Source organism: Lygodium microphyllum, chromosome 3 (assembly GCF_053477565.2).
Source record: "Lygodium microphyllum isolate KBCC chromosome 3, Lygodium_microphyllum_v1.1.10, whole genome shotgun sequence".
Taxonomy (NCBI): Eukaryota; Viridiplantae; Streptophyta; class Polypodiopsida; order Schizaeales; family Lygodiaceae; genus Lygodium; species Lygodium microphyllum.
This window is the reverse complement of record NC_141137.1, coordinates 37,956,940-38,029,028: the sequence shown is the minus strand read 5'-3', so window position 1 is coordinate 38,029,028 and position 72,089 is coordinate 37,956,940.

The window sequence follows — 72,089 nt, the reverse complement described above, 5'->3', positions numbered from 1 at the left end:
CATTTATTATAGTTTGCATATAACAATACACCACACACATCTACAAAGAAAGCACCGTTTGAAGTGATTTATGGTTATATATTATCTACACCTGTTGCATCTTTGTCAAATAGATTTTAGAGTGCTGATGATATTGCTAGTATGCACAACACTATTTTTGATGAGGTTAAAGACATGATTGCCAAAGCCCAGCAATCATATACCAAGCAAGCCAATAAGAAAAGACAAGCAATGAATTTCAAAGTTGATGACTATGTTTGGTTGAGAATAGAAAAACGTAGACTACAAAGTGTAGATAGACACCCAGTTGTCAAATTAGCCCCTAGATTTTATGGATCATTTAGGATCATTCATAAAATTAATGACAATGCATTCAAATTAGAATTACCACCTCATTGGAAAATTCACAACACATTTCACATTAGTTTATTAAGACTCTTTAGAGGCCAATGACCTGTACACCCTGTTTATGAAAACCCACCTCTATTAGAGGAAGCGACTGAAATACTTGAACCTGAAGCTATCATAGACACTGATTTTATGACCACTAGAACTGGCCGAAGATATTCTAGATATCTAGTTAAATTTAAGGACCATCCTGTAGAAGAAGCACAATTGATGCACGCTAGAGAGTTAAATGCTTTCCCCACTCTGTTAGCTCCACATTGAGTTAATAGTAATTGAGGTCAATTGCTATCCCACCCTGGGGGTATGATGCCAGGAGGCATATTTCACGGTGGATTCCGTGAGGTTTTACGGTGGATTCCGTAAACTTTGATGACCGGGGCTCATACACAAAGTGGATTCTTTGTGCGAGAAGTTGATGGGGACGCCTATCCTTTTCGGGCGTCTCATTAATTTAGTGTTGGGTGATTCCATAGCGGGTGATTCCGCAAAATGCATATTAAATTAATAAATGTTTATGAGTTTAGAGTGCGCACTCGTAATAAATTAAGGTTAGGATTGATTTCTAACCAGTTGATTTATTTATGTAGATGAAAACTGCTAGGTATTCACTTTTGTCGGTTTAATTGTATTATTTTACTAACTATTGTGAATGCTTTAGTTGATGTGTAGAGATAGCAGCAGTGGCGGAGGAAAGCATTGGAGGATAGCAAGTATTCCATTTATCATTTATATTTTGATGGGTGCATACCGTAGGCATGGCGCCTATATTTTGTCGCGCCTATTTATTGAGGCGTTGGATATTTATTTATTATTTTGTATGCGCATGGGCACACGATTATGTTATTTGTATTTGGACATTGTATTGGGCATGCCAGACTCTTTGGGCACCGCCCATTAGCTTTATTCTTATTTTGTGCTAAAGCAAACTCAAAAGCTAAAAGCTTGCTATTTTGTAATTTGGGCTATTATTTGAGCTTGAAGATGATTAATACATAAAATACATGCTTTGTGGAGCGCTCACACAAGGCATGGGGGGAGGTTGCACCCAATTGGTCTCTTGTTCATGTCGTTCATGCTTTTTACCTTGAATTTTGTGCAAAAAGTAGAGTTCTATTGTTCTTGAGGACCTTCCGGCATTCAGTACGCGAGCATACAGCATCCGATCTGCGCACCAAGGCGTCCTAGTGTAGAGGGCATGCTTGGCATCTGCCTTTGGAGAATGATACTTTAGAACCTTGTCATGTAGAGATTGTCTTTCATAAATCTAATATCCAGGCATTGCAAACTCAATTGTTAAGCTATACTACTGATCATCCATTGTTTACTCATTCATTTTTCCAGGCCCTTAATTTTTGTTGTTCTATTTACATGTTGGATCCGATTGATCTTCTTTCCTATTCTCTCATATCCTATAATTGCTTTTGGTTATATGTTTTGCTTCTTTCTTCTATCTCTAATACTATTCCTCTTTTATCCTTTACTCCTTCTGGATTCCCTCATATTCATGTTTTTATTACTGATCCTACAACATCTCCTACCCCTTCTCAGCCTTCTCCTATAGTTCCTCCTATTTCTTCTATTTTCTCAACGGAATCCCTTCAAACATTTTTTTATGAATTCTCTGTCTTTTCCATCTTTCTTATCCCTTCACTTACCTTCATTTTATGATTTGTCTTATCCACCTTTACCATGTTTCCCTCCTATTCCATTACCATTTCCATCTGATTATATTAACCTTCCTCCCCAATCAGTGCTGGATACACCTTGATATGATAGTGACATTCCATGTTGAAGGGTATGGACATTGCATGATTCATTGACAAGATTAGTAATTTACAAGGCCTTTTATTCCAAAGTCCTAGGAGATGTCTACTACATGTTTGACTTCTTATCTTCATTTTGCTTGGGTGCATGTTCATTTTGAGGATACTTCTATATGCCTTACTGCTCACTTTTGTTGCTATCTTGGTTTTATGCATTAGCAGTCTCATCTGAATACTGGGAAGAGTATCCCACAGTTTATCATAAATCGGAATGTGGATGTGACTGTTGCTCAAATGGATATTCGATATTACTTTACACAAGCTTTCCCTACCAGGTATCTTACTGGAAAGGATGTGTTGTCTACAGTTCCTATATAATGTACCTTAGTATTTTGCAGATGAGAGTAAAGCTCTGGCGCGTCTCAAGCTTAGCATGAAGTTTAAAAAGAAATATATTTGTCCTGCTTCAAAGTGAAGTCTTTTCTTGGATGTATCATCTTTTCTTAATGGAAAAACTTTTTCTTTGCTCTTCATTTTTTGGGGGCATGTGCCATTAGACTACCTCATATTGTTTCTATATGAGTTTTGTGTATGTTAAGTGATGTATATGTGGCGTATTCTCCTTCTTACGTGGAGTTGAAGATGAAGATGGATCTGATTGAGAAGTTGATGGGGATAGTGGTTCATGATTCTATCCAATAGATGGACGGAAGTAACCTCTTATATCCTTTACGAATTTGTCATGATTTTTTGTTGTTTATAAGATGTGTTAAATGGATAAAGGGTTTTCCTTTCGTTGTATTCTTTACCAGGTGTAGGTTATTAGATGAGGTTGTAGTTGGATGCTTTATTGAAGATATTAAAGAAGATCAAGTTGACCTATTTGATGAACTTGTATTCTCTTTTTCCTAGGTCGTGAGGATGCTCCCTGACAACACCTAGAAACAGTGCCTACTATTGCAAAATTTTTAGCAAAATTGTACACAATTGGTACACTATTATCAATTTTTTACATTAATTTAATGCAGATGCGGTGCTTGTTGTTGCTGTTTTTGGAGGCCATGTCTTTGGAATTTGGCCAGGAGATGTCGGTACAAGGAAGTTCTTGTATGAGAGGAAGGTGGTGCTATAGATAAAATCTGATAGACTTCCTTAGTGAATCCCAACCATGACCATCTAACATTTTCCCATAGGGAATTATTATCATCTAGAGAAGATAAGAAATTGTCTTCTCTCCCATGACGTCCCTCTTTCCAATAACAAACTTGATTTTGTTTTAGTGAAAAGTGGCAAGTCTAGGATCTTTATGGTGGTTTCGGCACATCACTTAACAATTGCATGCCCTTCATAACTGGCAATGCAAAGCACAGTTCATTTGGGGGCAGTTTCAATGTCATTAGATTGGTTGCTTGACATAGAGTAGATTGCAATGTGCTAGGAATCCTTCAAGCTTTCCAGAGAAGAATGGAGCCACTTGAAGATGTGATGTTACTTGCACTTGTTATGCTATTTCTCTATTCACTAATTGGACTTCACTTCTTTGAGTCAGATCATGAATACAGGTGTATAAGGAAGATAGATGGTCAAATTGTCCTACCAAGTAATATACTGTTTACATTTCTCGGATAGAGGACTTAAGTACCCAAGCAATTTAGTATGCAAGGTTGTGTCATCAGAAGGGTGGAGCCTTGTCATGTATGTTATAGAGACTGTTGAGTTTAAATGTGTAGTGGCTTATTTTATCACTCTTGTTGTCATTGTTGGATATTTCTTGGTAAATATTGTGGTTACTACAATTAGCGAAGTTTTCCTTTGAGTTTGTCACGAGTATTAGGCTTTTTTAAAGAAGAATAGAAACATAAAGAAGTTTAGTTTCTATAATGGAACTATCCTAGAGAGAAGTTGATTTGGAACTGTTCACAAATGGTATGGGGGCAAAGGAAGAGTGGAATTTTTTGCAAAGCAGGACATTAAAGCAGAGACGAAGTTGGCATACAAATTGCCTTGTCAATTCGGGGGTTACTACTATGTCCTATGCAGAAAATGCCTATGAGCAAAGCTGAGTTAATTGACATAAGAACCATAATAATGGTTTTATTAAGGTTTAGAAGGGCGGGTCGAAGGAATAGTTTGGTCTATATTGCATCAAGAAGATTAATTCACATTTGTGGACATTTTGTACAGTTTCTAGACCTTGACACCATGTGTCAAACTAGTCTCTTGAGCATGGGTGGTGAAGGCATTGGGTGTCGAATAGTGCATCCATCCAAAGATTATTTTGTAGTGTGTAAAAAGGGATTCCACCCAAATATATATATCTATAAATATCCTTCATTGAAACTACACAAGGGAAGGGAAGGAAATCAATTAAAAGAAAATTTGGAAATTATCAAGAGGAGAGGCTGTTAGAGAAAGGAGGGGTCGTGAAGAGGAGGGAAGCTCCATGAATGAGAAGGAGAGCAGATGAGAGAAAATGCCATGACCCGCACTCTTCATCTTCTGAATCATAATTAGGAGAAAATCTTGCAGCTATCCTTGTTATTTGCCAAAGGGGATTGAAAGAGGGGGAGAGAACTTATTATCGAGGAGAAGACATACGTAGGAACCCTCACAAATTAGTGTTTCAAAGTTGGCCCAATTAGACACTGGTAGTAGGGTGGCTTTATCACTAGTATCCTAGACATGTAGCTCATCTTCGGTGCTGCAGGAGAAAAGAAGAGAGACATCATCCTCATGTCAAAGGGAAAGAAGGAATTGGAAGAGGAGGGAGATTGGGAGATGGTACCATCATCTTCTTCAATGCCATCTTCTTGGGCATCATTATTGGAGAGAAGGAGAGAGGAGGAGGTTTCTTGAGCCAATCACAACTAGAAGATGGACCAAAATTTGTAGTTGGAGAAGACAAAGAGGGGAGAATTGAAGCCAATGCCTCCTACATGATCATCGCCATGCCTTTCCATTGAACATGGAAATGGGAGCTTCAATATACCAACCCAAACTGAGATTATAGACTCGGAAAAGAATTTTCCCTCTTCAATTTGCTCTACTTCATACAAGACTCTGTGGCCAGGGTGTCAAGATATGCAAATAGTTGTCTCTCGCTTCATAAGTCATCTCCCTATGAAGAAGCCATAGCTATAGTTAATAAACTCTCAATTAAAGCTTAATAGCTTTATCTTGTAAACACCATTCCCATTGCTAATGAGAAATTACCATGTAAGAAGCTGCAAGGAAGTAAAAATGATTATCTCCTTTTTGAGACGGTTGGGTGGAAGGTTGGGTGGAAGGTTAATCTTAGCCAGACTACAAAGGACACGATTTTCAAAAGCGTAATTATGAGTCTCGTACTTTATGTAAGTGCCTTAACTCGTTTAACATAAATAAGTGATTCAACATAAAAATTTATTTGGTTTTAATTTTTATAAAATATCTTTGAATCTCATTTTCAACTTTGAATAGTTGTTACAATTTATGTAGGTCTGATTTTATATTTTAAAAATAAAAAATAGTTAAAAATGCTTTAAATTGATTTTAAAATGACAGATAAACTTTTATAAAACATTTGGTTGAACAAATATGAGATGTCATATTTTTTTAATGAATTATACGCTACTGAGAGTATTTTGAAAATTTTTGGAAGATATTTAATATGACTTAAAAATCAAGAACAATTATTTTGGATGAAAATTATAATATTTATTGATAAAAATCATATTTTTAACTCAACAAAAATTAAGATCTTTTATAGAAAAAGTGAGAATATAGTTTCCGGATGTTTTATGGAATTTTCTTGGTGTTAGAGAAAAAAACCCAGTTTGATGTTATTATTTGAAACATTATTAATATAAAATATGATTTTCTAACTTTATGCAAATTAAAATTGTCGACAAGGTATTAAGTTATATCAATATGGGATAAGGGGAATGTTTTTAAAGGGAAATTAGAGTTTATGCGTTTGTGGAATGTTAGTTGATTTTTTTTGAATGTTTACTAACCAATACATAATAAAAGAAATTTATTATAAAAAGGTAGAGAATAGATAATTTAAAGGGAATTTAAAGGATGATGTGCAAATAGATCTATTGGGTCTATGCTAAAAAATCAATTCCTTTAGAGATAGAAATCCTAAGTTTTGTATTTTAGTGTCCAATATAGAGATAGAGACGAAGTGCAAGATTAAGCAAGGTTACTAAGTTTTCGATATTAGATTAGTTGAACTACTACAAACAAGTGTCGTAAATATTGAGGAAGGCTAGAATAAATCATTGAAATTAGTTACCAATATCACATGTTTAGTGCAAAAACTCTTAGGAGTTGGCTTGATAACCTAGTTAAAAGTGGCTTGGCCTTTGGCCAATCATTTTTTGGTGCGTTTGTCGGGAACCAAGTGCACTCCAACACGTGATCAATCTCCCGAGAATATTGAAATCCTAGGTATTTATGATTGAATACGAGGTCTCTTTTTTAAGGGACTATTTTCCTAATTTGCCCCAAATTTGCTAAAGGAGAATATTGGATTGGGCAAGAGACACAGAATTAGTAGAGGGGGGGTAAACATTTTGGCCCACAATTAACTATAAATATAGAATAATTATCTTCTTGGAGTTGGGGTTATAACAATTGTGCGCAAACCATAGTTTTATTAGCAGAGCACTTTGGGCTAATAGATGTAATGGAAATAAATACAATCAATGTATCATATTGCCTTATGGGAAAATAGATCCAAAGTTACCAACCATTCTAAACCTTCTAAGCGCGCATGCAATTAAAAAAATTAACTTTATAACTTCAAACCAAACGTGAGAAATTCGGGAGTATGATAGTAATAGTTATTTCAATAGTGGATGAATTCGAAGGAGAGACGGAGACATCAAAATGAAGCTCGAGATCAATGAGCTAGAGAACGTGCGGCACGACATGAGGCTTGGCTATTAGAAAGGCTCGAGAGGGTGAATGCATTATTGAATCTAGGGATAGATGTTGTGTCTACCTCAAACGTAGAACCTTTTAGGCCTAGTATATCATTTGATAGAATCCCCTCAAAGGGAAGTGAAGTAAACTCATATCAATGGGATCAAGTCGCCTCAACAACTAGTAGTACCACTAGGGAAATGAGCTATAGACAAAATAGTGGAAGTAGGGGAAGTGAAGCTAATGCTACAGTAGGGAGTCTTGCACCACCCTTTGATTGGGATTTAGAGTCGAATTTTGGATTGCGCCACTATTTAAGGAGCCTAAGGAACCTATGTGGTTGGATATTACCCAAGATTTAGGGTTAGAGATATTATTTGGATAAACAATGGCTTGCGACCTAGTCAAATTAGCTGACTTCACAAAATTTGGGGGACTATGGGACAAGGATCCCAATGCTCATTTGCAAAGATTTGAGGTGACTTGTGTCGCCAATGAGATAGTAGACGATGACCAAAAGCTTCATATTTTCTCTACAACATTAAAAGATGAGGCAACAAAGTGGTACGGGAACCTAGATGCCCATCATAAAGTGACTTATGCGGCCTTATCAAGAGCGTTTCTGGAAAAATTTCGACGCCAAGGTTTCCAAGATAGACTAGCCCTTCAATTGGATTATTTGTCCCAAGGAACAACCGAAAGTGTTGAACATTACATTGAGCGTATGGATACAATTATTTGAAAGATGAATCTAGTTCTTGATGAACCCACACAAAAGCGTAAATTTATTGATGGGCTTAGTCCTAAAGTTCATCAACATGTTAGGCTACAATGGCAAGCTACATTGGCTGATGCTACAACACATGCTAGATCGTGGGAAGAAGTGCAACTCAGCCAACAATGATGGAGGGACTTATTTAAAGAACCTAGGACGGAATATCCGAGCACTTCAAGCAGGATATCTAAGAATGTGTCTTATATGACCATTCCTTTAAATACCTTGGTAACTCCAAGTTCAAATGTATCAAGTATACCTTTAAATCTGTACACTTCTATGCCTTCTATGCCCCAATCTCAATCCCCTCTTGATGATTGATAACAATGCAGTCTTCTAGTGCACAACAATCCTTAAGTAGCTCAACTTCAAACCCACCTGGATCCAATATCTGGTGTGGTAAATTTCATGGGTATGGCCATGTGGCTAAGAGTGTTCGATTCCTTCAACACTAATGCCTGCCCATCCACCGTTTTGCACCTTTTCCTTAAGATAGGACATCTAGACACAAATTGTCGGCATAAGATAGATCAAGGGAAACAATAAGCTTGTTCAATGCAAAAAATTTACAATTACATGGATCATAATAATACGACTTATGTGATTGGACCACCTAATCAAACTTTTAGGCCAAGAGGATCGCCAACCCAAGGTAGACCCCCAATACCCCGAAATAATTTCAGTAGTGATGGAATCAGGGGATGAAATTCTCCTTTTAGAAATAATTATACTTTCCGTAATCCAATAGGGAAAGGGGGACAACAAAGGCCTAGGGAACCAGTAATTTGTTATCGATGCCAATAGGAAGGTCATATAGCTACATATTATCCAAATGTGTGTAAAAATCAGGACTATACTCCTCTATGCAGGAGGTGTAGTGGCAAAGGGCATCACACAAAGGATTGCCCTAAGCGAGAAGATAATCAACCTCTAATGACAGGGGTAAGAAAGTTTAGAATGAACCCTCAACCTCATCCAAAAATTTACTTGAAGTAGAAACAACAAGGCAAGTGAATGGAGTTAGGTCTAAATTCATACCCCATAGGGTGACCTTTAATGCTAACGCTCATGATTGGTGCAGTTACTAGAGCGCAAAAGCAATAAGGAGAGGAGCAAGGTCTAGAGGAAGAAAGTCTACAATCAAAAGAAGCAGTAAATGATAAATCTAAGGATATAGATTCTAATGTAGAGCTACGTGAGTCAAATTCTCCACAACATTCCTTTGACCATCCATTATTACCTATGCCTTTAATAACAAATCCTAAGATTCAAGTAGGGGTAGCTCCTTTTTCTGAAAGGCTGATACCTCCTAAGAAAGGCATTAAAGAGCAGAAAGAAGTAGTGAATAAGACCTATGATCTTTATGTTGCATTAGAAGAAATATCATTGACTATTAACCTTCGACAATTGCTAGAAATAGTGTCTACATGTCGAATGCAACTTTATCATAAATTAGTTTTGCATCAAAGGAAGAGGATCAAGAATAATGCTTCTAAAGTAAGCGCAAATTCTTCCAAAAGAAAAGCAACTAAGGATGTAAAAATACTAGTTTTGTTTGTGGATCCAAGAGCTCCATTTATAGATACTACTATTAATGGCCACTTTGCTGAATGAAGTGCAGTTAGATGGTGGCTCCGTAGTCAATTTGATGATAGAACAAATGATGCACGAATTAGGGTTGAAGAATTTAGAACCTATCCATATAGTTTTACGTGTGGTTGATCAAAGAAAAGTGATTCCTTTGGGGTTACTTTGAAATGTGAAATTTGTAATTTTTGGCCTAGAATTTCATGTGAATTAGTAAGTAGTTTGCTCATTATCAAATATCTTTTCATATTCTGTGTTGCTGGGTCAACCTTAGTTATACCAAGTAAAGTGCACTCAGTATTGGTATAAAGGTTCAATTGTGATTGGTCCTCGAAATGATTGGATTAAAATACAAGTTATTTCAAAAGGATTTTTGAAAGAGTCAAGAGATGAGATGGTTAATGAAATGGATGAGAAATCCAATAGTGAGCTTTATGATTTGGAAATGGAGAGGACCAATAATGAAGAGCCTTATGCCTAGTTATTTAGAACACAACACCCAGCAAGAGTGAAAAAAGTGGAGGTAAATATAGTACATCAGCCTCCTAAGGTAGAACAGATGGGTATTGGTGAATATGATGTAACATTTTCATCAGACAATGATTCAGATAGTGCTATTACTCACTGGTTGTCTAGTTTGAAGATACAACCCTAGTGTTCTTAATGCTCTCTATAGAGGAAGCGAAATACTTTGATGATTCACTTGAAATGTATTCCCAATTATCCATCAGGAAGGAAAAAATCTAGAAGATGCATTTTTTATATATAGCAAGGCAGAAGTGATTTCTATGGATGAATTAGAAGAGGAAAAGATGCTGAGCTAGTGCTTTTTAATGTAGATGACATCTCTACAACCTCTTTGTTTCTTGAAGAGCCCAAAGTGAAAGTAGTTAAAATAGAAATGGAAGAAGGGAAATATTTGAATCTAGGGCTCCATTGGAATGCCAAGATTGAGAAAGGTTTGAGGAAATATTATGAGCACATGTTGAGGAATTTGTTTGGTCTTATACTGACCTTAAAGGTATTAAAGTTGAATTGCACGTGTATATGCGCAAATAATGCCCATTACACGCGTTTACAGATGCAGAGGAACAATTTAGGGAATTGATGCATGCATTTAGGGAATCAATTGACCTATTTGGTGACATATATAACAAAGCTTGAGAATAAGAGATAACACATTGGCAAGTCAATTGGCACATATGTAGTGACTTACTAGACCATCCCACTTACAATTGCATGCAAGTATCAATAGGTGGATAAAGCACGAATGGTTTTTAGCTAGAGAGAGATAATGCAATGAAGGTGTATACGAAAGAGATAGAGAAAGGCATATTATCCATCAATGAATCAAAGATATGTACATGAAGTGACTTGATATAGTAATTAAAGTATCGTCATTTTTAGGATGCTCCATTGACTTTTGTAAGTTCCTATAACCTTGAAGTACAATATAGCCAACCACACTGTCCATGGAAGGAAAACTTGGCCTCATCAAATTAACCAAGTTAATTTACTTACACATTTCATAGATAAGAGATTTGTAGTTGGCTTGTTGGTATTAGTCACCAACAAGTGGACACACTAGATAAAGATGATGAAAAGAGGACATGTGCACATTGGCTACATGTGGTCCACCTTATCTAAAATTATATGTGAGCTATAAGTGCACCTTGACATGATTGGAATAGCTTGCACATGCACAAGCCAACTGATTTAGATCAATCTACTCATGCTATGAATTGGCATGCATGGCTAGGTTAAGTGCACAACAAATGAGACATGTGAGTGTATTGATTAGTTCTCTCTCTCTCTCTCTCTCTCTCTCTATATATATATATATATATATATATATTGCAAATGCAGAAGTCAACCTTTGATCTATATATGCATCCAATCATCATGCCCTATCCAATCACATTTGTATAGGGCATGATTGGATGTATATGGGGCATGAAATCAAATATATATAATTAGCTTTGAATGATTGGATGTATATTTGTAATACTCAGAAAGAAGTAAAGTTGGTAATGTATATCATGTCCTATGCATGTATATGCCCTATACATGTATATCATGTCTGTATGATCCTATACATGTATATCATGTCCTAGCGTATGATCCAGGTATAATTATGTCGTATATGCATCCAATCATGCCCTATTCAAACAAATACTAGCTGTCAAGAGGTTTGGTCATATTCAGGGACTTTATGAGAAATGAAGAATATGTGGATTTATTTTGGCATCTATAAGCGTGTTTACCAGTGCGGATATATAGACGTGTTTTTTATACTAGCGTGAATAGACGCGCTAATACACGCACTTATAAACGCACTCGGTGTCGTAGAGTTCATGCAAGGGCTGCAGAACACAGGGTTCAAGGTACAGCAATGGAAGAGACTAACAAGAAGAAAATTGAATTGTTGATACCAAAGTACACTATATTACTTGTCAAGTGAGTTACATGAAGTTCATGTTCAGAATAATCTGAAGTTTCTCATAAACTGTTTACATTCAGGTTTTTGAAGATAGTTATATCTTTGGTACATAGGCTTGAGGAGACTTGAAGAGTTCTGGTCGGCAGTAATTCTGAGCTTTTTCTCGATTTAAACATTGAGCAATCAACCCATAAATCAGCCCAACATTCAGCGCCAGTTCAAAGCTGCTCTCAGCATTCAAATTTCAGCAAAGTTTATAATTCCAACTAGATCGTCTAATGGAAGAATCAGCCAACTCTGATATCTTTTACGTGACCTTGAAATGCTGAAAGTGATACCTATAATCCTTAACAACAATTCTGTTATTACCACATGCTCATGAAATGACACATGCTTTATGAACTGTAAATGCAAAGTCACTGCCGTGTTTGAGAGCTCCTCAAAACCAATCAAAGTAAGCAAACGTCTGACGCTCTTCCAAGATAGAGCATTCACTGCAATTTGTAAAGCTTTTACAGCTAGATCAACAGAAATTCAGTGAGGATGATGACGACAACGTGAGCACCCCGCAGTAAGGTGCTGATCATATCTGGAATATGCTGAAATTCATGACAGTGCATCACAGTTCAGAAGTCGATCGAAAACACTGTGTAAATCTTCCAAGCTCCCACACTTAGCATACCTATCAATAAGAACATTACCAACAAGAAGGACCGATTCAAAGCCACTTTTGATAGCATTCCAATGTACTAAGCAACCCTATCACAATGTTCTAGAATTTGTACAGTTCTTCAAGGTTCCAATAATATCTTCTTTTCTCAGTTCCATACTTGACGGTGTGTTAGGACACATGTGATCGAATTTGGAGCCCAGGGCCCAAGGAAGCACTGTTCTGATTCAATAGAGGCTTTTCATCACCGAGGGTTCAACAGGTTTCAGTAAGAAGTCTATTCGGGCCTCAGATTTGACATCCTCAGGGCAGGAACAATGCAGTACAGGTGGCAGACTGTTCTGCGAAGCTACTGTGGAGCTTAAAGCACCGCCAATTGCATCAAACTGCACTACAATGCAGATGCTTCAAGCATATCTAAGAGAGGGATCAAACTCCACCACAGAGTGATGGCAGCCACATTGTCTTTTTCATCACAATTTGGAAGACTACTATGATTGTTTTGAACATATTCCCCTAGTAAAACACAACAATATTTCCCCAGTAAAGAGGTAGCAAACTCTTGCAGATGTTTCACTAATTCTGGAGATAATTGAAAGCATTCACAGCCTCAGTATACAATATACTGCTGAGATTCTAAAGGGCCAGGGCTATCAACAATCATCATAGGGCATCCACATCATGCTACACTGCGTTTCACTGCAGGTTGTGCATCAAAGCTTGAAGCCCCTTCCTCAGCCTTACCCTTCGTACACTAAACTAGCCCTCTGAATCAGGTCCCAAAGCATCATCCACCTGATCTATGAAATTTATCTTGAGCTCAGACACGGTGACCCAACAGTGTGCTGTGGTCTACATGACAGCCACTATCTTTCTGCTTCTGTTTACAGACCACGGCATCCAAAGCTGAAAACGCAAGGACTGGGAGCAGTAGGGCCAGTCGTCAGGTTGTCTCCAACCCTGCAGGAGGTTGAAAACTGAAAATCGAGTCTTTTGGCAAATAAATGCAGAGTAACCAGGTCTGAAATTAAGTTGTGCAGCTCCCAATCTTCTCTTCTCCTTTCTCTCTCTCTCTCTCAATCGTCACAACCCAAGCAGCTAGCAAATGGCACAAAGGATCATTGGTTTAAGTCACAGGAAGGGCTTCTTGTTTGACAGCAAGGGGCGTACTGTGCCGACAATCACACCGTCCGGGCGCTGTCTGCAGTTGTAGTAGCACAGGGAATATCGACGCTCGAAGGAGAGGAGAACGTACAAGTTGATCTGGCGCAGAAGGTGGCCTTCAAAGGAGAAGCTGGAACTTCTCTTCTCCTCTCTCTCTCTCTCTCTCTGCGCCAACCCATAGATCTACAGTCAAATCAGGTTGCTAATGCAGGGATTGCTAGAATCCAACCACCCTCAGTTTCAGCCAGGTGAAGGCAAACTCCGCGAAACATGCTCAGATTTGGAGGAACACAAGCTGGGTGCAGGGTAGGACAGCAAATGGTCACTTTGCTCTTGATTTTGGTCGCTGCTCTGACTAGTAAACTGCAGCCAGCAGACAGTTCCTGTGTTGAACAGAAAACAAAGCTTGATGGAAGCTTCACAAATAATGTGAACGTCAAGCTTATTTTGTCATCAACCAGTTCACAAGGAGGTAGACCAATAAGCTCCAAGCACATAGCAAAAGCTTTGAACTTTTCCTGCTGTTCAAGTCCAAGAACAGGCAGAAGGTCATATGTCTTTATTACTGCTTTGTTTTTGAAGTACTGTACGAGATATGATGGTTGAGACATCCGAGCAAACACTCTAAATGAAACACTTGCAGCATTGAGGTCCACTCCATTCCCATCGTTGTCCTCTGCACGATTGTAAGTCGACGAGTCTTCTGCTTCCTTTGCCTTCCTCACCTACAGTAGCTCCATCCATCTTGTCTCTCCTTGTCGATAGTCTTCCTCCAGTTCTCCCCCTGTAGCTTCTACTTTCCTCCCCATTTTCCTTCCCGGTAGAGAGCGAAAAAGCTCCTCCTTTTCCTAGAATAGGCTAGCCCCCAAAAAGGACCAACAAATTTAGTTGCTCCTATTAGCAAGGTGATCCATGTAATTCTCATCATTCATGTCACGGTCATTTGGGGATGTAAGATTTGCTTAAGTCCCAAAATCCTTAGACAAACTTCATAATTTCACCATCATCTCCATCTTCGATATCAACTTCGATGTTCCCTTGTTTTTGCGGGTCTCCACCACCAAAGCACATCTTGTTTGTTTTGGGGATTTGAAGTCTGTCCTGCGCTTTTCTTAGAATTCATCATTGAAATTGACAGCATAATAATATTCTTTGGCATCAGTTTTTCATATTTTTCTAGCACACACACAACATGCACGCAAATAGAAACACACGCAAACACAAACACACAAGTGGAGTATGTACATTGGATGCGGGTAAAGATAATGCAGCAATCAAACACAATGAAACACACACGAAAAGATAACACGATGCACAACAAAAATGGAGGTGTCTACGACTTGGATGCGCAGCAGCACGACATCCACCCCCTCTAAACCTGCGCATCCTCGGGATGAGCCAACTATCCAGGATCATCCAAGTCCACTAACAGGTCGAGTCCATCTTCTGTTTCTAGTAGACCTGTTTCTCCATCAGCTTCATCATCTATGTTCTCTGCTTCTTCTACTTGTCTTTCTTCTACCTGCTCTTCTTCTGTCAACGCTTCAAGTGCATATTCTTCATCTTCTCTTCTCTTGAAAATCTTGACTCGTTTTCCAGCAATGGGCACCCTCAATACTGTTCCATCTAATTCAGCCAACTCATAGGTACCATTGTCAAAAACCTCTTTCACCTCATACGGTCCAAACCATCTTTGAACCATTTTTCTCATGCTACTATGCTGATTCTCTAGACTACTGTCGTAGACTAGAACCCAATCTCCTTCTTTTATGGCTCTAGGCCTCAAGCGATGCCTTAAATCAAACATGTCCTTGTTTCTGAGTCGGGCTGCCTTCAAAGGATCAACTGCTAGCTGCACATCTTCTATCCTTCTCTCTAGTTGACGAATCCGAAGAGCTAGAAGTTCTTCCCTTGATAAATTCTCATGCCATGGAAGAACACTCCAAGTGAGAGCACAAATTTCTGTAGGCGTGACAGATTTTTGTCCATACATCAACTCTGCAGGCATGTATCCAGTAGTCACACTATGTGTAGAGCGATCAGCCCACAACGCAAAAGGTAGAAATCTCGGCCAATCCCCAATCCGACCTCTACAAGCTTTTGCCAATGCTTTAACTATCGACGGATGTCCTCTTTCACTCTTGCCATTTCCCTCTGGATTATAGGCAGTAGTAAGAGCCAATTTAATCCCAAGCCGTGAGAAAAATTCTCTAGCTTCATCTGCATCTAGCTCTTCACGATCAGCTGTAATCTTGCCTATACATCCATACCTGCAAAATATTTCTTCCAACAAGAATTTACATACTGTAGTGGTGGTCTTCGTCCGCAAAGATCTGCCTTCAACATAGTTTGTAAGATCCTCCCTCGCCAAGACAAGATATCTCATCTGCCAAAGTCCCACCGGCAAAGTAACCAAATCTACTACCCACTTATAATGCATACATAGTGGATAAGTCGGATGCAACTCATCACGATGTCGCACTAAAGAGTAAAGTTGGCAGTCCCTGCAAGTCTCCACAAAATGAGAAACATCTTTATACATCCCTTTCCACCAGTATCTTTCTTTGATTTTCTCATAGGTAGCCCACACACCTCTATGTCCAGCCCATGAGCTCTCATGAAACTCTCGCATAATCTGTATCTGCTTCGCTACATCACAAACTACTCTCAAGGGCAAGCCTCCTCTCTTCTTTGGATGCTTCCAAAGAAAACCATCTTTCAAGAAATACCCATAAGCCTTCCTTCTAATTTTCTTGAATTCATCATCTGTCCAATCAGCTCTTCGAGTCAATGAACTTAGATATTGTCCAATTTGCAGCCACTCGTCAACATAAAGTTCTTCAATAAAGGCTTCAACAGTAGATACATGACAATCATGAACAAGGACAGAAGCAACAAACTCTGTCTCATCATCTTCTGCAAGCATTGACTCCTCATCCTCATATCTCGCTCTAGATAGCATGTCAGCAACTGGATTATCTTTCCCTGCTATGTGTCAAAATTCTGGATTCAATGATTTGATATAAGCAATCCACCGAAGCATCACTATATCTGGAGTCGAGCAACTAGTAATCATGCCAAGCAAAGGCAAACAATCTGTTTCCACAACAACTGAAGCTCCAATAAAATACCCTTTGTCACACTTCAGTGCAGTGACTACTCCCCACAACTTTCTTTTGATCTGCGGATATCTCCTCTGTCGCTCATTAAGAACTTTAGCTCCAAAGCGGATAGCATATCTATTTCCATCAGCATCATCCTGTCCCACAGCCCAACCTATGCCAATAGGGCTAGTATCAACTGTCAACATGATCGGCCGTCCACACTAATAATCCGCCTTGCGTAGAGTAGGAGCTGATTGCAACAGCTTCTTGAGCTTACGCATGGCTTTTGAATGCTTCTCATCCCAATGAAATTTCTGCCCCTTTCGAAGTAGCTGATAGAGAACATCTGCTATATGAGCAAAATGAGGAATCCAAATCATGTAAAATACACAAGCTCCCACAAATCTCCGCACCTCTGAAGTAGTCGAGCAATACTCTGCAATCCTGTTTATGGCATCCACCTTTGCAGGAGAAGGCTTTCTGCCATAATATCCAACCATATGCCCAACTATGATGACTTCATTAACACCAAAGACAGATTTCAGCCCTAAAAGTGTCAAATTTACCTCCTCTAATCGTGTCAATATCTGCTCACAAGCAATCAAGTGGTCAGCCACAAACTGTCTACATCCACGCAAATCAAGACTTTCATTCTTTTCTTCTTCTGCACAACCCTTAATAGGCACATCATCTAGAAAAGGCATGGTATACTGCGGAATATAGTCTCGTAGAACTCTATGCATAGCATTCATCATATGAGCAACTGAGTTTGTGGCACCTTGAGGCAAGGTACACATCCTCACAAGACCAATAAGTGTCCGCATAGTAGTAATATCCCTGCTTTCCAAGGCAAGCTGAAACTGATCATAACCTGAATACAAGTCACCTAGAGAATAGATGGCTCGTCCTGCAAAAGCCTCACCAAATTCATCCACAACTGGACCTGTTCCCACATTCCTGATTGTCACTTTGTTCACGGACTGCATATCCTGAATAAATCTCAAAGTACCATTCTTCTTTGGTACAGTAAACCACCTGTTAGAATAGGGTGCAGAAGAGGGTTCCAAAATCCCCATTTTAATCTTCTCATTCAGCAACTCTATCAGCTTTGGCAAGTGTGCTTTAGGCACAGGTATAGGACGTATATTCCATGGTACATGAGGAATAGTGAAGATGACCATGGGTGCAACCAATTCGGGACTAATGCAGCCAATTTCATGTGGAAAGAAAGCAAATGCCTTACACGTCCAAGCATCTCTCTAAAACATTCTTTTTCCACTGGAAGCAAAAAATCATCATTTCCAATCTTCAATTCTACAAGAGTTTCAGCTGTAAACTTATGTCCAATATTTGCAGGGTCTCTCAACATAGGCTGCTTCATAGCTTTTTCAATCTGTTCATCACTATCAGAAGGAAGCGGGCCTGCAACTGGTTTAACCTTCTTATCAACTGTTTTATATTTTGTGTTAACCTTGGCATCATTCAAGCACTCTTTTCTTTGCTGCAATTTCTGCAAATTTTCAGCAACTTTCAACTCTGTTGGCTGAAAAATTTCAGCCTTTCGCTCTATGGACTGCATGGGTGCAGCCTGAAACTCTGTATGCAGAATTTTTTCTGCATTCAACTCTGTTGGCTAAATGGATTCAGCCCTCGGCTCTATGGACTGCATAGATGCATCCTGAAACTCTGTATGCAGAAATTTTTCTGCATTCAACTCTGTTGGTTGAATGGATTCAGCCCTCTGTAATTCTGTTAGCTGATCAAGATCAGCCATAATTTCAGTTTGCTGAGTTTTCTCAGCCTCTAACTCTATTTTGAGCATAAAACTAGAAATTTCTGGAAACATATCCAAGGTTTGCACAGGTATGATCTTTGAACCCTTACATACATCAGTTTTCAGCATTGCTCCCATCTCAAACAATGTATCTGCATAAGACATCCCTTCATACAATCCATCTACATGCTCTTCTGCTTGCAAAATACCTACATTCTTCAACTCTTTCTCCTTACGACCAATGTACTTCCTGGCAGCTCTAGGCAAATCTGAAATTTTCTGATAACTCACTGAACTATCTGAAGAAAAACCAACAAAATTATTGGAGAAAGACTGGCTGCCAGGAGGTGAGATCTCCTCTTTTCTCCGCTCCGTACCACTGGCGTCTCGCAAGACAGCGGTACCTAATGAAAATCCAACTTCTTCGCAGGTAGTGGTGCCTCACGCAAGGAGTCCCTGTTTCTCGGATGATTTACCCCAACAGCCATAAACTGAACAGCTCGCATACCATCTTTACTACGTATCCGCGCATAAGCTGACCCGTCATCCATCACTTTCGTTTCCATTCTTGCTTCTGTAATGAAAGGCTGTCCAAGAATAATCAGATAAGAGCAAGAATCCTGAACAAAGCAATGATAATCCTCTTCAACATTACCAATAGAAATTCTGATACTCGGACAAGTAGCATACATATCACCAGAAGTATTATTGGCGGCTCTCATGCGCTAGCCATGCTCTGCATCCATAGACCACTTGCCACTCTCATAAACACCTCGAGCAATAAGATTAATCTCAGAACCATGATCAACTAAAGCGACCAATGGAATTTGTTTCTCTCCAATCCTTACCACTGTCTCAGTGGTTGGTCTAGCCCAATGACTTCGTGAAAAATGGCTGCGAGGAATGAGGATAGGGGTATCATCATCTTCATACTGCATAGGCTGAACTATTTTCTCCAATTGCGGATTAACAGAAGCATTCTCAACCATCACTGCATCGTCATGCTCTTCCCCAAGAGCTCCATGCTACAATCCCTGTAAAGCAGGTCCTTCCATTGCATGTCGTTTCCTCCGCAAAAGATCCTGCATCTGATCGTGTATTTCTCTTCTAGCAATCCCAAGAGCTTCTCCAACAGTAAAAGTAACTTCACTATTCAAAAATTTTTCATGAAAAATCTTACTCATATCCGTTTGCATTTCAAGATCTGACAAAAGCTTGAATCCTAGCTCTTTTCTTGGTTGCCTCTTTTCTTTCTGCTTGTCTCCCATTGGTTGATCAGAACCTGTTTGAGCTGGAGAATTTGACATAGGTGGAGCTGTAACAGGTGGTGAAACAAAGTCACCCCCTCTAGTCTTTTTGGAGGAGCTAGGACCCTCCTCATCTCTTCTTCTCTTTTCCTCAACCATGACATCTAAACCCTGCATTTTAGCCATATAAGCAAAAATAGAATACCTATCAATAGGAGAATCCCATCCTGTTTCTCCTCGGATGCTAAATCCCACACAAGTCATAGTAGATGCCTGAACTTTCCCTCTTCTCGCTATCTCCAAGGCAGTGGAACATAAAGCAGAGTCTCCATCCGATTTCTGCTCAAGCTGGACTCCAAAAGCTGAAGCATCTCCTCTAACACTCACATAAGCTAATCGCGCAGCCATATCATCAACAAGCTTCTTCATACCTCCCTTACCGAAGTTCGTGTCAAGAGGAGCGCCAGTCTCTGTTAGCCATATCTTCCCATCTTGTCCCCAGAACACTACATTCTTCTTACGTGCTTCCTGAAAAGCATCACAATCTCTGCAGTGTTGGTGCTCTGTACTATCACACCAAATACATCGTCGCCCTTTTCTTTGACCAGCTGGAAAAGCAGTCGCTGGAGCAGGTGCTACAGCAGGTACTGACATAAGTTGCTCCTTTAACTTACGAACTTCATCTTTGACTGTTTCAATCGTCAAATCTGCCAAGCCTTTAATAACATCATCTATAGATAAGGGCACTGGAGCAGCAGGAACTGGTGGATTCACAGCAGGAGGAGTAGGCTTAGGCAAAGAAGTTGCAGCAGGGGTAGAAGAAGAAGTCTCCAAGGATTTTTCAGGAACTGATCCTGTATTACGATGCAATCTTACTCTCCTGCGCTGCTTCTTAACAAGAGCATTCACAGCATCAATGACATGTCTCCACTCAGTCTTTAAACCTGAATCAGTAGCTTGATCTTCCAAAAGATCATCCAACTTTTCCTGTAAATCAGCATTTGCAGCTTGTAAAAATAACTCCACTTTCTGCATCTCTAAAGCTTGCTGTTCAGTCCCATCTAACTGATCATAGCGTCTTTCAAACTCTCGCAGAAGAGCGGTAACAGAAAGTCCCTTATTAGGCATAGAAACCCATGCTAAAAAATTCCTGCGATTCATAAGACCTGTATCCTCCAGGAAATATTCATCTTTTAATGCCTTCTTAAATTCAGCCCAACCTACATGTGCTTCTTGAATTTTTGCTATTCGACCTTCAAGAGCACGCACCACGATCCGCAAGAAGTAGCGGCTCCAAATATCTTGAGAAACTCCAAAAAACTTCATCTTTTCTTCATACAAATGCAGGTAAATTGACACTTGCTGGCCATTAAACTGCTTCATCTCCTGTTGGACAGCTTTCAAGGCATCCATAGTATCACTGTCACGTTTTGCGTGAGCTTGCTGTTGCATATACATGGTAAATGACTGAAACAGGTTCTTCATGACATTATCATCTGTCATCTCTTCTTGCGAGTCTCCCATCTTGCTGAAAAAAAATGACGCAGCACTTTCACATCGGGTTCACTAGAAATGTCGTAGAGTTCACGCAAGGGCTGCAGAACACGGGGTTCAAGGTACAGCAATGGAAGAGACTAACAAGAAGAAAATTGAATTGTTGATGCCAAAGTACACTATATTACTTGTCAAGTGAGTTACATGAAGTTCATGTTCAGAATAATCTGAAGTTTCTCATAAACTGTTTACATTCAGGTTTTTGAAGACAGTTATATATTTGGTACATAGGCTTGAGGAGACTTGAAGAGTTCTGCTGGGCAATAATTCTGAGCTTTTTCTCGATTTAAACATTGAGCAATCAACCCATAAATCAGCCCAACATTCAGCGCCAGTTCAAAGCTACTCTCAGCATTCAAATTTCAACAAAGTTTATAATTCCAACTAGATCGTCTAATGGAAGAATCAGCCAACTCTGATATCTTTTACGTGACCTTGAAATGCTGAAAGTGATACCTATAATCCTTAGCAACAATTTTGTTATTACCACATGCTCATGGAATGACACATGCTTTATGAACTGTAAATGCAAAGTCACTGCCGTGTTTGAGAGCTCCTCAAAACCAATCAAAGTAAGCCAACATCTGACGCTCTTCCAAGATAGAGCATTCACTGCAATTTGTAAAGCTTTTACAGCTAGATCAAAACATAAATTCAGTGAGGATTATGACGACAACGTGAGCACCCCGCAGTAAGGTGCTGATCATATCTGGAATATGCTGAAATTCATGACACTGCATCACAGTTCATAAGCTGATCGAAAACACTATGTAAATCTTCCAAGCTCCCACACTTATTATACCTATCAATAAGAACATTACCAACAAGAAGGACCGATTCAAAGCCACTTTTGATAGCATTCCAATGTACTAAGCAACCCTGTCACAATGTTCTGGAATTTGTACAGTTCTTCAAGGTTCCAATAATATCTGCTTTTCTCAGTTCCATACTTGACTGTGTGTTAGGACACATGTGATCGAATTTGGAGCCCAGGGCCCAAGGAAGCACTGTTCTGATTCAATAGAGGCTTTTCATCACCGAGGGTTCAACAGGTTTCAGTAAGAAGTCTATTCGGGCCTCAGATTTGACATCCTCAGGGCAGGAACAATGCAGTACAGGTGGCAGACTGTTCTGCGAAGCTACTGTGGAGCTTAAAGCACCGCCAATTGCATCAAACTGCACTGCAATGCAGCTGCTTCAAGCATATCTAAGAGAGGGATCAAACTCCACCACAGAGTGATGGCAGCCACATTGTCTTTTTCATCACAATTTGGAAGACTACTATGATTGTTTTGAACATATTCCCCTAGTAAAACACAAGCATATTTCCCCAGTAAAGAGGTAGCAAACTCTTGCAGATGTTTCACTAATTCTGGAGATCATTGAAAGCATTCACAGCCTCAGTATACAACATGCTGCTGAGATTCTAAAGGGCCATGGCTATCAACAATCATCATAGGGCGTCCACATCATGCTACACTGCGTTTCACTGCAGGTTGTGCATCAAAGCTTGAAGCCCCTTCCTCAGCCTTCCCCTTCGTACACTAAACCAGCCCTCTGAATCAGGTCCCAAAGCATCATCCACCTGATCTATGAAATTTATCTTGAGCTCAGACACGGTGACCCAACAGTGTGCTGTGGTCTACATGACAGCCACTATCTTTCTACTTCTGTTTACAGACCACGGCATCCAAAGCTGAAAACGCAAGGACTGGGAGCAGTAGAGCCAGTCGTCAGGTTGTCTCCAACCCTGCAGGAGGTTGAAAACTGAAAACCGAGTCTTTTGCCAAATAAATGCAGAGTAACCAGGTCTGAAATTAAGTTGTGCAGCTCCCAATCTTCTCTTCTCCTTTCTCTCTCTCTCTCTCTCAATCGTCACGACCCAAGCAGCTAGCAAATGGCACAAAGGATCATTGGTTTAAGTCACAGGAAGGGCTTCTTGTTTGACAGCAAGGGGCATACTGTGCCGACAATCACACCGTCCGGGCGCTGTCTGCAGTTGTAGTAGCACAGGGAATATCGACGCTCGAAGGAGAGGAGAACGTACAAGTTGATCTGGCGCAGAAGGTGGCCTTCAAAGGAGAAGCTGGAACTTCTCTTCTCCTCTCTCTCTCTCTCTCTCTCTGCGCCAACCCACAGATCTACAGTCAAATCAGGTTGCTAATGCAGGGATTGCTAGAATCCAACCACCCTCAGTTTCAGTCAGGTGAAGGCAAACTCCGCGAAACATGCTCAGATTTGGAGGAACACAAGCTGGGTGCAGGGTAGGACAGCAAATGGTCACTTTGCTCTTGATTTTGGTCGCTGCTCTGACTGGTAAACTGCAGCCAGCAGACAGTTCCTGTGTTGAACAGAAAACAAAGCTTGATGGAAGCTTCACAAATAATGTGAACGTCAAGCTTATTTTGTCATCAACCAGTTCACAAGGAGGTAGACCAGTAAGCTCCAAGCACACAGCAAAAGCTTTGAACTTTTCCTGCTGTTCAAGTCCAAGAACAGGTAGAAGGTCATATGTCTTTATTACTGCTTTGTTTTTGAAGTACTGTACGGGATATGATGGTTGAGACATCCGAGCAAACACTCTAAATGAAACACTTGCAGCATTGAGGTCCACTCCATTCCCATCGTTGTCCTCTGCATGATTGTAAGTCGACGAGTCTTCTGCTTCCTTTGCCTTCCTCACCTACAACAGCTCCATCCATCTTGTCTCTCCTTGTCGATAGTCTTCCTCCAGTTCTCCCCCTGTAGCTTCTACTTTCCTCCCCGTTTTCCTCCCCGGTAGAGAGCGAAAAAGCTCCTCCTTTTCCCAGAATAGGCTAGCCCCCAAAAAGGACCAACAAATTTAGTTGCTCCTATTAGCAAGGTGATCCACGTAATTCTCATCATTCATGTCATGGTCATTTGGGGATGTAAGATTTGCTTAAGTCCCAAAATCCTTAGACAAACTTCATAATTTCACCTTCATCTCCATCTTCGATATCAACTTCGATGTTCCCTTGTTTTTGCGGGTCTCCACCACCAAAGCACATCTTGTTTGTTTTGAGGATTTGAAGTCTGTCCTACGCTTTTCTTAGAATTCATCATTGAAATTGACAGCATAATAATATTCTTTGGCATCAGTTTTTCATATTTTTCTAGCACACACACAACATGCATGCAAATAGAAACACACGCAAACACAAACACACAAGTGGAGTATGTACATTGGATGCGGGTAAAGATAATGCAGCAATCAAACACAATGAAACACACACGAAAAGATAACACGATGCACAACAAAAATGGAGGTGTTTACGGCTTGGATGCACAGCAGCACGACACTGGTTTTTCGCGTGTACAGTGCACGTCTATAGGGCCTTTCTCTGGTAGTGCAAGTTATAACGATTAGATCTATATCTAGTAGGCAGATCAATTGGGGCCACAAAGTCTATTCCCCACTTCTCAAAAGGCACTAAGTCCAATATAGGTATCAAAGGTGTAGTAGAACTCTTATAAGGACGACCCAAGACATCACATTTCTGACAATAATAATAAGCATCTTTAAAGAGGCTAGGCCACCAATAACCAACTAATAGAACTTTCATTGCAGCTAATTCACCGCCAAAATGGCCACCAAATGGCTCATCATGCAATCGATAAGAACCATTGGGACTTCATCTTCCCTTACACAGTGTTGATAGATACCCTCACATGGAAATAATTTATAAGGGTAACCCCCTAATAGTCCATAGGAGTGTGCTTGCATTAAAAATTGTAGCTTTCGTTGTTTATCAACACCAGGTGGATATTGAGCAGTGCTAAGAAAATTTGCAATATCAACATATCATAGAACTTGCATCTCCATCCTAAAAAGTGATGCATCTGGTAAATCATCCTCCACACCTTCTTCCTTATCAGAGGTTAATAATCATGAAAGATGATCGGCTAGAACATGAGCTCTACCAGGACGAGTAACTATTTGAAAATAAAATTCTTGAAATAACATCCAACGAAATAAACGTCCCAAAAGTTCTACTTTATTAAGAAAATACTTTAACGCCTCATGATCCACATAAATTGTAAATGTATTCCCTAATAAATAATGATTAAATTTTTCCACTGTAAATACCATTGATAAGCATTCTTTCTCAGTAGTAGTATTATTTCTTTCCACATCACTTAAATTACGGCTTGCATAATAAATTGGATGATCCACCTTATTGTCATCAGCTTGGCATAAAACTACTCCCACATCATACATAGATGCATATGCATGAATATGGAATCCAATCCGGGGGTGCCAATACTGGTCCTTCAATGAACTTTTTCTTAAGAAATTCAAATGCTTCTTGACAAGCAACCACCCAATTAAAAGGAGTATCCTTTCATAGAAATTTTGTCAAATGTGAGACCATTTTTGCAAAATCATAAATGAATCCTTGATAATAATTTAGATGCCCCAAAAATCCACCAATTGCTTAAGGTTTTTTGGAGGTGAAAATGCAAAAATCTTAGAAAATTTAGCCGGATCCATAGCCATGCCTTCTTTAGAAACGATATGCCCCAACAACCTTTCTTTTGGCACTCCAAAAACACATTTATCAGGGTTCAAGGAGATACCTACTTCATCACTATGCTCAAACACTTGCGCCAATTGATCAGGCATTTCTTTTGCTATCCCATAGACACAAAAATCATCTAGAAAAACTTACATCCATTGTTGAGGAAAATCTTGATAAGTGGTAAACATAACTCTTTGAAATGTTGCAAGTGTGTTGGAGAAACCAAAAGGAATTACTTTATAAGCGAATGTATCCCATTCAATAGTAAAGGTAGTTTTGGATTGATCTTCAGAAAGAGTCAACACTTGATTGTCGCCGCTAAACCCATCCATGAAAGAATATAGCTCATGGCCTGCAACTTTATCAAGTACCTGAACTGTAAATGGCAAAGGAAAATGATCCTTACATGTTTTGCTATTTAGCTTTCTACAATCAACACAAATACGAATCTTCTTACTGTTCTTCTTGGATACTACCACAATAGGGAAACCCATTCACTATATGTAACAAGATAAATAAATCCCACATCAAGAAGCTTAGTAATCTCAGCTTTGACCAGAACTGCACACACAAGATTTGTTCATCGTTGGCATTGACATATGGGTTTTGTGTTTGGTTCTAGATCAATATAATACTCACAAAGTTCAACTTTAATACCTTTAAGGTCAGTATAAGACCAAACAAATTCCTCTTCGTGTTCTACATACATTGTTTTGTTTTTAGTATCCAATCTTCGAAATAATCTTTCTCTATTTTTCCTAAGCATATAATTTGATGTTGATGGTTCATACCTCTATTTTGCACGTCTATCAGCGCGTCTAAATTGCAGGATAAATGCGCGTCTATTCTCGTCAAAAACTTACAGAGTAAACGCGGTTTTTGACGTGTAGATACACGCGTGTATATACGCACAATATGAATATATCTAGTTTTTTATAAATATGATTATATATTTACGTAGCGCATCTATATGCGCGTCTATGTGGACATGTAACTTTGACTATAAGCGCGCTTTTAGACGCAATACGGTAGATGAAGAAATAGACACGGTAATAAACGCGCCTGACATTTTTTTTCACAGTTCAAATATTGCGTCTAAAAGCGCGTCTATGGAGCCTTTTTGTTGCAGTGTTGGTTTGTATTGACTATATTACAAAGTGGGTAAAAGTGAAAGTGCTTAAGACAGATAAAGCCATTGATGTGGCAAAGTTTATGTATGAGAATATCATTACATGTTTTGGTTGCCCACTAGAATTAGTAAGTGACCAAGGTTTCCATTTCTTGAATGGTATTATTAGCGAGCTAATGGAAATATACAAAATTAAGCATTGCAAATCAACATCTTATTATCCCTGAGCTGATGGGCAAGTTGAAGTAACCAATTCCATTGTTTGTAAGATTTTAACTAAAACAATTGCTTTTCACAGGCGAGATTGGGATAAACGTTTGTATGAGGCATTATGGGCCTATAGAACCACTTATAAGGTAACATTGCAAAATATACCTTTCAATTTGGTTTATGGAACTAATGCTATTTTTCCAATTGAGGAAGAGTTTTCTACTCTACGAATCGCCCTCTCATTACGATTACGTGAGGGTGAATCATTGAAGCAAAGGATTTTACAATTGGTGAGGTTAGATGAAGAAAGATTGTTAGCTTTACAGAGCTTAGAAGCAATGCAAAAACCTCGTAAAGCTTGGCATGATCAGAATATCAACATAAGAGAGTTTAAAGAAGATAATTTAGTTTTATTATATGATAGTCACTATTATAAATATCCTGGGAAACTCAAAATTTGTTGGTTAGGACCTTTTACGGTTGTTAAAGTTTATGATAATGGTTCTCTTGATGTACAATATATTAATGCTTTAAATGAGAAGTTAGAGTTAATGGCCTTGGCCTTAAACATTTTGTGACTTATTTTAGTTAGGTATAGTTAGGTAAGTGGTTAGAATGACCCCTTAATATTTAGATTTCTTTTCTCTTTTGGGATTTTTAATGGGATGCAGGTATGGCTTTTCTGTGGATGGATGCGCTTTATCGTCATCTTGATGGTGATAGTTGTGATTCTATTCATGTTGGGCCTTATAGTATTCCACGTTTTCAAACGCATGACAGGTTTTTATATGCACCAAGGGGAGAGGCCTATTGTAGTTATTTTTTTGTGATCATTTTTTGTTTGCAATACCATCCACCATTTGGTTGTAGACATTGTCAGTGATATCTTTTCGTGCATGCTCAGCTCCTGTGTTGGTAGTGTCACACATATTTTTGACGCTATGGTACCACTACCATGCAGGATGCTATAGGCTACACTTATCAGCGCCATGATTATGATAGTGATTCTCACTTAAGCGTGATGTTGCTCAGTCTAGGGTGAGTAGAGAGCAACAAGAATTTTCCTAATATGAAGCTGTTTTTTACCGTTTTACTCCATCATATCATCCCGATGTTCAAGTAAACGTTAGTTGTCCCTGTTGGGTTTACATCTGTTGGTATATGGATGCAACCGAGGGCTACTCTTTAGGATGCTTACCAGTGGCACCTATGCCCTATTATGATGATGTAGCTGCGGCTCTGCTCCATGATGTGATGGAGGTTTTTAGCAATGCACCTGATAGTCGGTCTATGACATCTCATGTGTCTACATTGGAGGCTATTCATGAGCATTCTATATCTGTTGGTTTAGTTGATAGGCTTGACTTAAATAGTGTGGATGATTTTGGATTTGGGTTATTTTCCGTAGTAGAATATCTTAGAGAGTTTGAAGATTTCAATTTAGCTATTTTATTTTCTTAGAGTTTTTTTGGGTTTTTAAATTTATTCTAAATATTTAAAAAAAACATACACAACAAATAATCCTTTAAAAAATAAATAAAGAAAAAAAACTTTTGGTTTTTTGATACCTTTATGTTTTGGGTTTTTCCACAATTAAGTTTAGTTAGTCTTCACATGGTTAGGTAGTTAGTTGCACACACGGTTGGGATACTCCTTTAGTGCTAGAAGCTCATTATAAAGAAGTTTGACTAGATGGCCAGTTTCTAAATAAGTTTCACTCTTAATTGATCTAAAATATTAATGGTTTGGTTGAATTTTGTGCAGGTTTGATGATTCTTGCAATTTATGAACCCCTACGTGTTTATATTCGCATTATTTTGGAGTTGCAATATCCATGTACATAACAGGTTGTTTCATATCTAATTTATCTATTTATATTTGTTTCAAATAAGAGAATGCTAAAAATATAACTTGATTGAAATCATTTAAAGTTTTTCAAACCTAAATACCTACCAAAGAAACACAAAACTCAATTTTTAAAAACACAAATACACCAAAAGAGATATATAACCAATTTAGTCTATATGAGAGTCCATCCACATGGGATAGGGCTTTAGCACCATGGCGTGATTGAAAGGGGGTGATGTGTGTGCATGACCTAGTGAATTTCATTGTATGGAAGTCTGATTGGGAATCCAATTGAGTTTTTCCCTATCTTTTTGTCTCTTTTCTAGTGATATGTGGGGTAGCTGAATAACAAGGTTCTCTCCACGAAATTTTGACTAGGAATAGGGTGGATGAGAGATGCTGCGCTGATGAGTATCTTTGCTTATCCTTTGCCCAGATAGAGTGACTAGTATTATGTGCTAGATTAGATTCCTCGAGCAAAGTTGTTGAGTTGAAATGTTTGACCGTTTGATAAAGTGATGTATTCTTAGCCTTCTAGAGAATCCTTTATTTTTTTAAAAAACTTAAAATCCAATCCAAATAATAAAAGTTCGAAAGAGTATATATATTTATTCTTCGAAAGGCAAGAAAGAAAAAAAAATGAAAAAAATGAAAAAAAATGCCATGAGACTATAAGGTTAAATTTAAAAAAACACCAAAAGAAGATAATCATCGCCTCTAAGGTCCTGGTAGGCTGTAGGGATTTCTTTGATGGGTGCCCTATGTTCCATGCCTTGCATATCTTTGGGGTGGGACCTTTTGGGAAGGGTAATAAATGTATATACTCTGTTGGTATTTGAAGAAAGCCACTACTATTTTTTTAAAAAAAACAAACAAACACTCTAGATAGTTAGAAATTAGGGACCATTGACTAGTTGTTCTAGTAGAACATGGAGGATTAGCAACTGAACCATACGAGTCCTATTTAGTGTCCTAATATTAGCTTGCTTTGTTTGGGTTCTTTGCTAGGCATGGACCTTATCAGTGAGGCTATTTTGGAAGCAATATTCCTAGTAGGATAGTAGTGTGGCATTTTCTTGCCTAGAGGGATTATTGTTGTTTAGTGGCTCTAGAAAGCTTCCTAGTTGGTATATTCTATGCACTAGATGAAGCTATGTAATGCACTTATGTGGGGAAAGTGAGTAAGGGAAAATTAATATGCACAAGTTTTTACACAACTTAATTGATTATTTGTTTTATTGGATTTATAATATGTCACCAATAAATATTTTCCTATCTTTTCAGTATCTACTAGTTTTCTATATGTGGTTTTGTAGTTATTGTAGCAGTGCTCACGAGGATGCTTCGCAATTATTGCATCGAGAACATTAATTCACATTCGTGGAGATTCTGTACAATTTCTAGACCTTGACACCATGTGTCAAACTAGTCTCTTGAGCATGGGTGGTGAAGGCATTGGGTGTTAAACAAAGCATCCATTCAAGTTTATTTTGTAGTATGTAAAAAGGGATTCCACTCAAATGTATATATCTAAAAATATCATTCATTGGAAGTACAAAAGGGAAGGGAAGGAAATGAATTAAAAGAAAATTGGGAAATTAGCAAGAGAAGAGGGTGTTGGAGAAAGGAGGGGTTGTGAAGAGGATGGAAGCGCCATGAATAAGAAGTAGAGAAGAGGAGAGAAGATGCCATGACCCCCACTCTTCATCTTATAAATCATAACCAGGAGAACTCTTCGGGCTATCCTTTTTATATTCAAAAGGGGATTGAAAGAGGGAGAGAGAACTAATTATTGAGGAGAAGATGTATGTAAGAACACTCACCAATTAGTGTCCCAAAGTTTGCCCAATTAGACACGTGTGGCAGGGTGGCTTTATCACTAGTATCCCAAACACATAGCTCATCTTCGATGTTGCAAGAGAAAAGAAGAGAGATGTCATCCTCATGTCAAGGGGAGAGAAGGAATTGGAAGAGGAGGGAGATTGGGAGATGGTGCCATCATCTTCTTGAATGCCATCTCCTTGGTGCCATTATTGGAGAGAGCGAGAGAGGAGGAGGTTTCTTGAGCCAATCACAACTAGAAGATGGACCAAAAATTGTAGTTGGCGAAGACAAATAGGGGAGAATTGAAGCTAATACCTTCTACATGATCATTGCCATGCCTTCCCTTTGAACATGGAAATGGCAGCTTCATGTACCCACCCAAACAAAGATTACAAACTTGGAGAAGGATTTTCCTTCTTCAATTCGTTCTACTTCCTGTAGGATTCTGTGGCCAAGCCCTTACGATATGCAATTATTTGTCTCTCCCTTCATAAGTCATCTCCTTGTAAAGAAGCCATATCTATAGTTATTAAACTCTCAATTAAAGCTTAATAGTTTTATCTCATACATACCATTTCCATTGCTAATGAGCAATTAGTGTGTAAGAAGTTGGGAGGAAGTAAGAATGATGATTACCTGTTTGAGACAACTGGGTGGAAGGTAAATCTTGGTCGGATTGCAAAGGACACAGTTTCCAAAAGCGTAATTGCGACTCTCCTACTTTACATAAATGCCTAAACTCGTTTAATAAAAATAAGTGATTCAACATAAACATTTCTTTGGTTTAGAATTTTTATAAAATATCTTTGAATATAATTTTCAAATCTAAATAGTTGTTAGAATCTATGTAGGTCTTATTTTATATTTTAAAAATCAAAAATAGTAAAAAATGCTTTAAAATGGTTTAAAAATGACATATATAATTTTTTTAAAATTTTTTGGTTGAACAATTATGAGATCTCATATTTTTATAATAAGTTATACACTAGGAAGAGTATTTTAATTTTTTTTGAAGATGTTTAATATGTCTCAAAAATAAAAAATAGCTATTTTGGATGAAAATTACAGTATTTATTGATAGAAATCATATTTTTAACTCAACAAAAATTAGGATCTTTTATAAAAAAGAGAGAATATAGTTTTAGATGTTTATACGAACTTTCTTGGGGCTAGAGAAAAAGAAAATCGATTTGATATTATTACTTTGAAACATTATTAATATAAAATATGGTGTGTCTAACTTTATGCAAATTAAAAGTGTTAACAAGGTATTAAGTTATACCAATATGGGACAAGGATAATTGTTTTAAAGGAAAATTAGAGTTATAGATTTGTGGAATGTTAGTTGATTTATTTTGAATGTTTACTCATGAATAAATAATAATAATAATATATCATATAAAGGTAGAGAAAAGATACTTTAAAGGGAATTTAAATGGAGATGTGTAGATAGATTTATTGGGTTTATGCTCTAAAATTGATTTCTTTAGAGATAGAAATCCTTGGTTTAGTATTTTAGTGTCCAATATACAGATAGAAACAAAGTGCAAGATTAAGCAAGCTTACTGAGTTTTCGATATTAGGTTAGTTGGACTACTACAAACGAGTGTTGTAAATATTGAGGAAGGCTAGAATAAATCATAGAAATTAGTTAGCAATATCACCTATTTAGTGCAACAACTCCTAGGAGTTGGCTTGATAACCTAGTTAAAAGTTGCTTGGTCTTTGGCCAGTCACTCCCTTATTAAGTGTCGTGATATATTGAGGGTTGAAATAACTTGCTTTTTAATTTATTTTTATTGTTTTTGTTTGCTAAATGGATGGTTTTACATGATTATTGAATGGTTTGGAAGTGGTTTGAGAGTGTTTTTGATAGGGTGGAATGGGTTTTGATAAGCTCATGATGTTTTTCAGTAGAGACATGAGGCTCTGTTAGGTTCTCTTAAGGTTCTATTTGGTTTTGATAGCTTCTTTTTTGCTCTGTTTTTCTTCTATGTGAGGGTTTGGGATGATGATTCATAAAGTTTGAGGTTTTTTAAAATCTCATTGAATGGTTTTTGATGATTTCGATTGGTTTTAGTTGAGTTGGATGCTTCTGTTGACCTTTTGAAATTCTCTATTGAGCTTTTGTAGAGCCTTTATTCTGTTCTGTATGCCTCTATAAGTGTTCTATTGAATGAGAGTGTGACTTTGGGAAAATTTTCTAGCCTTGGAAAGAGGTGAATGAAAATAAAAAAGAGCTCAAGGAAGTGGAAGAAGCAACTACTAAAGACTTAAGAGAAGACTTGAGTGAAGTGATAGTAGTGAGTTGTGAAGAGTCATTGTAGTGTCTTGGTGAATTTTCATATCAACACACCTCTTGGGAAGGGCATCCACAACCAGAGAAGGGCTATTGTGAGTGATTATTGAGTATTGTGGTGAGGATATGATTTAATATTGAGAGAGATAGAGAGAGAGAGAGACAATTCTATGCCAAACAATGTATCTACATATGAGAGATTGTGAGAGAAGGCTATGGAATCTTTGAAGATAAATCATATCTGATATCTTTCCATTCAAATTAGAGTAATTTTTTCTACAAAGAATTCTATGAAAAATATGAAGAGCATGATGGATTTTGTTAAAGTTAAAGTCGTGGGAAGGTTGTTTTTATGAATTTGCGTGAAGGTTTCTTGTTCATGGTGTTCTTTTCATTGTTGAGATCATATCAAATATGAAAAAGATGGTTTTGTTGATAATACAAGAAAATGGGGATTCTTAGAGTAGAATCCCCATTTTCCTTGGTATTTCTCTTGGGGATCTAGCCAAAGTTAAGGTTCTTTTGGGCTTTGTTAAGAGGAACCAACAAGTCCATCTTGCAGTAGGGAGCTAGGGTAGACTGAGGGATTTTAAGATTTCAGTTAGTGCTAGCATTGGACTTAGAATCATACCCCTCTAACATTGGTGGAGTATCAAAAGATAGGTCTTTCAAGGGCGCAGTTAGTGAACATATTAGGATTAGAAGCAGGGTCAAAAGTGTGGGATTTTAACTTAGCATAATCCACCATGGCCTTCAGGTACTCCAACCATTTTAAGTTAGATTTTACACGGACTAGGCTAGCATCAATGTGCAAAGTGAGGTGTTTAGAGGGTTTTTGGTCAATTGTGATTTGCTCATGTTAGAGAGAGAACTAGGGAGAGAGAAAGAGGAGAGAGAAGACTGCAGAAGAGAGGGAAAGACTGCAAGAAGAGAGAGAAGAAGAGTGACGAGGAGAGAGAAATACTAGATTTAGAGAGAGAAAGATAGGAAAGAGAGAGAAGCCATAGAAGCTGTGAGCAAGATGGGAGAGAAAGACTGTAATTGTATTAATGTGTCAACAAGATAACATAAATTACATGTCCTCTCCTTTTATACTAATGTCAGTGTGACATGGCAATACACACTAAATTCCTCATTCCCAGCTTCTTACAATCCATCCCTTCCCAAAAGTTTTTTGTCCTAAAAAACAAACCTGAAAGACTAGAAAAGGATAGATGAAACAGAGTACTACTCTGATACAAGGGCTACAAAAATAGGAAAAACACTAATTTGTACTGAGTAATGGATAGGATCATAAGTGGAAAAGTGAATAAGCCATATGAACATCCATTTTTGAAATGATAAAACTGAAAACTAAACCATCATAACTCCAAGAAAGGACACCTGTAAGAAATAGACAACTTGTTGTCTACTACAGAACCTGATGTAGTAAAATGGATATATCTTGTGATGGGCATATCCAAATCAAGTGTGCTATGAGTCAAAAGAAAACTGATTGGACATACTTGCAACCCATATAGATATCCTTCTTTTGTAATCAACCCGGAATTGAAGCTAAACCAAAATAGTAAGCTGTCCAAAAACTGTCTGTAGTAGAACAAGAGATAAATGGACTAATTTTCAACCAAATAAACCTCTCAAAGATGAAGATTCTGAACCCCAATATGGACGTTGGCCTAATGAAGGTGCAAAATCCTGCTCAAAACCTCCTGGATCAAAAGGTATTCCATCATAATGATTGTCCAAGAGAATAGAATGCCCATCAACCACATACTCCAATCCACCCGGATCAAATGGATACGATTAAGTATCCCCATAATCAAGTCCATGATCACATCCATAATCTCCCAGATCATAGGGAAGCACAATGCCATCTTCATATTCGTGTATGCCCAAATCATGTATTATATCATCATCAAACATGTGCTAGTCATCATAACAATGATCAAGGTACTCATTATCAAATGCATTCAATGGCTGTTGTAAACCTTGATTAAGTGTAAATTGATGCTCAAGAATATCATCATGAGGTTTCTCTAAGAGTCTAAAACCTTCAGCATAACCATCTACATCTGCAAGTGCCTCATGTGATTCATCAACGAAGATGCCATCTACTTGTACATCCTGCTCTTTATTGTTCCCTTCTTGTACATCTTATTGGTCTTCTTGCTCATCCTCTTGTTGATCATGTTGTTCATTATCCAAATCTTGTTGTTCAGCTTGTGCATTGTTCTCTTCTTCATCATCAGCACTTGGAAAAGAACTCATCATTACATTTGGGTAATCATGAGGTATGAACTGATTGGGATATGGGGTACCATGGTAGTTATAAACTTGTTGTTGATCAAAGCTAGAAGAGTACTGATAAGCATGACCATTACTGTCACATCCATAAGAACTGGGCTGCTCAACTAAGAGAGCTTCACAAGTATAATCATAACTATGTTGCTGAAGAGGTGGATGCTCATAAGCATAAGCATGTTGTCCATAATAGCCATTCTGCTGCCAAGGTTCAATGGAATGATACTCTGCATTATGACATGGTACATCATGTTTATAAGCATTAACATGCTGTCTAGATGTACTTGCATACTACTCATGTTCATTTGCATGTTGTTGCTGCTCATATTCATAAAATGCATGCAGATCATAGTGTGTACCATCAGCATATACATGTTGACATAAGCATAATCATTTGATTCAAGTCTTGCTCTTTTTTCTATGTCCGCCTTCATAAGAGCAATATACCGATCAACTAAAACTCCAAGTTTGTCAATATTAGCCTGTGTTTGAAGCCAACCTTGTTCACCAGAGCTGGAGCTATTGATCTCAGCTGCCATTGTAGTCAAGTTGCTTTAAAAATCTTCTTGTTTGATGAGCATCAACAAGGCTGCATTACTTTTCTATTTTTGTTCTTGTCTTCCACAAGGTGAATTGCGTCAATAAGCTATGTCAACTGCTAAGATCAGCATTGATGCCTCTAGTAGCAGCTGGTTCATCTCTTCTTTGGAATCACTTCTAGGACACAGCTGTCTCAAGCAACTTGGCATTCAGGTTTACATCCTTCATCACTGGAGTCATTGCCAAGCTCATCGATGTTTGGACAGGCAGGGCCAGAGCTTCTGCAGACCAAGCTACCAACTTGTCTGCCCCCTTTCACACAGCTTGAACCCTTCTAGAGATGGACTTACTTTTGAGGGTTCAAAGAAGTTGAGACCTTGCAAGGTCAATGAGGTCAAGGTGAATACTGTCTCACGGGAGCTCCACTGAGACAAAACACAAAGGGAAAGGTTGGGATTTCACCTAGGTGTGCGAATGTTGCTCTGAAAAGTAGCCAGTCATCACTTGTGGCACAAGATGCTTATGGGGATCCGTTTCCAAAGGCTCCTTCCTGTGAAAACTCTTCCACAACCCTGACTTACCAAGAGTCTGATTATGAATTGACCAAACATGACATGGCTGTGTCAATTGTGGAGATGCTTGGAAACTCTTCCACCAAGCTGGTTCATGGAAATGCACTGTACAAGCTTGGGAAGTATGCCAGGGCTTCCAAGAAATATGAGAAGGCAGTGAAGTATATTGAATATGACAGTTCTTTCTCAGATGAACAAAAGAAGCAAGCCAAAACGGTTAAAGTGAGCTGCTATCTTAACAATGCTGCCTGTAAGTTAAAGTTAAAAGACTATAAGAAAGCTGCAAAAGCATGTAGTAAAGTGCTTGAGATGGACTCGCAAAATGTTAAAGCTTTATATAGAAGAGCACAAGTATACATTGAAACTGTTGATCTAGATCTTGCAGAACTGGACATAAAAAAAAACATTGGAGATAGACCCTCAGAACAGAGATGTGAAGTTGGTAGACCATCTCCTCCTGTGTCGCCTCAACATGACAGTGGCTTACTTTCAGCTTCAACAGCAAAGTTGCAGAAGCTTAGCATTTTGGATGATAAGCCAGTCATTATTCCAGATCACCTACAGGTCTCAGAGGTAGATTGAACTCAGTTAAATTGTGGTAGCTTTGAGGATGACTTCGACCCAGTCTATTCAACTAACTTTGTTAATGAGGATGATAGGAAAGTTTTATTTCTGGTGAGGATAATCTACCAACCAATCAAGAATTGTCTACTAGAAGAAAATACAGCTCTCACAGCTTGGTTTGTAGCAATCTAATAGTTGACTACTGCTGAGAGCCAAAGACTAATAAGATGTGCAATAGCTTCTAATGTGTTGGAGAAACCCTCTGTAACCACATAGAACTTAAAAAATGCTTGTCTAGGAAGCAAAGCAGATGGAGCTGAATGATCTGTGCTATTCTCAAGCATCTGTCCCTGATGGGTAAAACAAGTGGCAAATGCTTCCGCAAACTACTGACCACTTCAAATCAATCACCATAGATGCATTCAATGCACCGCATAGACAGAGCTGTCAAAAACTCCAACTGTAATTGCTTTTGTTGCTTGCCATTCTACTCTATCATTTCCATCATTTCTTCCAGGCTTTTTATGGTGACAATAGTAGATTCTCTGAGCATATCCAGCTCAAACCTATCATCTTCGAATCAAAACAGGTTCTCTTCATATTGGTTCTTTTGCATGTGCTTGAAAGAGCAGTTTTCACTTCCAAATGTCACAGAGACCCAAACATCATTGAGAACAGAATGTGCAAACTTTGACTGATGACTTACCAGTCGTTCTTCTGCATACCCCTCCACCTATTGAACTTGATGATGTCGGAGTACGGTTGGTGTTGGAGTATTGTTCGATGAACCTCCTCTCTTACTGATTGCTTGAAAGGGTAGTCAGCTGTTCTTCTGCACACCCCTCTACCTATTGAACTTGATGATGTCAGAGTACAGTTGGTGTCGGAGTACTGCTCGATGAACCTCCTCTTTGGCTTTGCTCCCATAGGCTCGACTGCGCTCCTCGAACTTTATGATTTCGGAATACTGCTCGATGAACCTCCTGGCAATCAAAGAAACTACTAGACCATTTGAAAAGAATTCTTGCTAATAAGCCTGTTGCCGTCAAAAGTGGGCATAAAATTGTTGAAGTGAAGCCCCAAGGAGTCAGCAAGGGTATTGTGGTTGAAGATTTGATGCGTTCAATGGTAAGAAATGGGAAGCCTCGAGGGCTCATATTGTGTGTTGGAGATGACAGGTCACATGAAGATATGTTCAAAAGTATATCTGCCTAAACCTCTAAAAATTCCGTCAAGTGAAGCTGAATCTCCAAAAAAAAAAATCGTAGCCCTCTGCCAATGTAGCTTTGGAAGGAGAGGTTGCAATGGTTAAGGATGAGCTAAGGGAGCATGAGGATTTCCCACTCATATCAGCTCCCGTGCAATTTATCTCAGGGTTTTTAGTGCCCTGGGCTGATGCATTTGCCTTTGGTGCCCCCTTTAGGATCACAAGGGCAGCTTGTGTGTAGTGGTTGCTGAACTCTGCTTGTATCTCCTCAAGAGCAGCAATGTGCTCTTGTCATGCAACCCCCTAAAGCCTTGGTGAGCCTCTTCACAATAAGTGTCCAAAACTGACAAACTCTCTTCCAATGACTAAAGATCTGAATGAATCATGGATCCATTTGAAGTTCTGATCAATTTAAGGAATTGTAAAGGAGAAAACTGGCCTGGAGATGTTGAAAACACCATAGATGCTGGAAAGAAGTCTTGAAGAAGAAGAAGAAGAAAAGTTTGCTCCCTAAAGCCTCTTCAAAGCCTTCAATAATTGTGCTTCACTTGTTAAGAATGAAGAGTAAAGAAAGTTTCCAGCATGAAATGCTTGTAAAAACCTTATGGCTGAAAGCTAGGAGAAGATCTCTGCTGCAAGATCCATGAAAGCTTGGCAAAAGCTTGGAGAAAGAGGAAAGGAAGACCTCTCTTGAAAAGTAACCACAATTTAACCCCAAACTAAGCACGGTTAACTCTTCTTTACCCTAATTACCTCCAATTTTGCATAAAATTTGATGAAGACCTATCATTTAAGCCATCCTCCACCATATCTAACCTTGGATATCTCTAGATGTAGTCTCTTACTAACTGTAGATGATCTGCAGCACTCCACTAGTGACTCTCTTGTACAATTTTTGTTTGAAATTGATTTTGATAGAGGAAAATAGGACTAAAAATAGAAGAAAAGAATGGATCAAAGACTACTCTGATACCACTTGTCAGAGAGAGAGAACTAGGGAGAGACAAAGAGGAGAGAGAAGACTACAGAAGAGAGAGAAATACAGTTGGAAGAGAGAGAAGAAGAGTGATGAGGAGAGAGAAATACTAGATTTAGAGAGAGAAAGACAGGAAAGAGGGAGAAGCCATAGAAGCTATGAGCAAGATGGGAGAGAAAGACTGTAATTGTATTAATGTGTCAAAAAGACAATATAAAATTGCATGTCCTCTCCTTTTATACTAATGTCAGTGTGACATGGCAATACACACTAAATTCCTCATTCCCAACTTCTTACAACTCAATTGTTCATTCATTAGATTCATAGTTTATGTCAGAATCAATATCACTTTCATACTCAGTCAGTTTATCTTCAAATTCATTATCCTCCTATGTATCCGAGTTATCAAGGGGGATCATGGAGACAAAAAGGTTCTTATGATAATTGAACAAAACTTGATGTAGTTCAATCCAATGCCAAATGGGACATGTTAAGAGCTCCTCAAAGATAAGTAGGTTAGCCTTGCCCATGTTCTTGAAGGCTAGTCTGCATAATGACAAGAGTTTATAGAGTTCAAGCTTATCAGTGGTGGGTGCATGGAAGTTTTTTTGCTTAGATGTTCATGATGGGCTAGCATACATCATCAACACAATGACATAGAAGGAAGTTCATCAAGAGGATGGTCAACTAACATTTCCTCAATTCTTCATCCATCAGTGTCATAGTCTAGGTCAGAATTTGTATCAGTTTCATACTTAGTCACTTCATCTTCAAAGTCACTATCCTCCTCTATGTCCAAGTCATCGACATAAAGTTTCTTATGATAATTGAATAAAGCTTGATGTAGTTGAGTCCAATGCCAAATGGGACATGTTAAGAGCTCTTCAAATATAAGTAGGTTAGCCTCACCCACATTCTTAAAGGTTGGTCTCCATTTGAGAGGGATTTATAGAGTTCAAGTCTATCAATGGATGCATGGAAGCCTTACGGCTTCGATGTTCATGATGGGCCAGCATGCATGATGAACAATGGCATAAAAGGAAGTTCATCAGGAATATCAATATTGTTTATGAGGGCTTCCTTAAGTCTGTTTTGACTCAGGTGCACATTACCTTCTTTGTACTCTCATTCTTTATGAATGGAAACTCCAAGGTAGCAAGAATATGAAGCCAATTGTTAATGGTATTTTGAGAAGGAAATTTGAAAGTGCAAGTGCTAGATCCTATTTTTTGGTAGAGATTTATTTTTTGGAGCTTTAGTGTATTATTTTGGGCACTTATGTATCATGGGCATCATCACAATATCATGGATGTATTCCTTTATGAGAGCCTCCCGTGCAGATTGTATTTATCACCCATAGTTGTACTATCGCACTTGCAAAAATTGTGTGGGTTGTGCACATGTATTTGTGGTTAGATTAGCATAGGCTTGGTCTATTTAGGCTAAGGTACAAGCATGCTTCAAGGATTGACCGGCCTAGAGGCCAGTAAGTGGGTAGGATGCCCAAGAGAGGGTGCAAACCCTAATTTATAGTTGTGGAAACCCTAAACGCAAAACGCAAAAGGGGCGCAAAACCCTAAATGAAAAATGTAAACCCTAACCTAACCCTAATTATTGGTCTATATAAGGGTGGGAGGTTTCAATTGTATTCTCTATTTTGGCACATCCATGTTGTGGAAGATCTATCAATGTGACTACTCAAGCTTTCTATTCTATCTTTCCATTCTATCATATTGCTTCCATTGTGTTGAGAGTGACTAAGAGGGAGAGAGTGAGAGGTCTGTTGAGCAAGGGATTGAGGGAAGATGAAGCTCTTCACCATTGTCTTTCTTTTATCACCATCTCTACTAGCTCTTCAACTTGTTGGCGTGCTTGGTGGTGGATGTGAAGGAGTGACGACATTGGATCGTATTGATCATGGTCATGGAACCATCTTTGAACCTTTGAGTCATCAAACGCAAGAAGGTAAGTTAGGTGAGTTCACTACAACTCAAAGCTAGTCTTGTGTTCTTGCTTTCTTAAGTTGGATCCCTTGTCAAAATTAATATACCTATAAATTCTTTGTAGGAAGTTGAACAAGAGATGAAGATCTGTTGCTCAAATATGATTTTTTCCTTCCATTATTTTTCATTGACATTAGTTCAACATTTCTAGACCTCCAAATGATGTCAAGGTTATGCCACGATTCTAAGAAGACACTTTTTCCTTGTCCCATGAGCAACACACATTACCTTCGACACTCACTTATTCTTGAAACTTTTGATCCTAACCATTGACAAGATCTGAAAAGTATCTAGTCCTTGACTTGAATATATATCATATGTAAACTCCATCTTACACTTGGTAGGTCTTTGACATATCCCAAACTATCACTCATACTTCCATATAGTCTTTAAGATATAATCAACTTTCATTTTCCTTGTCAAACAATGATCACCACATATAGATAGATGAAATCATAGTGGTTCTATATAATCTATAGGTTGTATTAAATGGACACACTATGTAATGACAATGAAAGCTCAAAGCAATTGACCAAATCCCAAGCACATCAAATGTAACTCAAATTTAAGTACCAAAGTATGTCATAAGTATATCCAGGTACGCACATCAATTTTAGCATTGAGCTATTTAGGATTGTTGTTCACATAACACCTTATAAAAATTGACCTAAGAAAGATCAAATATATCCCAAAAGCACCTTAAGATATCCACAAATGGTCCAACATGAATACATCAGCATATGGGCATCAATAGAAGCATAAATGAGCTCCAAACATTGATGTAAAATGGTGTGGGACTTGTATCTAGTAGATCTACTATATATGATAACAATGACAAAGGTTGGGAAGCTCTCAAATGATGCCCAAGATTAATCACCAATGTCGAGGAGGAAGCTAAAGTGTTTGTCAAGTATCAAGAAGTGATTGATGTGTATTGTAAATCAGGGAAACAAGCCTAAGAATTAGGTGCAACTCACGCTATGTGGGTTGAGGTATTTTCTGCCCTTATTGGCTACTATATTGACCCTAAAGCAAGGCTCAGTGAAGCCTTTGGAACTATAGAACAAGCCTTGACTAGTGGAAATAAGCGAGGAAAAACAAAAAAATGAATGCATACCTTGAGATGAAGAAGCAATGGTCACCACTCGCTTGTGAACTTTGAGCTGAAGCTTTGAATGTAGATCAAAGGAAATGAAGATGAAGCTCTTCAAATGCTTGCTCTAATACCAGTTAAAAGATAAGCAGATGTTGGAAGCATGAGCGAAATAAATAAGAGAGCAAGAGCTATGGAGGTTGAAGCAAGAAGAAGAAATACTAGTATGTGGGAACTCCAACAATCACAACATGTGACTTACCTTCCCTTATTCTATTTTTCACTTTTAGAAAAAAGAATAAAGTGAAAGTGATTGGCACCTACCACCTATAATATACAAATGTGTGGGTCTATATACAATAAATATAGGAAGCTAGTCACACACAACCTTTAACCCCCAAGAGGACCAAAAGCTGCTTATCAAAAGTAGGCACTCAAATGTTAATTTGGTAAGTGCATTTCTTTTGACAATTATGTCTTAGTTACTTAGCACACTGTCATGAACTTAGCATAGAAGTGTCATTTTGATCGTTACACCTCTCTTTTTGCTTTGATATAGGCGGGCACTTTCTTGTGAGTTCAATTAGATAATGTCCTAATGGCTAGATATAATTAAAAAAATGGGAAATTGGTGATGTATTTGGCTAAATAGTATCCTAATATGTAATTTTATTTTGTATTGCTTGATAGGACGGGCATCATAGGTCATGTATTAGGCTTGAATATACCCTCATCTATGTGTTGTTTTATCTCAAATACTCTAATGTTTTTGCATTCTTTAACTCAATATAGTGAACTCATAAAATCTTAAATTTTAAATTAAAGAATATATACACCTCTAGCAAACTTAAATTAAAATCTCACAATAATAGTTTTAATTGAGTAGAATGAAATATTACACATACATACACATATTTTCACACACACACATACTCTCCCTCTCTCTTTGAATGTGAATAGAAGCAACAACTTACAACAAATACCAACCTCACAAGTATCTCATGCTATAACATTTTCACTTAGGTTATAACTATTACATAAACTTAATCGAGAATAGAAATATGACATCTCTCTCTCTCTCTCTCTCTCATTTTAAATGTAAATAGCAATGGTTTGAACGTGAATACCAAGTACACAAAGTTAATGTTTGTTATTATGAAAATTTAAATGTTTCTTTAAATGTCATACAATTGAGTTGTTTTGGATTAAAAATAGAAATCTAATTTCTCTCTCTCTCTGTCTCTCTCTCTCTCTCCCCCCAATCATATTGTTTAATTCAGTGTGGAACAAGTTCTTGTATCTTATGTAGTATTTTCAAAATCTATTATATTGTGTAGCTAAATATTATTGTTGAATTTTTTAGAAATTCATATCATAAATTCGTCCTTCATCATCTCATAGACTTGTTTTCTTATATTTTGGAACATTATAACGAATTGTTTTCATACTTAAAAGCATGATAAGAAGTTATAAGACATTATTTTCATACTTGTTCTCTTTTCCTTTTTACAGAAACTCAAAGAGTTTGAGAGTTATGAAGATTGTTCTAAACCTTGTAAAAGTCCTCTACATTTACTTATTTCAAGCTATATCATTGAGCACAAATGAAGAGATAGCATTTATCAATATCAACGAGCTTACACTTGTAAAGTCTTGCAATGGGGCATATGCAAGCATATACCTCACTATTGCAGTATTGTGGCCTTAATCACTTGGTTGATGAGGTTTTTTGGAACACCAAGAAGAATTTACATTTATACTACGCATAGTTAGAAAATGCACATGAGATGTTAGAAAACCTTAAATAATTGGCACTAGCATTAGGTTTGAGGGAAATGTTAGATTTTCGGGAGACAAAGTGGAAAGTGGAAGGGACATGCTCCAAGCAAGAAAAATACCTATCAAGTGCAACCTCTCTCTCCAAGCGACTCAAGATCACCATAGGTAGCAATTCATCCTCAGGTTCCACAAGGCAAGCAACCTATGCATTTTCGGTGGACACAATTATGCATGCTCTTTGAAACCATCAATGTTCCTTGACCATCAGTATCATGGAAAGTTCCCTCAAGCTCGCTAAGCTCATAGACCAAGGTGCCTTCAAAGAGTGTGTGGAGGTTATCGTAGAGGGCATCACCTACTTCCCTTTGAATACATCCATATACTTGATGTCACAAGAATGTCCTTGGCCAATCTCTAGGCTTTCTTGATGTCACAGCGGAACTCAAATCCTACAAAGGTCCAAAGGCCACTCATTGAGCTTGCCTTATCCTAACCCTCTAAAATAGTTTAGTCCATTCTTTCCAAATTATGTAAAATACATGATTGCTATTTTGTATATAAAAAGAGTCAACTTTTTGCAACATATCTAAACTATACAATCCATGAAATACAATATCTTAAGGAGTTGCAATCTATCATGGCATGTTAACTCATTACTTCTTTTGCCAAGTTATGATTTAAACTTGTATTTCATATCTTGTCATATTGCATGCTACCTATTAACTTGTCCTTGCATATTAACTTACTATTTGATAGATTTTTGTATGTACTAGATTATTATTTTTCTATCAAAGTTTTCATGGTGCAAATCTATATTATATATGTTACCATGGTGCAAACATGTTTACATGTATCTCTTTGTAGTGACTTGTTTTCTATCATTGTGCTAGTATATCTTTTATTGCATGTTGCATGTAAATGCTTGTACTCACCAAAGTTCTTTGTATCAATATTTGGAATAGTGACCTATACATCTTTCCATTTTAGAGGAAACATGGTAGAGGGTGAAGATTGGTGACAAGGAGGGGGGAGGTGACAATCATGAAGAAAGAAGATATAGTGAATATGCTCAAAAGGCATATGAGTATTAAAGAGTTTAAGGATAGCCTTGCCTGGAAGGGAGGCCTAACACATAATTCAATGCATCTTGCAATGGGTGACTCCACAATGTATATGTAGTGGAAAGAGGTCAACATGGTAGTGAGTGTAGAAATGGTGAACATAGTCTAGTTGTACTAGAGTATAGACATCAAGAAAGGGTGATAGAGAGTAAGAAAATGTCTTTGTGATGGAATTAGAGAGAATGTCGAGCACATTTCTCTCAAAGTATTCAACCAGCCTCTCCACAATGCTAACTCCCCTCTCTACCTAGCAATGATGTTCTACATGCATTTTGTACTTGGCCAATTGGTGGGCTTGTCATCAAAGAAGACCCACCATTCTGGAAAGATTACAAAAGCACATAGTGCAACAATCACTCATGATGATTTGTGATTGGCATTGTAATGTGACAATGCACTTTCATGCAAGATAAGAGGCATTGAAGAACAAGCAGACATAAAGGGAGTGGGAGTTTCAATAAGCTCTACAATCTCAAACACCATGACAAGTGCATATCTGTATTGAGGAGTCTATTGAGACACAAGGATTACCAAGTATGTGGAATGCCATATCCTAGAGAGCACTTCTCAAGGGGTCTTACTAGAATATCAACTTATGAGTGTCATACTCCATTCCCATGTGACCTTTTTTCATAATGTAGATATCCCCATGAGCACAAGCAAATTGTTATGGTTGCTTTAAGCCACTCCATAGACAAACATGCTCATACTTTTTATCATGTGCATATTATATGCTTCTTGCGGCAAATGATTCTTAGCAACAGTAGTGCCAAGATTGCATCACCATTTTTCTTGAAGCTTTGCACAAAAATTTAGAATCTCATATCCATAACCTCAAGAGGGATATTGGGATTCGGGGGGGAGATCAATATGTATAAAAATATGTATAAAAAATGAGAATATTAATATATATAATCTCACAGATATATTCATAGAAGGAAATATTTTGAAAGGTGCATATTTATTCCCAGAAGAGGTTTTTAAAATTCATATAATTGTTAAAAATATAAGGGTATAGTTAAATCATATAATTAGCCTAGAGTTTTGCAACAAAAGAATAGACCAACCTTAATGAAGGTGGGATATTATGAATTTCCTCAGAAACATGAGGTAAATTATACACATTTGTACATGGTTTAACTTTACTTCGTTAACATATGGAGGTCTCATGGAAGGTCATTAGACTTGCATGAGATGTCATACTTAATATCCCATTTCATTATACCTTAGTTAAATCCCTTTTGGAAGTCCTCTTCTCCTCGCCTAACTAAGACACACCTATTCTTATGATTGTTCTCTCTCTCTCTCTCTCTCTCTCTCTCTCTCTCTCTCTCTCTCTCTCTCTCTCTCTCTCTCTCTCTCTCTCTCTCTCTCTCTCTCTCTCTCTCTCTCTCAGTGCTTATAAAGATATATACTAATAATGATGACAATGTGTATATAATTGAATGAGAAATGAATAACCCCTAGGTTTTGTTTGGCTTGGATATCAGTTGTGTCTTTTCAACAATTTTTATACTTGATATGCAAGGGTGCTTTGCGATCAAATATGTTTTCTCTTCTTCTCTCAAATATTGTCCCTTTATACTCAAACAATTCTACAATGTATGTTGATTACCACAATGTCAATGTCACAATGTTGGTTTTGGCTTCATGTAATGCAAGGGTCTTTGTATCCTAAATGTATCTTAGGGTGTAAAAGAGTGATTTTCCCAGATGTGTGGTTCCCATGATGCCTAGAAAAGAGTGTTAAATGCTTTTGGTTGGAACTTATGTTGCCCCATGATGCCTAGAAAAGAGTATTAAACACTCTTAGTTAGAACCTAAGCTCCAAGCACAAATTGTATAATGTGCACAAGTGCAATGGTGCAATGGTGTGCATCCTAATGTAATGCAAAAAATGGCAAGGGTTTAACCCTTGTTGCCTATTCCTATATGAAAGGAGTATGCAACAAGGGTTATGCCTTGAAGGAAAAAGGCTTGTGTCCCTAATGAAAGGTAGAATCACCTTAGGCAAGGGGGATCCCTTTAGTTTTGACTAATATTCACTAATTGGCAAATATTTTATACATTCATGATTTATTTTTTTGAGAGTTAAGTAGGTTGAGGTTTAACTTTAAGAATTTTTATTCACCCATATTTCTAAAGTATATTGAGGTTATGAAGGTTGCTTTACTGTCCATTTGAAAGAAGTATTCAAAGAAATAGGTTAGCATTCCCCAATGTTTCTAAATTTTGGGATATGTATAGAAACATTTGTGATATTTTCCTATACTTAAGGTTTTTATAAATACTCGAGAGGTCACTATGTATAAAAATATGTATCACATGAGTTCAAAAACATTGAATATAAGAAAATATAGAATTACATATATACATTCATAGAATAAAATATTATAAAACTTATAAATTTATTCATAGAAAATGTTTTTATATTTCATTATTTGCCCATATATACATTGTTTAACTTGACTATGTTAAAAGGTACTTAGGGTGGTACATGAGAGAGAGAGAGAGAGAGAGAGAGAGAGAGAGAGAGAGAGAGAGAGAGAGAGAGAGAGAGAGAGAGTGTGTGTGTGTGTGTGTGATGATTAATTGCATAATTCAAACTAGTTATATACATATAAACAAGTGTTTTGGATAAATTTCCCTTAAGTTCTAATGTTGTTTGATGGATGAGTGGAATGTAAAACCATTGTGAAAATCACTTTAATTTCCAAATTAGTGTTAGATATGATCAATGCCCCACCCTCATTAGGTGCTACCAATGATCCATGGTGCTCAAAGTTGTAAGGCCCCCATTATGAGGAGAAGCCAAATGTGAGCCCGGACATTGGTTGAGTCCTGACTTGTATATCAGATGAGGTCTATGTGATTGGATGGCAAAAAGGTGACTATTGTGGGTCTAATCTTTGGGTTAGACAGAGTGGTTAAGTTGGTAGCAACTCGAGGCGCATTGCATCGAGTTGCGGTGTAAGGGAGTTAAAAGGGGTCCCTATTGTGGGGTCTAAGGGCCGCGGAAGTGGCCCCTAGCTAGGGGGTCCCAAGGGGGCTAGCGGCCCCCCCAGGGGCAGCGTCCCCGCCCCGATGGTAAAGGGAATATTCCCTGGCCGACTAGTGGAGGCTCATATGGTAGGTCGGTCTGTAGGTCGACCTAATGACCTTCGCGGGCTATAAAAGCTAAACCCCTTCGCAGCCATTTCTCACTCATCTTTCACCCAGTCAGAGTTGTTGTTCCAGCTAGCCTTAAGCTCTTCACCTATCTTCTGTCTAGATCACCATCTAAGCTTCACACAGTGGAGGCGCACGGGTGGACAAAGCCATCTTTGTATCAGTTGTTTGAAGTTAAAGAATTTACTGATTCTCCTCTTATCTGCTGTGTACTCTCTATCTCTTTCTCAGATTCTGTTCGCTGCGCCGTGTAATATTTTACAATTAGTTCTTCATGGGAAACTAATTATAGAATTATATTAGTGCAAAGGAAGGGAATTATTTCAAAAAATACATGAGTGTGTATGAGTGAGTTGCAAACAAGAATTTTTGAGCTAGCACCTCCAAGAACAAGGAAAGTGGTAGTAGCCACCAACATTGTTGAAGCCTCTTTGACAATTGATGGCATTTATTATGTAGTTTACCCATGATTTACAAAATAGAATGTCTACAATCCCAAGATTTTTTTTATACTCCCTCATCATTACACCGATTTCTCAAGCATCTATGAACAATGCACATGGAGAGCTAGCCATATTGGACCAGGAAACTAGTACTAGATCCACACAAAAAGTGCATATAGAAATGAGATGCTACCAACAACTCTGCCATAGATTCAGATAATCAATCTTGGTATGACACCTTAATTGATGAAGGCTATGGACATTAAAATTTTATTATCATTTGACTTTATGGTACTACCCCCTGACCTCAAGATTTGACCTTTGTTATGGAGCAGTCCCAAATAGCTTCCTTCTACTAGGAAGGGCCTCTTGGTATAATGATAATGGAGGAAGATAATAATGGTTCTTCTCGATTCCCATAAAAAAGAATTAGCTCTCCAAAGATATGGGAGGATAAAAAACTTGTTGCATCTATGGTTTTGGATGTGAAGGAGGGGTTATCCAAACTATTAATAGGATGGTGGTGCATCCCCAAATATTTGAACTAGCCTTGGGAGGATCCAATGCTAGAGATGGGGCGGAGGCATTTGGCATAGGAGCTTTGTGGTGTTGGCCTTTCTTCACACAATATGTTTGAGTGGAAGGAGGATGCATTTGGAAAGGCACCACTTTAGGTTAGAGATCAAAGATTTCAATTCAACAATTGAGATAGAGTCTCCCCATATATAAGTTAATGAATGAACTAATCAAAGTAGTTCATAAAAATCAGGTGCTTGTGGTGATTAGGAAGACAGTTTTAGGTAAGACAACATAGGTCACATAAGAAATATATCTTGTGGGAGAATGGTACACAACTAAAAGAGAAGTTGGGTGCACTCAACATGCTTGTTTCCAAGACAGTAAGCTGAAGAGTTTGGTTGCAGACTAGGGGAGGAGATATGCCATCAAGTTTGAGGATTGTAGAGAACTTGAGATAGCAATAAAGTACATGAAAGACGGTACGCTTATGAGAGAGATACTTGTCGATGAAAATATTTTAGCTTATTTTGTGATGATGCTTGCTGAGGACATGAAAGGACCATAGTCATGTGTTGATTAGGTTGTTAAAATGCTTGGTTAGTCAGTGACCTAGCTTAATTCTAATTGCAAAATCAACAACATTGGATGCTTGCAAGGCCACATTTTGGAGTCTTGGACCTGATTTTCTTGTATTTGAAAGGAATCAATTCATTAGCAAAGAATAGAGGAATTCTCTTCTCCACAGGTATCAAATTTGATATAGTTCATTCTTAATTATTTGCAATAGTGGAATAGCCTACTCAACCCTCGATTAGGTAAATGTACATGCATAGTTAATATTTCCATGATCACTGTCTATATGAGCAATAGACTCTTAGGATAAGAGCATTCCAAGGGTGAAAATTGACTAGTTAGCTTAGCAAGATAGGTTTTAGATTCATTGTCATGGTAGCAAGGGCAACTTCAAAATCTATATGTATGGAATATTTTTCCTCCTCCACGTGATCAAATCCAACCATCTCTACTTACAAGGCCTCAAATTTTGGCAGGGCATGCCACATATTCATATTTCATTAATGATATTATTGATTGATGACACTTTTGATTGATAAAATTGTGGGTAGCTTTGATTGATGAAGCTATTGTAGGGTGTGCTCTAGATAGTGTTGAAGGGTCTCAATGTCTTCAAGCTATAACTCATTTTGGAGGTTTGGATTTGTGAAATTTTTATCACATCTTGTCATGTCTTAGCTTTTGTGATTAAGTAACAGACCCTCATAGGTTGATTGTTTGGCAAACTGAGAGTGCACTCTTATGACTAGACGTAGGTACTACTTTGGCTCTACTAGGAATCAACTTTCAATTATGATATAGAGGTAAATGTAGGCGAGTCTCTTCTCCCCTTCTCCCTTGTTTTATGGCTATTTACTTAGTGTGAAATGATTCCTTAAACATAAACTGCTACTTTATTTGAACATTGGACTAGCTTCATGTGTTACAATTACATGGATGAATATGATGACAAAAAATTGGTACTTGTTACTTAATCCAAAATTTTTGGATTGATAGACAAAAGGGGTGTTTTACAAGCATTGATCTCCACAAAGAAGGTGACTGCCAACCTAGAACAGAATGGGAAAGTAGGGTTTAATCTTTAATGAAAGGGAAATAGCTTGTATAGATGCTAGCTACAGAATTGTATGACAAATGCACAGGTTGAGAGAGAACAATGTTTAGGGTTAGGGTCACTTTGGAGACAACGAACATAGAAGAATAATGGGTCGGGGTAACTAAGAGACAAAGACCATAGAAGAAGAACAATAATGAATGAATGCTGAATATATATGATGCTCAATGCAACAAACACACTATCTAGGGTGAATATTGAATCTTGAAATCCCATGTCTCGAGGACTAAAAAGAGAGTATGAGATGAGGAGTGCATCATACTTAAGGGATCTCGAAACACAATAGTTAGCCTCTAAAGGTGTCAATAGGTAGCATACATAGCTCAAGAAAGCTAGAGTAGAGTTTGATGGGGCAATTGGGGGAAAATATACAAAACATAGTAGTGTTTGATGGGGTAGTATTGTGGCAATGATGTTGACCATTAAAATGGTAAAAGGTCATTCAAGAAGGGTCAAGAATATATCATAAAATAGGTTTTATAGGGATATATAGAACATGCTATTAGTGCATGTGATATATAGGATTTGTATGTAGTGATCTCTCAAGGATTTAGAGAGCATAAATAGTGCTTTATATAACTCCTTTTGTGGATTGAAAAGTACATGTAAACTCATTTATATGCAAACATTGACTAACAAGCCCATACGAAAATGTAATACAACTTTTTGATTCTCTATAAAGAGATGGCTTTTGAAATGCATTAATATTGTAAAAAAATAAATATTTTTCCATAATAGTATAGGTTAAATGTGACATTACAAGATTATTGATATAAAAAAACTTACATGTCCATAGATCGATCAATTAAAATATTTAAAGTTTTTAAAATCAAGACAAAAGGTAAAGGTAGATATTCAAATGTAATCCATTATTGCTTTGTGATCTTCCTGCTTGATAAATGCTACATAGGGTCCAATGTACTAAACACTATATTAGGGAATTTTCATACACTTTGGGAATCCCCAATATCTTATTATTTGACCACATGGTCAAATCTTATTATCATACTTAAAGGTGGAGTCTACCCTAAATGCTATATAAGTACCTTCACCACATCAAAAAGGCCTCTTAGATGCACTTTTAGATGCGATTTTTGAATTGAGAGAAAATCTTATAGGCGCGTCTACCCACCTGTCTATTTGCGCGTCTACCATCTCGCGTCTATAGTCTCATGTATGAAGAAATTTACATGCAAAAGTAGACGCGTGGTAGACGTGCATTTACACGTGTGAATACAAGCGCATAAGAAAACCAAAATTGCTATTTATTTAATTTCTTTTATGCGTCTACCAGCACATCTACATGGCAAATTGGACGGGCATATAGACACGCCCATAGACGCGCTTTTACAAGCCCCTATAGACGTGAACGCAAAACCAAAAATCTCCTTTTTAAAAAAAGATATTTAATTTCTTTTTTAAAATTTGAAATATGTAGCGCGTGTATGAGCGCGTGTACTCTGCATTTTAGATGCGATTATAAATGCGCATTTTTTGCAATTTAGACGCGTAGATAGATGCGAAAAACAGAACTGGAAAAAAAAAACCAAAGAGCACCACATGCTCTCTGGTTTTTTTTTCCCTCTCCCATACATCAAATTGTGCATTTGGGAAAAACACAATGGATCTGAAAGCACGAGAATTGACAACAAAAATCCATGTATTCATTATAGATAAAACACATTTACATGGGGAGTTTAAGTGCTTGCAATCTAAAGCATGGCCGCAAGCAGTAGGCTCAAAGATGGATAATAGATATACAAGAAAACAAGGCCATAGAGGAGGTATGGTGCTCCTCTACAAATCTGAAGAAGAAACATCTTCGCTAGCACCACCATGGCTACTAGCGTCGCTATCCCCCTCCTCACTATGCTCCACATTGGGGTTCGTCTACACACACAAAAGATCAAGGTTGCTTATGTACAATTGCAAAGAAAAAGTTATAATTAGCTATACTTTTAATAGAAAAGTAAGAAAAACATACCTCCTCTGGCTGTCCAATCCTCATAGCTCGGTTGTATTTCTCCTCAGTGATGAGACCCTCCTCATAGAAGTGAAGCTATGTGGCTGCGCGGTTATGGCCTCGATGGTAACCTACCTCTCTAGGAGTAGGTATCCTACCAACGACAGTAGTATACAAAATATACAAACAATTATGAGACACAATGTATTAGAACAAATTATATAAAGAATTGAACGAAATATAAATTTTAAAAAACTAGAAATCAAAATATACTTACAAACTCTACCTCCCATGACTCTCTGCCGCCCGATCGGTAATGTGACGATCCCATGGTTTTCATTTGGATGCGTTGCACCTCTGCGTGCTGGCGACTCTTCACTTTCTCTGCTGCTTTCTTCTTGGCTTTCTTCCACTCTATGCGGTAGCACATAGGTGGTTGGCTATAGGCTCCATGTCCCTCCTCCTGTCTTTGCAGTGACTCCCTAGCGCATGTCATGAGGTGGGATCTTTTGTTGTGAAGCAAATCCCTCACTTTTGTGCGTCCCCAATCATCCGAGAATTGTTGACCCTCAGGATTTAGGTACCTCCTATGGACTCCCCTAAACACCTCCTACCACAAGCCGCTTTTTTTATTCTTGAAGTAAATGAAACAATCTTTATACGTCGCATGCACGACGCTCCTCATGTACGCCATTACATCCCTTCCTTCATCATCATGGAAGATGCCACCAGTATCTGTAACTCTATAGTACTAGCATACAGGCTCCTCTACGTGATCTTCTGGTGAGGGTGATCGCTCGCCATCTCCTAGGCAACCCCCACACAAGCCTCGTCCTCCCCCTCGACTCTCCCTCCTCCCTCTTTGTCAACTATCCTCTGTCTCGTTGGATGCACATGCTTCTGCAAATGCACATGCGTCGACTGACGCTTGTGCTTCAGCTTATGCATGTACAGGTGCTGCATGTGGAGTACCTGCAATTGGAGTTTGGACATTTGGTGTTTGGGAAGCAGTGCCAGGTAAAGACGTCAAAGGCGTTCCAGACATGACGTTGAATACCTCATGTGTTGTGGGAGAGCGGCCAAGGTGTCTAATCATCTCTCCCATGAAGTCTTCCTTACTAGGAAACCTCCAAAAAATTCATTGACCCCTCTGCCCAACAAGCCCAATGTATCATTCATGCGATCCAAATCTAGGTCATTGCTAGATGAACCAGGATGTGACATCTGCAAAAAAAACATAGAAAAAAGACAATTTTGTACAATTCTAGAAATAAAAATTTATTTTTTATCAAAGCTGGTTGGCGCGTGTATAATCACGTCTAAAATGCAGGATAGACGCACTCTCAGACGCATCCTTGAGGTCAACCCTTTGGTGAGAGCGCATGTATATCCGCATCTGAGATGCAGCATAGACGCACTCTCAGATACAATTCTAAAGTCAATGCTTCTGGGTACGCGTGTATCCTCACGTGTGGAATGCAGAATATACGCGCTTGGAGACGCGACTTTGAAGTCAAAGCTTCTGGGCAGAGCGCATGTATTCCTGCGTCTCACATGCAGGATACATGCGCCTGGAGATGCGACTCTGAAGTCAAAGCTTCTTCTGTGCAAAGTCGTGTATTCTCGTATCTTAGATGCAGAATACATGGGCTATGAGATGCGACCACAGACGCAATGACAGCAAACATAGCTTTGCATCTATACCTGCATCTGTACTGAAATTTAGATGCCCTGGCAAACGCGCTCAGTCGGCTGATTTCAATCCGACGACCGCCATTCATGATTTATTTGTGCTATAAAAAGTTCAATCATAGATCCTAATACAGAGAAAGAGAGAGAGAGAGAGAAAGAGAGAGAGAGAGAGAGAGAGAGAGAGAGAGAGAGAGAGAGAGAGAGAGAGAGAGAGAGGACTCACCTTGGGTGTTTGGTGTGGCAGGTGGTGGCGCTTCTTCCTTCTCCTTCTTCCTCTCCTTGGTGAGTTACTCTCCCTTGATGCTTGCTTACTGCTTATTGTCTCCTCCCTTTGCTTCTTCTTCCTCTTGTTCTCCTCTCTCTTGTTCTCTCTTTCTTTCTCTCCTTGGCTATCCTTTTTTTCCTCTTGTCTCTTTGAAGTGAAAGAAAAGGTGAGTATGAGGAGGTGAAACATGAAGATACTGCATGTCGGCTAAACTCGAGCTTCAAAACGTGCAAAAAACGTAGGAAAGGAAAGGTACACTTTGAAAAGAAATTATTCAAGTATCTTTTGAATTTTGACGTTTGCGTCTATTTTCACGTGTATATGCGCATCTAAGTTTACGTAAACGCGCTTATAGACGCGAAGTTAGACGTGCAAATAGATGCAGATTTAGACACATAGGTAAACGCAGATATAGACGCGCATTTAGCTTTTATCATGAATTTTTTTTTAAAGATTAGTTTTGATAGTAAGTTCTTATCATAAGTTTTTATGTATTTATGATAAGTTTTGTGTATTTAAAATTGAGATCTTAGAATAATGTGGAGGAGGTGAAGGAAGCATCACTTTGTATACTTGCAAGAGGAGGAGAGAAGGCCGTTCGAGTCTCAAAAAGTGTTGTAGAAGCTCTACTGAAATCAAGCTCCAAGAGAAGATCCCTACACATTGTGTAGGAGAGAAGGTGCAGGTGCTACAAAAGCTCTACTAAAATCAAGCTCCAAGAGGAGAGCCCTACACATATTGTGTAGGAGAGAAGGAGAGACTCAAGAAGGATCAAAAGGTGCTAACTTCCAAGTTGTGCAAGTGTTAGCCATTTGTATAATGTGTAAGGAACCATGATCTTGTTCCCAAAATCTACAAAGTAAGAACTGGTTTATGTGTAATGCAAGAGCTTGCTCCTTGTCAATAATATAGTTCCACAAGGGGAGGGGACTGGCCCATCTTCCAGTCCCTAGTGTATTGTCAATCTCTCTCTCTCTCTCTCTCTCTCTCTCTCTCTCTCTCTCTCTCTCTCTCTCTCTCTCTCTCTCTACATCTTTATTTTCTCTTATCTATTTCTATTCTCTCTTTGCGTCATCACAACATTCACCATATATCTTTTAAGTATATAAGAAATTCGAGTGTGTATCTCAGATCTTATAACACAATATGTCAAGGAGATTTATAGATTTAGACTAAGAGAATATGCTTTTTCAAATCCCTTTATGAAAGAGATGGACAAGGAGAAACTAGCATGGAAGTGGTGGACTATGAATGCAAGAATTACTTGTTCACATTAAAGTCCCCTAGCTATGCGAATACTTGCATCATGTGTTAGAAACTCTAGGAGGAAAACTGGAGTACATATAAATATGGGCACACTAGAATTTAGAATAGTTTGTTGACAAACAAGTTGAGAAGTTGATATACATGTATTACAATGATAAGATCTTGCAAATTTTTTAGAGCAACGATTGTGAGGAGGGTATGTCCTTATGAATGTGCAATTGTGATAACATTAAGACAAGGCCTGAATCTTTGATATGGTCAAAAAATGACATTGATAATGATGCTATTGCAACAAACATTGAGATTCAAATGAATCTAGACTTAGTGACACTATATTAGAGAATTTGGAAATTTTCCAAGATCCAAATTTTAATAAGTGATAAATATTTGACCATGTGGCTATATGTTGATCCATATTTAAAAGTGGAATTTCAAAAGAAGGTACTTATATAGCATTTAGGGTAGACTCCACCTTTAAGTATGATAATACGATTTGACCATGTGGTCAAATAATAAGATATTGGGGATTCCCAAAGTGTATGCAAATTCCCTAATATAATGTTTAGTACATTGGAACCTATGTAGAATTATTAAGCAAGAAGATCACAAAGCAATAATGGATTACATTTGAATATCTACCTTTACCTTTTGTCTTGATTTTAAAAACTTCAAATATTTTAATTGATCGATCTATGGACATGTAAGTTTTTTTATATCAATAATCTTGTAATGTCACATTTAACTTATACTATTATGGAAAAATACTTATTTTTTACAATATTAATGCATTTCAAAAGCCATCTCTTTATAGAGAATCAAAAAGTTGTATTACATTTTCGTATGGGCTTGTTAATCAATGTTTGTATATCAATGAGTTTACATGTAGTTTTCAATCCACAAAAGGGGTTATATAAAGCACTATTTATGCTCTCTTAATCCTTGAGAGATCACTACATACAAATCCTATATATCACATGCACTAATAGCATGTTCTACATATCCCTATAAAACCTATTTTGTGATATATTCTTAACCCTTCTTGAATGACCTTTTACCATTTTAATCAACATCATTGCCACAATACTACCCCATCAAACACTATGTTTTGTATATTTTCCCCCAATCGCCCCATCAAACTCTACTCTAGCTTTCTTGAGCTATGTTTGCTACCTATTGACACCTTCAAAGGCTAACTATTGCATTTCGAGATCCCTTAAGTATGATGCACTCCTCATCTCATACTCTTTGTCTAGTCCTCGAGACATGAGATTTCGAGATTCAATATTCACCCTAGATAGTGTGTTTGTTGCATTGAGAATCATATATATTCAGCATTCATTCATTATTGTTCTTCTTCTATGGTCTTTGTCTCTTAGTTACCCTAACCCATTATTCTTCTATGTTCGTTGTCTCCAAAGTGACCCTAACCCTAAACGGTGTTCTCTCTCAACCTGTGCATTTGTCATACAATTGTGTAGCTAGCATCTATACAAGCTATTTCCCTTTCATTAAAGATTAAACCCTACTTTCCCATTCTGTTCTAGGTTGGCAGTCACCTTCTTTGTGGAGATCAATGCTTGCAAAACACCTTTTTTTTCTATCAATCCAAAATTTTTGGATTAAGTAACAAGTACCAATTTGTTGTCGTCATATTCGTCCATGTAATTGTAACACATGAAGCAAGTCCGATGTTGAAATAAAGCAACAATTTATGTTCAAGGAATCATTTGCACACTAAATAGCCATAAAACAAGGGAGAAAGGGAGAAGAGACTCACCCACATTTACCTCTATGTCATAATTGAAAGTCGATTCCTAGTAGAGCCAAAGTAGTACCTACGTCTAGTCATAAGAGTGCACTCTCAGTTTGCCAAACAATCAACCTACGAGGGTCTGTTGCTTAATCACAAAAGCTAAGACATGACAAGATGTGATAAAAGATTCACAAATCAAAACCTCCAAAATGAGTTATAGCTTGAAGACATTGAAACCCTTCAACACTATCTAGAGCACACCCTACAATAGCATCATCAATTAGAAGTGTCATCAATCAATAATCTCATTAATGAAATATGAATATGTGGCACGCCCTGCCAAAATTTGAGGCCTTGTAAGTAGAGATGGTTGGATTTGATCATGCGGAGGAGGAAAAATATTCCATACATATAGATTTTGAAGCTGCCCTTGCTACCATGACAATGAATCTAAAACCTATCTTGCTAAGCTAACTAGTCAATTTTCACCCTTGGAATGCTCTTATCCTAAGAGTCTATTGCTCATATAGCTAGTGATCATGGAAATATTAACTATGCATGTACATTTACCTAATCGAGGGTTGAGTAGGCTATTCCATTATTGCAAATAATTAAGAATGAACTATATCAAATCTGATACCTGTGGAGAAGAGAATTCCTCTATGCTTTGCTAATGAATTGATTGCTTTCAAATACATGAAAATCAGGTCCAAGACTCCAAAATGTGGCCTTGCAAGCATCCAATGTTGTGGATTTAGCAATTATAATTAAGCTAGGTCACTGACTAACCAAGCATTTTAACAACCTAATCAACACATGACTATGGTCCTTTCATGTCCTCAGTAAGCATCATCACAAAATAAGCTAAAATACTTTCATCGACAAGTACCTCTCTCATAAGTGTACCATCTTTCATGTACTTTATTGCTATCTCAAGTTCTCTACAATCCTCAAACTTGATGGCATATCTCCTCCCCTACTCTGCAACCAAACTCTTCAGCTAATGTCTTGGAAACAAGCATGTTTAGTGCACCCATCTTCTCTTTTAGTTGTGTACCATGCTCCCACATGATATACTTCTTATGTGACCGATGTTGTCTTACCTAAAACTATCTTCCCAATCACCACAAGCATCTGATTTTCATGAACTACTTTGATTAGTTTATTCATTAACTTATATATGGGTAGACTCTATCTCTATTCCTTAATTGAAACCTTTGATCTCTAACCTAAAGTGGTGCCTTTCCAAATGCATCCTCCTTCCACTCACAGATATTGTGGGAGGAAATGCCAACACCACAAAGCTCCTATGCCAAATGCCTCCGCCCCATCTCTAGCATTGGATCCTCCCAAGGCTAGTTCAAATATTTGGGGATGCACCACCATCCTATTAATAGTTTGGATAACCCCTCCTTCACATCCAAAACCATAGATGCAACAAGTTTTTTATCCTCCCATATCTTTGGAGAGCTAATTCTTTTTTATGGGAATTGAGAAGAACCATTATTATCTTCCTCCATTATCATTATACCAAGAGGCCCTTCCTAGTAGAAGGAAGCTATTTGGGACTGCTCCATAACAAAAGTCAAATCTTGAGGTCAAGGGATAGGACCATAAAGTCAAATGATAATAAAATTTTAATGCCTATAGCGTTCATCAATTAAGGTGTCATACCAAGATTGATTCTCTAAATCTATGGCAGAGTTGTTGGTAGCATCTAATTTCTATATGCACTTTTTGTGTGGATCTAGTATTAGTTTCCTGGTTCAATATGGCTAGCTCTCCATGTGCATTGTTTATAGATGCTTGAGAAATTGGTGTAATGATGAGGGAGTATAAAAAAAGATTGGGATTTTAGACATTCTATTTTGTAAATCATGGGTAAACTACATAATAAATGCCATCAATTGTCAGAGAGGCTCACAATGTTGGTGGCTACTACCACTTTCCTTGTTCTTGGAGGTGCTGGCTCAAAAATTCTTGTTTGCAACTCACTCATATACACTCATGTATTTTTTGAAAGAATTCCCTTCCTTTGCACTAATATAATTCTATAATTAGTTTCCCATGATGAACTAATTTGGAAATTAAAGTGATTTTCACAATGGTTTTACATTCCACTCATCCATCAAACAACATTAGAACTTAAGGGAAATTTATCCAAAACACTTGTTTATATGTATATAACTAGTTTGAATTATGCAATTAATCATCACACACACAAACACACACACACACACACACACACACACACACACACACTCTCTCTCTCTCTCTCTCTCTCTCTCTCTCTCTCTCTCTCTCTCTCTCTCTCTCTCTCTCTCTCTCTCTCTCTCTCTCTCTCTCTCTCTCTCTCTCTCATGTACCACCCTAAGTACCTTTTAACATAGTCAAGTTAAACAATGTATAGATGGGCAAATAATGAAATATAAAAACATTTTCTATGAATAAATTTATAAGTTTTATAATATTTTATTCTATGAATGTATATATGTAATTCTATCTTTTTTATATTCAATGTTTTTGAACTCATGTGATACATATTTTTATACATAGTGACCTCTCGAGTATTTATAAAAACCTTAAGTCTAGGAAAATATCACAAATGTTTCTATATGTATCCCAAAGTTTAGAAACATTGGGGAATGCTAACCTATTTCTTTGAATACTTCTTTCAAATGAACGGTAAAGCAACCTTCATAACCTCAATATACTTTAGAAACAAGGGTGAATAAAAAATCTTGAAGTTAAACCTCAACCTAGTTAACTCTCAAAAAAATAAATCATGAATATATAAAATATTTGCCAATTAGTGAATATTAGCCAAAACTAAAGGGATCCCCCTTGCCTAAGGTGATTCTACCTTTCATTAGGGACACAAGCCTTTTTCCTTTAAGGCATAACCCTTCTTGCATACTCCTTTCATATAGGAATAAGCAACAAGGGTTAAACCCTTTCCCTTTTTTGCATTACATTAGGATACACACCATTGCACCATTGCACTTGTGCACACTATACAATTTGTGCTTGCAGCTTAGGTTCTAACTAAGAGTGTTTAATACTCTTTCTCGGCATCATGGGGCAGCTTAAGTTCCAACCAAGAGCATTTAATACTCTTTTCTAGGCATCATGGGAACCACACATCTCGGAAAATCACTCTTTTACACCCTAAGATGCATTTAGGATACAAAGACCCTTGCATTACATGAAGCCAAAACCAACATTGTGACATTGACGTTGTGGTAATCAACATACATTGTAGAATTTTTTGATTATAAAGGGACAATGTTTGAGAGAAGAAGAGAAAACATATTTCATCACAAAGCACCCTTGCATATCAAATATAAAAATTGTTGAAAAGACACAACTGATATCCAAGCCAAACAAAACCTAGGGGTTATTCATTTCTCATTCAATTATATACACATCGTCATCATTATTAGTATATATCTTTATAGGCACACATAGAGAGAGAGAGAGAGAGAGAGAGAGAGAGAGAGAGAGAGAGAGAGAGAGAGAGAGAGAGAGAGAGAGAGAGAGAGAGAGAGAGAGAGAGAGAGAGAGAGAGAGAGAGAGAGAGAGAGAGAGAGAGAGAGAGAGAGAACAATCATAAGAATAGGTGTGTCTTAGTTAGGCTAGGAGAATAGGACTCCCAAAAAGGGCTTTAACTAAGGTATAATGAAATGGGATATTAAGTATCACATCTCATGCAAGTCGAATGAACTTCCATGAGACCTCCATGTGTTAACGAAGTAAAGTTACACCATGTATAAATGTGTATAATTTACCTCATGTTTCTGAGGAAATTCATAATATCCCACCTTCATTAAGGTTGGTCTATTCTTTTGTTGCAAAACTCTAGGCTAATTATATGATTTAACTATACCCTTCTATTTTTAACAATTATATGAATTTTAAAAACCTCTTCTGGGAATAAATATGCACCTTTCAAAATATTTCTTTCTATGAATACATCTGTGAGATTATATATATTAATATTCTCATTTTTTATACATATTTTTATACATATTGATCTCCCCCCGGATCCCAATATCCCTCTTGAGGTTATGCATATGAGCTTCTAAATTTTAGTGCAAAGCTTCAAGAAAAATGGTGATGCAATCTTGGCGCTGCTGTTGCTAAGAATCATTTGCCGCAAGAAGCATATAATATGCACATGATTGTGAACAACAATCCTAGTTAGCTCAATGCTAAAATTGATCTGTGTACCTGGATATGCTTATGACATCCTTTGGTACTTAAATTTGAGTTACATTTGATGTGCTTGGGATTTGGTCCATTGCTTTGAGCTTTCATTGTCATTACATAGTGTGTCCATTTAATAAAACCTATAGATTATATAGAAGCACTATGATTTCATCTATCTATATGTGGTGATCATTGTTTGACAAGGAAAATGAAAGTTGATTATATCTTAAAGACTATATGGAAGTATGAGTGATAGTTCGAGATATGTCAAAGACCTACCAAGTGTAAGTTGGAGTTTACATATGATATATATTCAAGTCAAGGACCATGTACTTTTCAGATCTTGTCAATGATTAGGATCAAAAGTTTCAAGAATAAGTGAGTGTTGAAGGTAATGTGTGTTGCTCATGGGACAAGGAAAAAGTATCTTCTTAGAATCATGGCATAACCTTGACATCATTTGAAATGTTGAACTAATGTCAAAGCAAAATAATGGAAGGAAAATTTCATATTTGGGCTATAGATCTTCATCTCTTGTTCAATTGCCTACAAAGCATTTATAGGTAAATTAATTTTTACAAGGGATCCAACTTAAGAAAGCAAGAACACAAGACTAGCTTTGAGTTGTAGTGAACTCACCTAACTTACCTTCTTGCGTTTGATGACTCAAAGGCTCAAAGATGGTTCCATGACCATGATCAATACAATCCAATGTTGTCACTCCTTCACATCCACCACCAAGCACGCCAACAAGTTGAAGAGCTAGTACAGATGATGAGAAAAGAAAGACAATGGTGAAGAGCTTCATCTTCCCTCAATCCCTCGCTCAACACACCTCTCACTCTCTCCCTCTTAGTCACTCTCAACACAATGGAAGCAATATGATAGAATGGAAAGATAGAATAGAAAGCTTGAGTAGTCACATTGATAGAGCTTCCACAACATGGATGTGCCAAAACAGAGAATAAAATTGAAACCTCCCACCCTTATATAGACCAATAATTAGGGCTAGGTTAGGGTTTGCATTTTGCATTTAGGGTTTTGCGCCCCTTTTGCGCTTTGCATTTAGGGTCTCCGCAACTATAAATTAGGGTTTGCACCCTCTCTTGGGCATCCTACCCACTTACTGGGCTCTAGGCCGGTCAATCCTTGAAGCATGCTTGTACCTTAGCCTAAATAGACCAAGCCTATGCTAATCTAACCACAAATACATGTGCACAACCCACACAATTTTCGCAAGTGCGACAATACAACTATGGGTGATAAATACAATCTGCACGGGAGGCTCTCATAAAGGAATATGTCCATGATATTGTGATGATGTCCATGATACACAAGTGCCCAGAATAATACACTGAAGCTCCAAAAAAGTAAATATCTACCAAAAAATAGGATCTAGCACTTGCACTTTCAAATTTCCTTCTCAAAATACCATTAACAATTGGCTTCATATTCTTGCTACCTTGGAGTTTCCATTCATAAAGAAGGAGAGTACAAAGAAGGTAATGTGCATCTGAGTAAAAACTTACTTAAGGAAGCCCTCATATACAATATTGATATTCCCGATGAACTTCCTTTTATGCCATTGTTGATCATGCATGTTGGCCCATCATGAACATCTAAGCCATAAGGCTTCCATGCATCCATTGATAGACTTGAACTCTATAAATCCCTCTCATTATGGAGACCAACCTTCAAGAATGTGGGTGAGGCTAACCTACTTATATTTGAGGAGCTCTTAACATGTCCCATTTGGCATTGGACTGAACTGCATCAAGCTTTATTCAATTATCATAAGAAACTTTTTGTCGATGACTTGGGCATAGAGGAGGATAGTGACTTTGAAGATGAAGTGACTGAGTATGAAAGTGATACCAATTGTGACCTAGACTATGAAACTACTGGATGAAGAATTGGGCAAATGTTAGTTGACCATCCTCTTGATGAACTTCCTTTAGTATGTCATTGTGTTGATGATGTATGCTAGCCCATCATGAACATCTAAGAAAAAGACTTCCATGCACCCACCACTGATAGGCTTGAACTCTATAAACTCTTGTCATTATGCAGACTAGCCTTCAAGAACATGGGCAAGGCTAACCTACTTATCTTTGAGGAGCTCTTAACATGTCCCATTTGGCATTGGATTGAACTACATCAAGTTTTGTTCAATTATCATAAGAACCTTTTTGTCTCCATGATCCCCCCTGATAACTCGGATACAGAGGAGTAAACTATGAATCTAATGAATGAACAATTGAGCAAATCACAATTGACCAAAAACCCTCCAAACACCTCACTTTGCACATTGATGCTAGCCTAGTCCGTATAAAATCTGACTTAAAATGGTTGGAGTACTTGAAGGCCATGGTGGATTATGCTAAGTTAAAATCCCACACTGTTGACCCTGCTTCTAATCCTAATATGCTCACTAACTACGCCCTTAAAAGACCTATCTTTTGATACTCCACCAATGTTAGAGGGGTATGATTCTAAGTTCAATGCTAGCATTGACTCAAATCATAAAATCCCTTAGTCTACCCTAGCTCCCTACTGCAAGATGAACTTGTTGGTTCACTTGCAAAGAAAGCCTCTTAACAAAGCCCAGAAGAACCTTGACTTTCGCTGGAGCCCCAAGAGAGACACCAGTGAAAATTGGAATTCTACTCTAAGAAAATCTATCTTTTATTATCAACAAAACCATCTTTTTTATATTTGATATGATGTTAACAATGAAAAGAACACCATGAACAAGAAACCTTCATGCAAATTCATAGAAACAACTCTCCCACGGCTTAAACTTTAACAAAATCCATCATGCTCTTCATATTCTTCATAGAATTCTTTGCAAAAAAAAAAACGCTAATCTGAATGGAAAGATATCACATATGATTTATCTTCAAAGATTCCATAGCCTTCTCTCACAATCTCTCATATGTAGATACATTGTTTTGGCATAGAATTGGCTCTGTCTCTCTCTCTCTATCTCTCTCAATATTAAATCATATCCTCACCACAATACCCAATAATCACTCACAATAGCCCTTCTCTGGTTGTGGATGCCCCTCCCAAGAGGTGTGTTGATATGAAAGTTCACCAAAGCCACTACAGCGACTCTTCACAACTCACTACTATCACTTCACTCTGGTCTTCTCTTAAGTCTTTAGCAATTGCTTCTTCCACTTCCTTCAGCCCTTTTTTATTTTCATTCACCTCTTTCCAAGGCTAGAAAATTTTCCCAAAGTCACACTCTCATTCAATAGAACACTTATAGAGGCATACAGAACAGAATAAAAGGCTCTACAAATGCTCAATAGAGAGTTTCAAAAGGTCAACAAAAGCATCCAACTCAACTAAAACGAATCAAAATCATTAGAAACCATTCAATGAGCTTTTAAAAAACCTCAAACTTTATGAATCATCATCCCAAACCCTCACATAGAAGAAAAATGGAGCAAAAAAGAAGCTATCAAAACTAAATAGAACCTTAAGAGAACCTAACAGAACCTCATGTCTCTACTGAAAAACATCATGAGCTTATCAAAACCCATTCCATCCTATCAAAAGCACTCTCAAACCACTTCCAAACCATTCAATAATCATTTAAAACCATCCATTTAGCAAACAAAAACAATAAAATTCAACTAAAAAGCAAGTTATTTCAACCCTCAACATATCGCCACACTTAATAAGGGAGTGACTCGCCAAAGACCAAGCCACTTTTAACTAGGTTATCAAGCCAACTCCTAGGAGTTGTTGCACTGAATAGGTGATATTGCTAACTAATTTCTATGATTTATTCTAGCCTTCCTCAATATTTACAATACTCGTTCATAGTAGTATAACTAACCTAACATCGAAAACTCAGTAAGCTTGCTTAATCTTGCACTTTGTTTCTATCTGTATACTGGACACTAAAATACTAAGCCAAGGATTTCTATCTCTAAAGGAATCAATTTCAGAGCATAGACCCAATAAATCTATCTACACATCTCCATTTAGATTCCCTTTAAAGTATCTTTTCTCTACCTTTATATAATATTTTATTATTATTATTTGTTAATGAGTAAATATTCAAAATAAATAAACTAATATTTCACAAATCTATAACTCTAAATTTTCTTTAAAACAATTATCCTTGTCCCATATTGGTATAACTTAATACCTTATTAACACTTTTAATTTGCATAAAGTTAGACACACCATATTTTATATTAATAATGTTTTAAAGTAATAACATCAAATTGATTTTCTTTTTCTCTAACCTCAAGAAAATTCTATAAAACATCCAAAACTATATTCTCTTTTTTAAAATAAAAATGACTAATTTTTTGAGTTAAAAATATACTTTTTATCAATAAATATTGTAATTTTTCTAAAAAATAACTATTTTTATTTTTGAGACATATTAAACATTTTCAAAAAAAAATCAAATACTCTTCCTAGTGTATAACTTATTATAAAAATATGAGATCTCATAACTATTCAACCAAAAAATAAATAAAAATTTATATATTTAATTTTTAATCCATTTTAAAGCATTTTTAACTATTTATGATTTTTAAAATATAAAATAAGACCTACATAAATTCTAAGAACTATTTAGAGTTTAAAATGAGATTCAAATACATTTTATAAAAATTATAAACCAAAGAAATGTTTATGTTGAATAACTTATTTTTATTAAACAAGTTAAGGCATTTACGTAAAGTACAAGAGTCGCAATTATGCTTTTGGAAACTGTGTCCTTTGCAATCCGGCCAAGATTTACCTTCCACCCAGTTGTCTCAAATAGGAGATCATCATTTTTACTTCCTCGTAGGCTCTTACACGCTAATTGCTCATTAGCAACAATGGAAATGGTGTGTATGAGATAAAGCTATTAAGCTTTAATTGAGAGTTTAATAACTATAGCTATGGCTTCTTTACAAGGAGACGACTTATGAAGGGAGAGACAAATAATTGCATATCTTAAGGGCCTGGCCAGAGAATCCTACACGAAGTAAAATGAATTGAAGAAGGAAAATTCTTCTCCAAGTTTATAATCTTTGTTTGGGTGGGTACATTGAAGTTGCCATTTCCATGTTCAAAGGGAAGGCATGGCGATGATCATGTAGAAGGTATTAGCTTCAATTCTCCCCTATTTGTCTTCGCCAACTACAATTTTTGTTCCATCTTCTAGTTGTGATTGGCTCAAGAAACCAACTATAATAGCACCAAGGAGATGGCATTCAAGAAGATGATGGCGCCATCTCCCAATCTCTCTCCTCTTCCAATTCCTTCTCTCCCCTTGGCATGAGGATGACATCTCTCTTCTTTTCTCCTGCAGCATCGAAGATGAGCTACGTGTTTGGGATACTAGTGATAAAGCCACCCTGCCACAAGTGTCTAATTGGGAAAACTTTGGGACACTAATTGGTGAGTGTTCTTACATACGTCTTCTCCTTAATAATTAGTTCTCTCCCCCTCTGTTAATCCCCTTTTGAATATAAAAAGGATAGCCCGACGAGTTGCTCCTGATTATGATTTATAAGATGAAGAGTGGGGGTCATGGCATCTTATCTCTTCTTCTCTACTTCTCATTCATGGCTCTTTCCTCTTCTTCACAACCCCTCCTTTCTCCAACAGCCTCTCCTCTTGCTAATTTCCCAATTTTCTTTTAATTCATTTTCTTCCCTTCCCTTGTGTACTTCCAATGAATGATATTTTTAGATATATACATTTGGATGGAATCCCTTTTTACATACTGCAAAATAAACTTGAATGGATGCTTTGTTTAACACCCAATGCCTTCACCACCCATGCTCAAGAGACTAGTTTGACACATGGTGTCAAGGTCTAGAAACTGTACAAAATCTCCACGAATGTGAATCCTCGTGAGCACTGCTACAAGAACTACAAAACCACATATAGAAAACTAGTAGATACTAAAAATATAGGAAAATATTTACTGGTGACATATTATAAATCCAATAAAACAAATATTCAATTAAGTTGTGTAAAAACGTGTGCATATTAATGTTCCCTTACTCACTCTCCCCATGTAAGTGCATAACGTAGCTTCATCTAGTGCATAGAATATACCAACTAGGAAGCTTTCTAGAGCCACTAAACAACAATAATCCCTCTAGGCAAGAAAATGCCACACTCCTATCCTACTAGGAATATTGCTTTCGAAACAGCCTCACTGATAAGGTCCATGCCTAACAAAGAACCCAAACAAAGAAAGATAACATTAGGACACTGAATAGGACTCATATGGTTCAGTTGCTAATCCTCCATGTTCTACTAGAACAACTAGTCAATGGTCCCTAACTTCTAACGATCTAGAGTGTTTGTTTGTTTGTTTTTTTTAAATAGTAGTGGCTTTCTTCAATGCCAACAGAGTATATACATTTATTATCCTTCCTAAAAGGTCCCACCCCAAAGATATGCAAAGCATCGAACACGGGGCACCCATAAAAAAAATCCCTACAGCCTATTAGGACCTCAAAGGCGATGATTATCTTCTTTTAGTGCTTTTTTTTCTTTAACCTTGTAGTCTCATGGCGTTTTTTCTTCTTTATTTCTTTCTTGCCTTTCGAAGAATAAATATATAGACTCTTTCGAACTTTTATTATTTGGATTGGATTTTAAGTTTTTAAAAAAAATAAAGGATTCTCTAGAAGGCTAAGAATACATCACTTAATCGAACGATCAAACATTTCAACTCAACAACTTTGCTCAAGGAATCTAATCTAGCATATAATATTAGTCACTCTATCTGGGCAAAGGATAAGCAAAGATACTCATTAGCTCAGCATCTCTCGTCCACCCTATTCCTAGTCAAAATTTCATCGAGAGAACCTTGTTATTCAGCTACCCCACATATCACTAGAAAAGCGACAAAAAGATAGGGAAAAACTCAATTGGATTCCCAATCAGACTTCCATACAATGAAATTCACTAGGTCATGCACACACATCACCCTCTTTCAATCACTCCGTGGTGCTAAAGCCCTATCCCATGTGGATGGACTCTCATATAGACTAAATTGGTTATATATCTCTTTCTGTGTATTTGTGTTTTTAAAAATTGAGTTTTGTGTTTCTTTGGTAGATATTTAGGTTTGGAAAACTCTTAACGATTTCAATCAAGTTATATTTTTAGCATTCCCTTATTTGAAACAAATATAAATAGATAAATTAGACATGAAACAACCTATTATGTACATGGATATTGCAACTCCAAAATAATGCGAAGATAAACACGTAGAGGTTCGTAAATTGCAAGAATCATCAAATGTGCACACAATTCAACCAAACCATTAATATTTTAGATCAATTAAGAGTGAAACTCCTTTAGAAACTGGCCATCTAGTCAAACTTCTTTATAATGAGCTTCTAGCACTGAAGGAGTAACTAACTACCTAACCATGTGAAGACTAACTAAACTTAAGTGTGGAAAAATCCAAAATGTAAAGGTATCAAGAAACCAAAAGTTTCTTTCTTTCTTTCTTTTTTAAAGGATTATTTATTGTGTATGTTTTTTTAAAAAAATATGTAGAATAAAGTTTAAAACCCAAAAAGACTCTAAGAAAACAAAATAGCTAAATTAAAATCTTCAAACTCCCTAAGATCTTCTACTATAGAAAATAACCCCAATCCAAAATCATCCACACTATTTAAGTCAAGCCTATCAACTAAACCATGAGATATAGAAGGCTTATGAATAGCCTCCAGTGTAGACACATGAGATGTCATAGACTGGCTATCAGGTGCATTGCTAAAAACCTCCATCACATCATGGAGCAGAGCCGCAGCTACATCATCATAATAGGGCATAGATGCCATTGGTAAGCATCCTAAAGAGTAGCCCTCGGTTACGCATCCATATACCAACAAATGTAAACCCAACAAGGACAACTAACGTTTACTTGAACATCGGGATGATATGATGGAGTAAAACGGTAAAAAACAGCTTGATATTGGGAAAATTCTTGTGGCTCTCTACTCACCCTAGACTCAGCAACATCAGGCTTAAGTGAGAATCACTATCATAATCATGGCGCTAATAAGTGTAGCCTATAGCATCCTGCATGGTAGTGGTACCATAGCGTCAAAAATATGTGCCACACTACCAACACAGGAGCTGAGCATGCACGAAAAGATATCGCCAACACTATCTACAACCAAATGCTGGATGGTATTGCAAACAAAAAATGTTCACAAAAAATAACTGCAATCCAATTAAAAATCTCAAAAGAGAAAAGAAATCTAAATATATATTAGTTAAGGGGTCATTCTAACCACTTACCTAACTATATCTAACTAAACTAAGTCACGAAATGTTTAAGGCGGAGGCCATTAACTCTAAATATCTCATTTTAAACATTAATATATTGTACATCAAGAGAACCATTATCATAAACTTTAAAAACCTTAAAAGATCCTAACCAACAAATTTTGAGTTTCCCAAGAAATTTATAATAGTGACTATCATATATTAAAACTAAATCATCTTCTTTAAACTCTCTTATACTGATATTCCGATCATGCCAAGATTTATGAGTTTTTGCATTGCTTCTAAGCTCTTTAAAGCTAACAATATTTCCTCATCTAACCTCACCAATTGTAAAATCCTTTGCTTCAACGATTCAACCTCACCTAATCGTAATGAGAGGGCAATTCGTAGAGTAGGAAACTCTTGCTCAATTGGAAAAATAGCATTAGTTCCATAAACTAAATTGAAGGGTATATTTTGCAATGTTACCTTATAAGTGGTTCTATAGGCCCATAATGCCTCATACAAATGTTTATCCCAATCTCACCTGTGAAAAGCAACTGTTTAAGTTAAAATCTTACAAATAATGGGATTGGTTACTTCAACTTGCCAGTTAGCTCAGGAGTAATAAGGTGTTGATTTGCAATGCTTAATTTTGTATATTTCCATTAGCTCGGTAATAAGACCATTCAAGAAATGGAAACCTGGGTCACTTACTAATTCTAGTGGGTAACCAAAACATGTAATGATATTATCATACATAAACTTTGTCACATCAATGGCTTTATCCATCTTAAGCACTTTCACTTCTATCCCTTTGTAATATAGTCAGTACAAACCAAGATATAACGATTAGATCTATATCTGGTAGGCAGATCAATTGGGGCCATAAAGTCCATTCCCCACTTCTCAAAAGACACTAATGCCAATATAGGTGTCAAAGGTGTAGCAGAACTCTTATAAGGACGACCCGAAACCACATTTCTAACAATAACAATAAGCATCTTTAAAGAGGCTAGGCCACCAATAACTAGCTAATAGAACTTTCATTGCAGCTAATTCACCGCCAAAATGGCCACCAAATGGCTCATCATGCAATCGATAAGAACCATTGGGACTTCATCTTCCCTTACACAGTGCTGATAGATACCCTCACATGGAAAGAGTTTATAAAGATAACCCCCTAATAGCCCATAGGAGAGTGCTTGCATTAAAATGTGTAGCTTTCATTGTTTATCAACACTAGGTGGATATCGAGTAGTGTTAAGAAAATTTGCAATATCAGCATACCATAGAACTTGCGTCTCCATAGTAAAAAGTGATGCATCTGGTAAATCATCCTCCACACCTTCTTCCTTATCATAGGTTAATATTCATGAAAGATGATCGGCTAGAACATGAGCTCTACCAGGATCAGTAACTATTTGAAAATAAAATTCTTGAAATAACATCCAACGA